Genomic DNA, 62,245 nt, shown 5'->3' with positions numbered 1-62,245 from the left:
GATGAGCACAAGAGGAAGTTTTCCTCGCAAGAAACCAAGGTTTATCGACCGTAGGAGAAAAACATTCTTCTCGAGGTGTTGCGAACCAACTCGTGGCAGGGGCGCACCGCCGGCTACGTCGCTAGAAGCAACGTGGAGACCTCTGCACACAAACAACCAAGTACTTTGTCCCCAACTTTCAGCCGAGGTTGTCAAGCCTCACCGGTTTTGCTTGAAACAAAGTATTAAAACGAACCGTGTGGAACAAAGAATTGTTTGCGTAGAGAACGTAACGTAGAAAATGCTGTAGAAGATTGCAATTAAAAGAAGAAGGACCGGGTCCACAGCTCACTAGGAGGCGCTCGCCTAATAAAATAAATATGCCGGGTAAACAAATTGGCGTATGGGCAATTGACAAACGAGATTCTACGCTAATGGTTCGTGCATCACATGCTATGAAAAGTATGCGACATTACAACAATATACATAGACCGTAATCCAACTGCATCTATGACAAATAATCCAACCTTCAGAATTGCATCCGCGATCACCCTCCACGCATTAAGTTGCAAGCAACGGACTATCGCTTTAAGCAATGTGTGTAAAGTAAACGATGAAACTCAAAATCCCGAGGTTTTTCCCGAAAGTTGGATTTCTGCACAAAAACGAGACACCAGAACAGTTCTGCTGAAAACAGCGTTAGTCCGTGTTAGTTGCATCCAAAATACACAAATTAGAGGCAAAACAATAGCAAAAGTGTTCGGGAAAGTAGATACGTTTTGGACGTATCAACCCTCCAGTATCAAGTTGCAAGCAACGGACTATCGCTTTAAGCAATGTGTGTAAAGTAAACGATGAAACTACCCTTGAATAGAACACCGCTGTTTTCTCCCTAGTAGCAACAACACATCTACAACCGTAGAGAACAAGGTCACTTCCCATGGTTAAATAGAGGCATGAACCCACTATCGAGCATAAATACTCCCTCTTGGAGTCGCTAGCATCTACTTGGCCAGAGCATCTACTAGAAACTGAGAGCATGCAAGATCATAATAGCATAATACATAATCTCAACCAAAGCAATCTCTCTATAAATTGGATCCACATCAAACCAACATGTAGCAATTACAAATAGATGATCTTGATCATGTTAGGCAGCTCACAAGATCCATATATGAAGCACAACAAGGAGAGGACAACCATCTAGCTACTTCTATGGACCCATGGTCCCGTGGAGAACTACTCACGCATCACCTCGGATGAAGACATGGCGATGTAGAGTCCTCCGGCGGTGATTTCCTTCTCCGGCAGCGTGTCGGGATGGACTGCAGAACCCTCCCGAACTAGGGTTTCGGTTGATGGCGGCGTCGGAACTTTTCGTGGATGGAGGCTCCGGTCTCTGGGGTTTTACCGATACGAGGAATAAATAGGCGGAAGGGCGGAGCAAACGAGGCGACGAGGCGCCAGTACATGGGCCAGGCACGACCAAGGGTGGGGCCACGCCTGCCCTATGTACTGCCATGTGGCAGCTCTCCTGCGCGTGTCCTTCTGGCTCCGTTTTCGTCCTGGAAAAATAATACTCTGGGCTTTTCTTTCGTCCAATTCTGAGAAACTTTCATGTACAACTTTTCTGAAACACAAAGCAGAAAACAGGAAATGGCACTACGACACTGCGTTAATAGGTTAGTTCCAGAAAATGCTAAAAAGTGTGAAAAAATGCACATAAAACATATAAGAATTGTAACAAAACAAGCATGGAGCATCAAAAATTATAGATACGTTTGGGACGTATCAGCCTGCTCCACGCGCCGACGGATGAACTCCCTACATCATCAAAGTGCACTATCGTTGTCCTCTATAAAGCGCACCGGCACTGCCTTCTCCGCCCATTCCCCAGCGCGCCCACCCCTGAGAAAAACCTAGCCGCCGACTACATCATCCTCCACTGTCATGGAGCACAACCAAGAAGCCGGTGGCAACGACATCGGCGTCGGGGAGGACTTCCGGCACAACATCACCCTCGACGAGGTGGAAGTCCTCTTCCGTGCGCACCTGCTGGTGCCGCCATAGTATAAGCTACCACACGGTTGGCACCTGTCCAACACCAGCTACGTTGTCCCGCCGATGTTGGAGGGCGAGGAGCTCCGTGCCCTCATCACGGAGCGGCGAGCATAGCTACCGGTGGTGCAGCCTAACCAACCGGTGTGGGCTCTAAACAACCCGGAGTGGCTGGCCATCTTCCAGCGCGAGCGGGAGGCGGAAATCACGCGCTTTGGTAGCCCTGAATCAGCCGACGCTCTTGGTGGTATGGACAATGGGTCGACGCCACGCTCACGGCGTATGGGTATCGCCACGAAGCTTCGGTGATCCTCCACACGAGTCGTCTGTTTCCCGGCGGCGCAGTCCGTCGCTACGCCGGCGTATCCAGCCTCCTCCCGCTCTGGTTCGTCGTGATCCGTCTCGTCGGGCTCCGCAAGGCAGCAGCGCTCAGTGCCCTATCCGCTGTCGAGGCGCGGCGGTGGTATTGTCATCCGCGGTGCACCCCGTGGTTCTTCCTCAGCGCCGGTAAAGAGGGAGGCGACGGTGAAGGAGGAGGCGCACTCACCGCCACACGGGCGCCCACACCTCCTATCGGTTGTCCCATCGTCGCCGCCGCATCCGAAGAAGAAATGGTAGGAGGTGGAGCTTTAGATGTAGGCAGCGAACCGTGGTCGGCGTTCGATAGCAACAACGCCATCGACCTCAACGCCCATTCACCGGTACCCTCACCGGGGACGGCGGTAAAAACGGAGGAAGCCGAAGAGAGCAACGCCTTCGATTCCATTTGTTTCTTTGAAGGCGACGACGCTAACTATGCCAACAACCTCAACTTCATCGGGTTCGACCGCCATCATTATTAGATTAGAATGTACTATTTTTTGGTTTAAATTTGTTAAACTTTGTACACATTTTTAATGAAAACCACAGAATTTTAAACTTAAGATTGTTTTAGATGCTATTGGGATCGCACATTCGAGGTCGTCTGTACGTGTAACCTCTCCTCAAACTGGTGAGCAGGTGCCGGCCCTACCGGTGCACCTGTCAGCTCCTAGGAAGCGCCGGTGGAGATGCTAACATCACATCTTCATCATGTCAAAAACGTCTTGAGACTAACCATACAACGGAAAAAGACAGCCACCACCTCTCGAAAACCGTAGCCGCCTCCACTTCTGCCTCCTCCCTAGATCAGGACCCCCTCGTCCGGTCGGCTTCGCCAACGTCGAGAGGAGTGGGGAATCCGATCTAAGTGTGGAGTTTCCGATAAAAGTAGTGTTTTCAGTAGATTATGTTAGGGTTTTAGTAGTCGTCTTCTTGTTGGTTTTCCCTCAATGGAGATGGCATCGTCTTCGTTCGACTACGAGATCTCCTTCCCGATGTCAATGGTGGTGTTGAAAGATTCCAATCCTCTAGGTATGGGCCTTCGGATCTTGCTTCGTCAGATCGATTTTGGATCTTTTCTCATTGTTGTCACAAGGAGGATTATTCTCGCAATTCTTGTCCTGGATGCTACGTCCTCGACAATGGTGATTCGTACTCTCGGCTCTCCATCGACGTCGATAAGGCTAATCGATTGTTATTCCCAAATATATTGGTGTTGGTACTCTTGCCGATGTCGAATGACATCTTTAATGGTTGTGCGCGTGCACGTAGCCTTGACATTGCGGCTCAAATAAAATTATGGGAGAACCTTCGTCGGTATTTGTAGGTTCATAGTTCGTTATCTATCTTTGGCTGCATTCAGAAGAGTACACGATTGTGTTCTGGAAGAAGAAATAATTTGAAAACCGCAAAAAATTGTTGGTATCTTTTAGATTTTATTTTGCAATCGTTGGAGTTAGCTCATGTATCTCTACCACATACTATTTGTTACTATGAATAATTGAATATAAGTGATAACGTGGTATTGATTGTAAAAAAAAAAGCTTCGAACCCTAGCGACGAGCAGACCGGATCGGCAGTGAGGCTTCTGACCAGATCGGTATTGGATGAGCAAGGGTCTGTTCATGAATATCCTCCACGGCGTTCGAGAGTTCGACCCCTACTTCAAGCTCAAGCACGACGCTGTAGGCGATGTCGGGTTCTCGTCGATCCAGAAGTGCACCGCCGCCATAAGGATGCTTGCATACGGAGCACCTGCCGATACACAGGACGACTTCCTTCGCATGAGTGAGTCTACTGCCATCGAGTGCATGTACAAGTTTTGTCGAGCTGTGGTGAAAAAGTTTGGCAAATACTACTTGAGAGGGCCAACTGAGTAAGAGACTGCAAGGATGATGGTACAAAATGCTGCCAGAGGATTCCCTGTAATGCTTGGAAGCATCGATTGCATGCACTGGTAATGGAAGAACTGCCCGTTTTCTTGGCAAGGTATATACAAAGAGCGTCATGGATATTGCAGTGTGGTGCTTGAAGCTGTGGCAGATTATGACCTCTGGATTTGGCATTCTTTCTTTGACATGACGGGATCACACAATGATATCAACGTGTTGCAGCAGTCTCCGGTGTTCACCAGACTTGTGGAAGGTCATGCTCCACCATGCAACTATGAGGTCAATGGCCATCAATATACCAAAGGCTATTATCCAGCAGATGGTATATATCCAGAATGGGTCAGTTTTGTCAAAACAATCTCGAATCCATCACGTCAGAAGAATTCCCACTTTGCTTCGCGACAGGAGGCTTGCAGGAAAAATGTCGATCGTGCATTGGGTGTGCTTCAAGCTCAATTTGCAATTGGTCTTTACCCTGCTCTAAGCTGGTCTCACGATCAAATGTGGGAGGTGATGTGATCATGCACAACATAATCATCGAGGATGACCGCAAGAATCATACGAGGACACATGTTGGTCCCTATGAGTGTTAGGACCCTCTTACGGATGTTGATCATGAGTTTCCTGCAGATTTTGCTGATTTCCTCGCTATGCACGCAGAGATCCGTGACAACAATATTCAAGAACAACTTCAAGCTGATCTCGTTGATCATTTGTGGAGGATCAAAGGATTATCAGCAAAGCCGCCGCACCTTGATCTAGCCATATTTATTTGTTTAGTTATTTTATTGTTTGTTATATTTTAATTTAAAAATAATCTCCGCAAAAGCACGAACAAAATACGTCCACAAACGTTTGATTTTGCTTTGTTTGGAGGAGGCGGATGGAAATTAACTTCGAACCCTAGCGACGAGCAGACCGGATCGGCAGTGAGGCTTCTCGGCTTCTGGCATTTCTTTACACCTGATAATCATAGTAGAAGCCAAGCCATTCCCCGCTCTAGATTCCAATGGCGCCGACGCCTCAAGCCCGGCCGACGACGCTGCTCAGCCTAGCAGATGAGCTCCTCGAGGAGATCTTCCTCCGCCTCCCCGCGGCCGCCGACCTCGCCCGCGCCGCCATGGCCCGCGTCTCCTTCCGCCGCCTCATCACCGGCCACCGCTTCCTCCGCCGCTTCCGCGCTGGCCACCCACCGCCTCTCCTAGGCGTTGTTTCTCCCCGCTACAAGTCGGACCTGCCGCCGTGTCTAGCCCAGCCGCCGCATCCTTCCGCCGCCGCCGCCGCAAGCATCTTTCAGGCAGCCGACTTCTCGTGCTCCTTCCTCCCCTCCCCCGAGCGCTGGCATAGGCGTGACTTGCGGGACGGCCGCCTCCTCCTCTCGGGCGTACCAGACGGGAGCAGGTTCGATTATTGCCGCGTCTTGGTCAGAGAATTGGCTGTCTGCGACCCGCTGTCCCGGCGCTATGCCCTGCTGCCTGCGATCCCCGACGACCTAGCAGCTTTAGCGCAGCCACATGACATGGTGTACTTCGAGCCCTTCCTTGCTCCTCCGGCCACTGAGGACTTGTCATTCACAGTTATTTGCTTGGCCTCAGTGCGCAACCAAGCTGGTCCTATTCATCTTCTCTTCAGCTGCTGGACAATGGCGTGCTGTTACATTTGACAATTGGACCACTCTGCTGTCTCCAGCCGACGAGCCGGAGTCGTCGTACCTGTGGCCCCGGATGCGCCACTACGCACACGGATGCTTCTGTTGGGCGTTCTATCCCAAGGGCAAGTTGATCATGCTCAACACACGTACCATGAATTTCTCTGCCATCGCCCTCCCACCTGGCACAAATAACACGCAGGTTGCCGTTCTGGAGGCAGGTAATGGAAGGCTTGGGATGTTTATTAATGAGTACATGACGCATGAACTCAGGTACGCAGTTTTAAGAAATGATGGAGATGGTGCAAACCAGTGGCGATCAGAGGCAGTGTTCAATTTACCGGTACATAAGCGCTATCTGCTCATGGGCGTAGCTGGGGGATATTTGCTCCTACAAGGGAGTTCGGAACGCATGTATTCATACCCTTCGGCGGAAAATGAAGATTTGGATGTCTTTTCGCTTAATCTCAAGACTTTACAACTTGAGTGGTTCTTTGCGTCCAAGTATGGCAACATGGGTGCTCGTCTCTTTGCCGGTTTCCCACCATCCTTGTCTCCACCAACTATTTGACATGGTAAATTTGCGCTTGGTATTTTCATACTCGTATTTAGCACACCATCGGATTTTGCAATATTATGCATGTATTGATAGCGTGCTATGCCACCGTATTTATATTTATCAAATCGCGTTGCAATTGTAAAGCTGTGGAAATTAGAAGATCAAGAAATAACCTTTTTCTCATCTTGGAGATATAGTTATCATCATTTTTATACTAGCATGCAAATAAAACAAAGCACAATCATAATGTTCAAAAGTAAGGTCAATTTGGGCTTGCATTGGCTACTTTCTCTCAAGTTATTTGTGCCTTGTATCTTGGAAATTATATTTGTCCAATTCTAGTTATACCTCTAAACCCCTTTGCTTGTATTAAGTCCTTTTCCTTCCCAAAAGATTGCATTTGCTAGTATCTTTGTAACAACATAATTGCTCAAATCACATGGTGTATTCTGGCACCAGTATTAGTTACCACCTTTTAGCAAAGTCGGCACATTGCTCATTTATGGTTGAGTATTTGTCATGTGGAATGCGAAGCCTAGCTTGGCGGAAGGTCATGTCCAGTAGTACGGCCAAGTCAAGTTACCGATAACTTCCCAAATTAGGCCAAGATATGTTTGCAAAGATAAATTAGGAAGAGGTTTAATTTGTTTTAGTTTTTAAGAGTCTGGCTTAGCTTCGAAGACGTAATTTTGGACTATATATAAGCCCAAGCAAATTAAGAAAGGAAGCCTGTCTCTCCTGGAGCTGCCAGTGGCCACCATTTATTTCTTACGATCCTGTTTTTGCTCTTGGGTTCTGCTCTACAGCGCCTCTCTATATGCTCTACTCTGGATCGCTTCGGAGATGAGTGTGGAGTACATGTAGTTGTATAGTCGCGGGAGCTGATCCTTTTTTCACTGGTGAAGTGCTTCAAGCTGATTTCTTAGTATGGCAAGGCATTTTTTTTGTAATGGTTGTAAAGTAGATTTCACAATATCTACTTGAGCATAATCAAGATTGGGGGACAGCATTTATTTAGTTGATATGAAGACCAACGTGATTGGTATTGTGGCAAGATTATAGTTTTTTCGTAATTTACTGTGTACAGGAATTGAGAGACTCTGAGGAAATGGAATGCTGCTTATGGCAATTGGATCGTTTAGGTTTACTAATAACTCAAGCCTGTTGAAGCTACATTTAATTTTATTGTCTTCCGTAACATGGAAACGGTACGGTGCCTTAAGATTCAAAGTAGAGGAAACGGTACGGTGCCTTAAGATTCAAAGTAGACGCTAAAGTTTATGACCTTAAAATGTTTGTTCTTGAACTGCAATAGCATAGTTACTCGGTTAGAGAAACTTGATGGCATGCTTGTTCAGTTTTCCACATTTTTTTTACTTCATGCCTTTTAACCAAACTGCACACGCAACTTTTCAGCATAGTGAGACTTTTAATGAGTGTCTTAAGCTTGATGTTTATTGCATCTAACAAAGTTGATTTCTTGCTACATCCAATTGCAGGAATTAATCTCCATTTGGGGGCGTCTTTTGTATCAGGCTGCTGGTGTGGATTGATGGCTATCGTGCTGGACTTCTAGTGGTAGTGGGCTAGTTGACCTGGCTGGCTGTTATCTAGGCATATAATAACAGTATGTTGCCATTTTATTGGCATATCTGGAGATTATGTGCTCCGTATACTTGTTGCTACTATAAGTCTATAAGTCCTATTATCTGTGTACGCAAGTACCTGCTGTCAATTAAGCCTTTACTATTTGGAACAAACAGTTGAGCGTTCTCTATATGGAACAGTAAAATCAATTTTCATTGTGGCTGCAATGTTATGTCAACCAGGATGTGGTAAAATAGAAAAAAATTATAAAATTCCATTCCTAAGATTGTCATGTCCTGACATACTATTCTAAAGGGTGTCTTCTGTAATGTACTATCAAAACATTTCAATCATATGTAGTGAAGTGGTGATATTACAAAATCTGATCTTGATCTCATTTAGTCAAAATGATTGGATTTTGATCTTCTTTCCCACGAGCATGTAATTGTTTGTGCTCTCCATGGAGCATTGTAGATGGCTATTTCTGGGATGCTTTGATACATGGTACTATCATGATTCAGCTTGAGAAGTGTTAAAAATTCTGTGACGCGTCTGGTGGCAATTATGTAGTAAGGTACTAGCTATTTTTATGAATAAGAGTGGATGGTGATCTTATTTTTCATGCACTGGAGCGGGTGATTCTACCAAAAGATTCTTTTTGTACTTTGGCAGTGGTTTTGAGCGTGCATAGGATCTTCTAATTTGGATAATCATCGGGCTGTAATTTTAACGAGTGTGTGGCATCTCTGGCCATTGTGCGCATGTATCCATTCAATATGATATGCAGATTTCACTGAAAGGGTTCCGGTTAGGAATGTCATGCCATGATATTAAATCTTCAAAAGCATGTAAATTGGGGAATCTTATGGACACGTCAAGCACCGAGGGGGCAAAAGGGAGACCTGATGAGATCAACATCCCATGACCCAAGCTAGGATCCATCAAATCAATTACTTCGTTCAGAATTGCACCTCTCTTCGGTGTCATTATCTTCCTCTTCTGGATATTTGAATTGCGACGAAAATGCTTTGCCATGAGAGTGAGAAACCAGATTTAGGATATCTCCATTGGGATAGTACTTTGCTCCAATCAACCTTGCACAAAGAGGATCTAGCTCGATTATTAATTTCCAATCTTGTTTGGCTAGCATCGCCCTAAAGTAGTGTCCAAAACCCACACCTTCCTTCTCTCTTAGGGAAACATTACTTCCACACTCCACAGGCATACCAATGCACCTCTCTTCGCTTGCTCATTTTAGACAAAAGGCTAAAAGAGCCCGGCTTTAAATTAATAAAGTCCCACCTCCCTCTTGCAGCCTTGCTCATCATCGCCCACCATAATTGAGATATGTTTACAAGCCCACTTTGGCAATTTTGGCCACAATATTTTAATAAATTTTATCCACCTACACAATCACCATGAACATCACAGTTTCATCATCCGACTGCATGTAAAAAGCATCGAGCTCGACCGGATGACCAAAACAAAATGAAAAATAGCTGCCAGTCAGTGCAGCTACAAAATAGAATGATTGAGTTCCAATGCAGTACGTACCGCTACGCTAATCTACGTCGACAGCACAGTTGATCAGTTAACTATAAGCAAACAGAAGCATCGTTCAAGGGATACTCCTCCGATTCCATTCTCATTAGCAGTAGTAGCAGTTAAGGCAGCTGATCAAAAGGGTTTGACCTGACCTGACCTTTTTTTTTCGAGAATATGTGACTTGACCTGGCATGACCTTTTTTTTCGAGAATATGTGACTTGACCTGCCCTGACCTGGGTCTCAGTCAACAAGTCATCAGAGTTCTCACTCTTGGATCAATTTCAAAACTAAGTCTTCAGTTTAGGACTGTATCAATTTATTTTAGAGCCAAGGATCTAGTAGTAGTATAGTACTTCCTTGTTAGAAACTATAAGGTCTAAGGGTCAATTGATTAAGATAAAAAAGTCTATAACTCTCTTCATTAATTATGGCATTCACCAATAGTTTCACATGCATGAGAGAAGTGAGAGAAAAACGAAAACATGCATTGAGGAAAGAGGACAACAAATAAGAGAGGATTTATAATGTGTAACAACTTCAAAAAGGTTTAAATGATCATATAAAGAGGGAATTTTTGAAATAAGAGTTACGGGAACAACTATGTTTGGAAATTAGCTAAATGAGATTGATAAGAAAACTAAAGATCGAATTCGTGTGGAAGTTTGTGCTTTAGTTTGGGCAACTTGAAATTGTCACAATGATGTTGTATTTAATAGAATAGCAAAACAAAATTTCTTGCTAGTTATTCATAGGGCAGCTTCTTCAATCCACATGTGGTCTTACCTTCTTCAAGGAGCAGCGAGAGCTTATGGATATTGGGTGCAGTCGTCTCATAGGATGCATAGAGGCTATTTGTGTTCTATGTTTGGATGGCTCATTTTTGCTGCAACTCTATGTGATGCATAATTTGTGAACTTTATACTGTGAACCTTACAATAATATAAAAGCTGTGTGCATCGTTTCGCTGTTGAGGCTAGGGCTAAGCTCCCATTTGGAGATATTTTTTTTAAAAGCTCATATACCTTATATAATCTCTAACGTTGGGAGTATATTGCATTGACCATGACCAGCATGCGGCAAGATACTACAGTACGGTCGCTACAGTGTAGTTAGTACATTCCAAATCTCCAGGAAGTGAATTAAGTCGTGCAACAACTAACCATCCATTCATTACCATTAACTACTCTGTACACTCCTGAGCTAGTCAGCTAGTGTAGGGCAGGAAGCTTTACAGCGACTGTCATGCATCCATCGCACTCAAGGAATGAATGGCATGTGCTGCAATGGATGTTGAATAGATTCCAAAATGATTGAAATGGAGTAGAGAATGAACTTCAGCCTAAGAAGGTGAGCTTCTTTGCTCGTCTCTATCACAACCATTTGCTTTCGCCAAGGCTGAGAGGCAAGAGCGGGAGACAGGGAAAGCTACTATTTCTCCTTGCCTCCTTGGCCTCCAACACCAGAAAACTAACTCTCCTCTAAGGGCCAGATCCAAAGAAAAAGGAAAGAAAAAATAACCGGATGGATCAAAACAAACTTAAAGCCACGCGTCATGCAACTGTTGGAGGGATGATTGGATAATTCTCACATCAACAGTACCCAAATCGTGCAGATGGCGTGAAATCAGCTAGCAATTATATAGGGTATAATATACCAGAAATTCAATTCGGCTCCTGGGTGCGTATGCACCCTCTACCAAAAAATCATATTTTGAGATGTCGAAAAAAAATTTAAAAAAAATTTACATGTACATCTTCATAATATATGTTCGTTCGTTAAGTTTCACGAAAAACCAATATTTTTCGTGGTATATATAAAAAAGAGAAAAATTATCTTGTGAAAAGCATTATTTTTAGCACTGAGTTTTGTCTTTTTTACACACGTCACACGATAAGTCGACTTTTTATGAAACAACTTTGTAAGAGCGTAGCACGAGAAGATTTACATGCGAATTTTTTGTTTCAATTTTTTTGAAAGTTAAAATATGTGTAAGATGCATTTCAAAATAGAGGGAGCATATGCTCCCATGTTCCAAAACACCACTCATATATACACTCTAACTTGTTCACTCTTCGTCTTCCCTTCTATTCTCTTTAGAGATTGCTTACTTGCTGTTGCTTGAGCATACATGGCCATGGTCAGCAGTGCACCTGCTCCTCTCCCTTCGCCACCGCCGTCGCCATTGCCGCTGCATCTGTCCCCTCGGTCGCCGCCGCCTGAGGTGGATACGATGTTCTTCACGCGTGGAGGGAGCGGGCGGTCGCCGCTCAACGCCAGCGGGGCTAACAAGGGCACAGGCCTCAGGGAGATTGAAGAGGAGGAGGGTGCGGTCAACTCGGAGCCAGAGGAGGACGTCGGCGTAGGGAAGCTCTACGTGGCCGTCGGAAAGGACCTCAAGGAAGGCAGGTCCAACCTCCTCTGGGCCGCTCGGAACCTCCTGGCCTGTGATCTCAAGCTTGTCCTGCTGCACGTCCACCAGCCTGCTGAGAGGATCATGACCGGTGAAGGCATCAAACTTAAGATTGACTTTTATCTCATCTGTATCAACTTATGGATAGTCTTGTTATTTCTGTCACATCTCAATCATCTCGGGAGCAGCTTATGTATTAATTTGCACAGGAGATCAAACGAACCTTGTCCTTACTATATTCAACCCCCACCTCCTTGTTCTTTTCGATCCTATGGTTGCCAAAAATGATACAAATGAATTTAGCAAGAAGCAAACCTTAATCTTAATGAGCTCCACAGTGATCTCTGTTGCTGTCACGTGATTTTTAGAAGCACTCTCTGTTTGCAGTAAGCATCTAAGCTAGTCTTTCTGATTGCCTTTATCATTTCCGTATGCATGCACAGGATTATGCAAGGTTTCTGCAAGCCATCTCGAAGAAAAGAAACTGGAAGCATACAGAAAGACCGAAAAGGAGGAGATGACCACACTTTTAGACCAGTACCTCAACTTCTGCAGAGTATCTCTGAAGGTCAGTTAACTAATTCACACTTAAGTTATCTGAATAATGAAATCATATTCAACTCACCAAAAATTTTACAAATTACAGGTGCAAGTTGAAACATTGGTGATCGAGAAGAAGAATCCTGCAACTGGCATTGTTGAGCTCATCAATCAACATCACATCACAAGGCTTGCTATGGGAGCCTCTTCCATATCGAAGTATGTGCAGATGCAATGTCCCAGCCCTATAATGAGGCTTCCTGAATGAGCATACATCACAGTTTATTCCTAACTGCCATGTTTCTGTAAAACAAGGCACTCTATACATAATTATATGTTTGTCTTTCTTGTGCATTTCTTAGTTGGCAAATGACATTACAACTTCGCATTAATTCCAATAAAAATCTATAGCTTTACTAGTGAGCGTATCTTCCACTGTCTAAAGTCTGAACTATATAGAATCTGAGTTCTGTATGTTGACTATGAATCTTTCTTGAACAGGAAGAGGAAAGCACCAAAATCAAAAGTCGCAGCCATTGTGCATCTACAGGCTAAACCATACTGTGATATCTTCTATATTTGTAAAGAGTCTCTTGTTTGCTCTAGGTATGAATGACAGGAACTCCTCAAGCCAATATACAACAAATGCTACATATAGTTGGCAAAATTTCATCTCGAGCATACTCAGAATTGTTTCTAGTCTGACAAAACAGCGATGTCATGGTTCATCATTTTTTTAGGGAAGCCACTCAGCTTTCTGCAAAAGGAGAGTCACCCTAAAGCTGCTGCACAAGCTCAGTCTCGGATCAGCCTGAGTTCCCTCTAAGATCCTTATCACTGCCGCCAGGGCATGCAGGTTTCTTAGGCTCTACAGATCAACAAGCCCTGCAACGACGGTCCAGATTGGTAGCAAATAGTGTGGAGAACATGTCAGCTACACAGCCACAGTTGATTGATATGTCACCAACCGGTTTCTATCTGAATTCCAGCCAGCAAAGCACTGGAGGGTCCTCATGGGGTCCGAATGATTTGGACATCATGGATGGATCAACGGCACCTCTTTCAATTGCAAGCTCTGAAGAACATCAACGTTCCACGGTAAGCCGTATTGGACTGAGTAGAGTTCTCGAAGCATAACACACATTACTGCTACTAGTTGAACAAGCAAGGTCTTTGGTTTTGGTCTCAGTTGTAATACTTACTGGATAATGTTGTCACACCTATTAAATTCAAAGAAAAACTAATGTTTTACAGGTTGAAACCGTCATACAAAATGAAGAATTTGAGCAACTGCAGCGAGTGCGCGATGAGCTAGAGCGCTCAAGAAAGGAAGCATCCGAGGGACGTCAGAGAGCTGAGAGAGATCTGTTTGAAGCATCTAAGATTGTACTATGTTATTGCTACATACTTTTAATTATCCATTACACGATGGTACATGTGTCTATCAAGTAAGAATTTTTTTCTTGCAGTTCAAAGCACGGGAGAATTCACTACGCAATGAAAAAAAGGAGGTAGAGGAAAGACTGACCAGAGAAAAGACTGGCCTTGAAAAAGAGCACCTCCATATATGCAGCGAGCTGCAGAAAGCAAATGAACAAAGGATAAAGCTGGAGAGTAAGCTTCTCCAGGCCAATTTCCTAATGGAAGAGCTCAAACAGTTGCAGGTAGAGCTGCAGCACAAGAAAGACCATGCTGTCAGACAAGCTGAAGAGATGCGTCAAATAAACGGTAACACTGTATTTGCTGGTGCGTTTGCCTTGACAGAGTTCAGATACGAAGAGATAAAAGAAGCAACAGACGACTTTGAGGACTCCAAAAAAATTGGGCAAGGCGGATGTGGAAGCGTCTACAAGGGTTTTCTCCGCCATACTACTGTGGCTATAAAGAAATTCAATAAAGAAGGCACAACAGGAGAGAAAGAGTACAATGATGAGGTAATTTTCATCATTATTCCTTAAAATATAGTTACTGCATCAGCTTAAGATTAAGATTAACATGTGTTTTCATATGAGAAGAATAAAAAGGGTCATCTAAATATTTGATTTCCCAACATTTTGCAGGTAGAAACACTGTGTAGGATGAGGCATCCAAACCTCGTCACTCTAATAGGAGTGTGCAGGGAGGCCAAAGTGTTGGTTTTCGAATTCATGCCGAACGGAAGCCTAGAGGTCTGCAGTGCAAGCACCAAACAAAGCCGCTCTCATGGCAAATGCGCATCAGGATTGCTGCCGACATCTGCACGGGGCTCATCTTCCTCCACTCCAACAAACCAAAAGGCATTGCCCATGGTGATCTGAAGCCTGACAATGTCCTTCTTGACACTAGCTTTGTTTGCAAACTGGCAGACTTTGGGATCTCCCGTTCCTTGGATCTGACAAACACTACCGTCACCCCTTACCACCTAACAAACCAAATTAAAGGCACAATGGGATACATGGATCCAGGATACACTACCTCAGGAGAGCTCACAGTGCAGTCTTGTTATGAAAATATACTTGTTGTATTACCAGGGGGTCAAAGGCCACAATATATAGTACATGTACAGGTGCACAAATGCAGAAAGCCCCCTAACATATGGGGAAACTACAATAGACAGATATATACATCTAACACCCCCCCTCAAACTCATGGTGGATCCACAACACTGAGTTTGGAGAGTAAGAAATCATGCTGCGCTCGAGTCTGTGCCTTCGTAAAGAAATCCGCCAACTGCAAATCTGAAGGCACATAATGAACCGCAACAACATCATCCTGTACCTGTGCACGTGTGTAAAAAGCATCAACACCGATATGCTTGGTCAGCTCATGCTTGACCGGATCACGTGCAATGCGATAGCACCTGTACTTGTCGGACAAAAGTGGAGTGGGTGTCGTAACAGAGACTCCAAAATCTGCAAGCAACCACCGTAACCAAGTCACCTCAGCAATCAACAAAGCCATAGCCCGCAACTCAGCCTCAACACTCGAACGGGAAGCTGCGACCTGTTTCTTCGTCTTCCAAGCAACAAGCGAACCACCAAGAAACACACGAGTAAGCGAAAGCGAACGACGATCCGTAGGATCACTCGCCCACGTAGCATCCGAATAGCACTGGAGCTGGAGAGAGCTGGAGCGGGGAAAGAAAAGGCGACGAGTGATCGTGCCACGAAGATAACGAAGAACACGGAGGAGATGACTATAGTGAACAGTGGTAGGAGCTGAGACAAACCGACTCGAGAATATGAACAGGATAAGAAATATCAGGACGAGTGACAGCAAGATAAACAAGACTCCCAACAAGATGGCGATAACGGGTGGGATCAGGAAGAGGATCACCAACAGTAGGACGAAGCTTAACATTAAGCTCCATAGGAGTATCGACTGTGCGCTCATCCCAAGAGCAGCACGAGCAAAAAGATCCTGAATGTACTTTTCCTGAGAGATAGAAAAGCCATCAGAAGTGGAGGAAACCTCAATGCCAAGAAAATAGCGAAGAGGACCAAGATCAGTCATAAGAAACTGATCACGAAGACGAGCCTTGACGAAGGCAATATACTCGAGGATCATCACCGGTAATGATCATATCATCAACATAGAGAAGAAGAAGAGTACGTCCACGAGGAGAAGTGTGAACGAAAAGTGCTGGATCATGAAGACTAGGAGAGAAACCAGCAGCGGTCACGACGGAGGCGAAGCGCTCAAACCCGGACACGAGGGGCCTGTTTGAGACCATAGAGAGAACGTCGAAGACGACAAACCATCCCATCGGGAACAGAATACCCGGGAGGAGGCAGCATGTAAACCTCCTCACTCAACTCGCCATTAAGAAAAGCATTCTGAACATCAAGCTGGGAGACAGACCAGCGGCGAACAGAAGCAACAGCAAGAAGGGTACGCACAGTAGTCATATGAGCCACAGGGGCAAAAGTCTCATCATAGTCACGGTTGAGCCACAAGACGCGCTTTATAGCGCTCAAGAGATCCATCAGGACGAGTCTTAATTTTATAGACCCACTTACACGTAATGGGACGAACACCAGAAGGGGGAGAAACAAGATCCCAAGTGCCAGTGCGCTCAAGCGCAGCGATCTCCTCAGCCATGGCAAGCTGCCATTCAGGATGACGCTCGGCATCCCGATAAGAAGTCGGCTCGGAAACGACGAGAGAGACCATGCCGACTAGGAGAGTAACGAACCGGAGCACGACGCCGACGAACAGGTCGGGAAGGGGAAGCTCATCTGCAGAAGACAAGTCATCAGAAGAAGAGGAAGAAGGGACAGCATCGGAAGGAGCCGAGGCCGGAGAACGAGGAGTACTAGGTGGACTAGACGAACGAGAGGATGGCGCCGAAGGGGGCGCATCAGAAGTAGTAGGGAGGGGAGGAGGGACAGCAGGGGGTGCATCCGGAAAAAGAAGAAAAGAGATATCATCCACCGGGAAGTACCCGAGGTGGGGCGAGGATAGAAGGGACGCGTCTCATCAAACGTGACGTCACGAGAGATGCGCATCCGACGACCAACGGGGTCCCAACAGCGATAGCCCTTATGCTCATCACTGTATCCAAGAAAAACACACTCAACAGACTGAGCGGTCAGTTTGGTGCGTTCGCGAGGAGGCAGAAGGACATAGCAGACGCAACCAAAAGAACGGAGAGTCGAGTAGTCTGGAGAAACACCAGAGAGACGCTCGAGAGGAATGCCACCCTGTAGAGCAGCGGAAGGCTGAATGTTAATGAGGTGGGCCGACGTAGCGACAGCCTCAGCCCAGAAATGTGGCGGAAGAGAAGAGGCAATCATCATAGCACGGGTGGTCTCAAGGAGATGACGATGCTTACGCTCGGCGACGCCATTTTGAGCATGCGCGCCGGGACAAGAAAGCCGAGCGAGGGTGCCCTCCTCGGCAAGGACACCACGAAGGTGCTGAGAGATATACTCACCGACGAGAATCAGCACGGAACACGCGAATGGGTGAGGAATGCCGAGTGCGGACCATGGCCGCAAAACGCTGATAAATAGAGAGCACCTCACTGCGAGAGTGCATGAAAAACACCCAGGTGTACGCGTGAAAAATCATCAATGAATAAGATATAGTATCGATGGCCCCCTTTCGAAGCGAAGGGAGCCGGACCCCAAACATCTGAATGGACTAAATCGAACGGTCGGCTGAGTGACGGACACACTAGTAGGATAGGGAAGGCTGAATCCGTTTGCCTAACCTACAACCACGAGCAGATGTAACGACCCATCTCCGAAACGAGACCCCGGAAGACCACGATGAACTAAAGACGACAGGCGAGAGTCACAAAGGTGACCAAGACGATGATGCCACTGCGAAAAGAGCCGGTGACAGAGGCAACAACCGGAGGAGAAGCGCGGATGAAGTGGCAGCGGAAGGAACACGAAGCCGGTCTAACTCCCAAAGCCCCGGAGGCCGACGGCTACGAGGGCCAGCTCCAACCAGGGCCTGTGTGCGACGATCTCGAACCGCACAAGACTCGGCGTCAAGAATGACGCGACAACCGAGAATCGGTGAGCTGGCTAGCGGCGAAAGGTTCATCCGAAGGCGAGGAACATGAGAAACATCGGGGACGAGAGAAGAGGGAGTAGAAAGGGTGCATGTACTAGAAACGAGTAATAGAGGTACCATCGGCCGTGACAACACGGACATGAGAAATAAGAGACCGAAGAAGCGAGACGAGAATAGAGGACTCGGAGGTCATATGAAAGGAAGCTCCAGAATCCGAGATACCACGGGGACGTACTGATCGTGTAGAAAGTGGTGGTCGCGCGGTGCCGGAAGAGCCGGTCACGGAACCAGCGGCACCCGGCGAGGAAGAGTACGGAGTAGCGAGCGGACCACGAAGACCCACGAGAATGTCCCGATCGGAGAGTGCAACGGCGAGAAGATCTCGAAGAGCCGGTCTGGCGACGATCCCGGAGCTGGCGACGTAAGCCGGGATCCCGCGTCCAACAGGTGGAGGAAGTGTGGCCAACCTTGCCACGGTAGGTGCAATGAGGATGAGGGCGGAGACTCGGACCGCGAGGCTGCCGACGTAAGCTGGAATCCCAAGCATCAAGCGGGCGGTGAAGCTGCGTTATCTCATGCGCGAGAGAGGGCGCGGCCGGAGAGGTCGACGTACAATCAGGTGCCGACGAGGAGCTATCACCCACACGCACGAGAGGCCACCAAAGGGGTGACGGAGAGCAACACGCCGATGAAGACCGAGTCGGCAAAGCGCGGTCATAACCACGTGAAGAGGCCGCGAAAGTCGATGTAGAGCGGCAGGCCGACGTAGACGGAGTCGACGAAGCGCGGCCATAACCGCGGTAAGAGGCCGCAAAAGTCGATGTAGAGCGGCGGGCCGACGTAGACGAAGTCGGCGAAGCGCGGGCAGAGCCGCATGAAGAGGCCGCAAAAGTCGGTGAAGCGCGGGCAGAGCCGCATGAAGAGGCCGACGTAGACGAAGTCGGCGAAGCGCGGGCAGAGCCGCATGAAGAGGCCGCAAAAGTCGGTGAAGCGCGGGCAGAGTCGCGTGAATAGGCCGTAAACGGCGACGAAGAATGGCGAGCCGTCATACACGGAGGCAGCGGACAAATACCAAGTACCGATGGGAGGCCCAAAGATAAGGCGGGATCAACGGAACGGAAGAAGACATCGGATAACAACAGCCGACGTTTTTTTTTTGATTTTTTTTTGTTTTTTTTGATTTTTTTTTATAGATCAAGTCAACGAGCAGGGAAAGAAGAGGGCCGGCGCAGAAAGAAGAGGGCTGGCGCGGGATCAAGAGCAAGCAGAGCAGAGGCGAGCGGGCCAAGCGGGCCAGGAGATCGATGAGATCGGGAGATCGGGATCGGCCGATGGGCGACAGGAGCCTGGAGGAGCCGATGGGGCGACGGGATCAGAAGATGGCGACGGGATCGGGAGGAGCCGATGGGGCGCCACGCGCGGGACAGGCGGAATCGGCCGGGCGCCACACGCGGAATCGGCCGGAGACGGAGTCAGGCGGGCGTCGGGCGGGCGGAATCGGCCGGGCGCCACGCGCGGGACCGGCGGAATCGGCCGGCGGGGACAGACGGAGTCGGGCGGGCGTCGGACGGAGAGCAGCCACGCGCGAATCCCAGGAAGATCGGCCAGAGGAAGGACGGGGACGGGCGACGGAATCGAGGCAGAACTTCGGCCGGGAATCGAGCGGAGGAAGAACTTCGGCCGGGAACAAGCAACGTCCGCCGGGAACTAGAATCGATTTTGCTCTGATACCATGTTATGATAATATGCTTGTTGTATTACCAGGGGGCCAAAGGCCACAATATATAGTACATATACATGTGCACATATGCAGAAAGCCCCCTAACATATGGGGAAACTACAATAGACAGATATATACATCTAACAAGTCTGACGCCTACTCGTTTGGAGTAGATCTCATGCGATTGCTAACTGGCAAGAACCCCCTAGGCCTTCCGATTGAGGTGGAAGCAGCCTTGAGGAATGACACGTTGCAAGAAATAATTGACACTTCTGCAGGGTACTGGCCACCTCAGTACACCGAAGAGTTGGCAAGAGTAGCACTGAGATGTTGCCGGTATGACAGAAAGGAGCGGCCAGATCTTGCAAAGGAGGTCTGGGGTGTCCTGGAAGCTATGATGATCTGTCTAGGCGATAAATGCCAGCCACCAATGTTTTTCATCTGCCCAATGTCACAGGTCCGTTAACAAATCAAAGAAATGAAGCACTTGAATCATGTGATGTTGTTGGTCAGTTACCTTCTGTTTACCTGATTAATCACCTTCAACCCTTGCTGCTTTCAAGCAGGTGGTTTGATTGTCACCTTTATTTTCATATAACCTTTGCATCTTTATAATATTTTCAGGAGATCATGAGGGATCCACACATTGCTGCTGATGGATTCACATATGAAGGCGACACCATCAAGGACTGGCTTCAAAGCGGCCATACAATGTCCCCTATGACCTACCTCACTTTCACACACCATGAGTTAATACCAAACAATGCCCTTCGATTTGCGATTCAAGAATGGCAAATGCAATCATTTTGTCCGATTGCAGATTTCTGAGTTCATGCAATAATCCTCTACAAGCTGAACTCGAATCTTGCCGTGAGGATATAGCCATGACACTGGAGTGGAGGCACTCCCCTGTACGATCGAGATGGACGGCACGGATGCAAGATGATCAAGGAGCCAGGCATTGATCATTCGGTTTTCATGGGCATTGTCCAGGAAATAAAAGAGATGATGGTAGATGGGGGTAGGTTCGAGATAAGTATCATTTAGACATGAGCGGAATAAACTAAGTCATGAGCTTGCAAACTTTGATCTCTTTTCGACTAGTACTATGGTTTGGCCTCAGTCCGGGCCTGATGAAGTCCTAGCACTATTCCAGGCAGATTTAATCATATGATTTAATCACTACAAATTCCCATTCGCAAAAAAGAAAAAGGATGGCAAATGTGATAGCAAACGAAATTTTAAACTTCCATTTGATTTGTATGATGTCGTGTTTTTTTTAGTGATCATATGATGTCATGTTTATGGAGTGAAGCAAATGGTTTTATGTTTGCATAGTATAGCGAACTTTCTTCCTCACTTAAGCAGTTAGCACTCTATCAATGTTTGGCCCCGTGAATGAGAGGTTTGGGATGGAGCTTTTCTGGTGGAAGCCAAAATACACTCGCAGTTGAGTGAGTAATCCATTTGGTTTGTCGCCATCAATTTCTTTTTGATAGCTTATTATTAAGGGAGTCACAGGCTCGCACAGACGGGAGAGGATCCCACCTACCCCTACCTTCCCCGCACCTGCCTCGCCGGTGACCTCCGTACGCCGGTGACCCCTTCGCCGCTCCCTGCCGCCGCAAGGCCCACCATGGGATCTCCGTCGTCCTCGTCCCAGTCGCGGAGGTGGGCGGATTACACCGACGATGAAGAGGAGACCTCTCCCAGATCTTACTGTGAGGTTCTCCGGAGTGGAACACCGCCGACAGGCGCGTGTGGTGGTGGCGTGGGAGCTACCTCGTCGGCCCCCCGTGGCGTGGGTTCGTCGTCTAGCCCCAGGGGCGTGGTTTCGCCGGCGCGTGCTGCGCCTAGGCCATGGGCCGTGGATGAGAGTGTGCGCCGCCTCGCTTCGGTGGCGGTGCAGTCGTGAGGACCTCCTCCCTCCTCGGGGACGAGGGCACCGGCGCGCGGCGCTGCGCCGTGGACGGAGGCCCGCGGACGCAAGCGGGCCCGAAACCAGCAGCCGACGCTGCCGGCGTGGACGGTACGCTCTGGCATCCCCACAAATCTCGCCGGAGCGTGTTTCAACTGCACCAGGACCTGCCATATCTCGGCGGATTGCACCTACGAGACAGTTTGCCTGCGCTGCGGTGAGGAGGGGCACCATGCCCGCGAGTGCCCTCAGCTTCGACGTGCTGGCGGTGACCGCCGTGTGGAGCGCGGCCTTCCTCCTGCGGCGCCAACTGGGCTGCCTGCGCGCCAACGTCTTGGCCCCAGGGACGCGGCGCCTGTCGCTGCTGTGGAGCAGAACCCCTCACCGCCCAGGAGGGACACCCATGTGGACGGCGGCGCAGGCGTGGAGGAGGCTCCGCAGCTGCCAATGGTGGAAGAGCGTCCCAGATACCGTATACCTGCTCATCAAAGGCTCGGCCTTGGTCGTTCGCCGCCTTGTCGAGCACGCTCTCCCTCGCCACCCCCTCGTCGCGCCCGATCTCCTTCGCCGCCGCCGGTGGAATCTGCCGGTTCCCGCAGGACCGTGCAGCCCGGCCCTCGCGATGGTCACGCGGAGGCGCCCGCTCCCAGGCGTGACCCTGCACGCCCACGCTCGCGGCCGCCGGCTCGTGGAGTTTCATCGGTTGCTGGTCGCTCGTACCGTGGAGGTGTTGTGGAGGAGCACCTGCGGGATGCCCCTGGCAGGTTCGGCTCGACGGAGCGCCGCGCGCCACCGTCTGAGGCCGGCCTCCTTCGCGACGGAGAGTTGGACCCCAGGTTCAGGAAGGCAAGCTTGACAGGGCGTCCGATCGTGGGCAGGGTCTTCATCCCCAGATCCCCTGAGATTGAAGCGGCGGAGGATGCATTGCGGTACGCCCTTGTCGCCTTCGTCTCCGGGAAGAGGGCGTATGTCACGCTCAGTGAGGCAGCTGCAGCGCTCGTTGAGAAGGTCCCAAGGGCGGCTGATAACTTCACAGTGCATAGATCCTCGCCGGCAGACTTTCTCTTCGTTTGCGGCAGCCGCAGAGTGAGAGACGAGATCATGGCGGTGGATGCGGCACGTGGACGTGATTTTTCTTTGCGTTTCTCGCCGTGGAACCGCCAGCTCCAGGCCAGGCAGTGTAGGCTGCGCTTCCGGGCACACTTTGAGATCCAAGGTGTACCGCCGCACGCGTGGAACCGGTCGACGGCCGTGGCGGTGCTCAGCTCTGACGCCTGGGTAGAGTGCATTGGCGCCTCGACGGCGAATCGAGAAGATCTGGGGACCTTTCGAGTTGTTGGATGGACAGATGATCCCGATGCGTTCCCCAAGGAGTTGGAGCTGCTCATAGAGGAGCCGGATGACAAGATGGAGGAGGATGAAGGGTTGGTTCTGCCAGGCTCTGCGCTCATTCCGCTTGAGAAGAACATGCTGCGCTACAAGGTCATGGTCCAGATTGCTCATGCCGAGGATATGTTTCCTGTGGAGGATGACGACGTTGACGGTCGTGGTGATGATGCTGGTTGGGACGACGGCTCCTCCGATCGAGATGGCGCTCATGGTAGAGGACGAGACCTCCCCCTGCCTCGCCGCGACGATGACCGCCATGAAGAGGATGGGCGTGGACGTCGAGATCGGTCGCGGCCGCGGCGCCGGGACGCTTTCCGGCGGCGCCCTGGTGGCGGTTGGGGCGGCAGCCGCCGTGTCGCCATTGGCACGGCCATGGAGGTCTCCCCTTGGCCAGCGCTTCCATTCGACGCCTCGGGGACGGAGGTGGAAGACGCTGACGTGGAAAGGTCGCGCCCTGCAGCTGCTGAGGTCCGCTCCGCGCCTCTGTCGGGGGATCGTGGTCAAAGACTGCAGAGCGACAAAAGCAAGGTGGGCCTCGGTCTGGAGCCGTTGGTTGGCGCTCCGACCGGGCCTGCTTCGTTTCCGCCACGTGCCGTCCCTGCACTGGCTGCCCAGGAGGAAGCCGGTCAATTTTGGAGGAAAGATGGGTTCATGGAGGGCCCGTCTGCTACGCCTATGGTTGTCGCTTCCTGCGCGGTCAGCCCCAGCCCGCCACGTGTCGGCTCCAATCCAGATGCCCAGAATATTCCAAGTGGATCCCCAGGCGCCGTGGGCCCTGTCCTCGTGGAGGCTGCTACCTTTCCGCTTTTGGCAAATCGCTCCCAGGTTTTTTCTGCGGCGGTTGCTTCTGGCGTTCGTGCCGTAGACCCTGACCGTGACCGTGCGGTGCTTGACGCGCCATGTAGCTGGGAAGCGGACGATGTTTGGGAGGAGGGAGAGTGTCGCACCATATGCAGCTCCGATGAAGAGTCAGGGAGAACCGGTAACTGCCAGCTGTCAGGTGATGGGCTCCTACCCTCTCCAGTTTCCTCCCCGCGGCGCCTGACCCCGAGTTCCAGCTCAGATGACTCTGATGTGGTGGGGTCCCCCAGATCCGTCCTGGAGACTTTCCCCGTCAGCGTTTCCCCTGTTGACAGGGCTGGCCTCTCCGCTAGACCTCCTGTCGTGGACTCGCCCACTAGGCCTCTGAGAGTGGACTTCGCAGACTTCCGCTCTGCATGCCGTAAGCCCATCTCCCCGGTGTTGGACGTGCCGGCCAAGAAGGGCAGGAAGAGGAAAACCTACGGAGGCCCGGTGAGGCGTAGTGGCAGGATCCGTGGTCGACTTTCGGCAGGAGCACCTTTCAGCCAGCAGCAGCGTACTATCATGACCAGGCTTGGTCTGGCCCGTGAGGGGGAAGTGATCGGGGATGAAGCTCTTGACGCCTACCTCGACCTCTTCACGAGACCTTTCCGTCAGCAGCACCTGGACGTTGTCCTTCGTCTCTTCGGGTGGACACCTACAGACCTTCAGTCTGCCTATGATGTGCCAGTGGAGTGCCTGACGTGATCAGCAGTTGTTTTTCAGAACATTTCCTTCCTTCTTTCAGCACCTTGCTAGGATTTCACCCTAAGCCTTTTTGTCTGTACCATGGATGATATGATTGATGTTTGCTTTGCCATTTGGAATGTGCGTGGACTCAACTCCCCTGTCAGACGACTCGCTGTTTCTCAGGCCATTTCGCCCTCGCGGCCGGCCGTGGTTTGCCTACAGGAGACGAGCTGGCGGTCATCTCTGACCATGTGGTTCGTGAATGCTTGGGGCCCAATTTTGATGAGTTCTTCTACCTCCCGGCGGAAGGCACTAGAGGTGGCATCCTGTTGGCCTGGCAGTCTGGGCTGGTATCGATAACCAACCCACACCTGACAGCGCACTCTATCACGGCTAGGTGTACTGTCAGCGGAGGTCGTAGCTGGTGGTTCACGGGGGTGTATGGGCCACAGAACGATGTGGAGAAGATCGCTTTCTTGCAGGAGTTGCAAGATATCAGAGATTTGCATGCAGGCCCTTGGGTCGTGGCAGGTGATTTCAACCTGATTGTCAATCCGGAGGACAAAAACCAAGGCATCCTACATCGACGCATGATGGGTAGATTCCGGAGATCCTTGTCCAACCTTGAGCTTAAAGAAGTCTATCTAAATGGGCGCAGATTCACATGGTCGAACGAACGAGCGCAACCAACGCTGGAGAAGCTTGACAGGGTCTTCTCGACTGTGGATTGGGAAGAGCTGTTTCCTGACGCCTTCTTATCAGCCATGTCTAGTGGCCCATCTGATCACTGCCCGCTCGTGCTGAGCTTAGCCCCTGACCTCCTCCGAGGTCGTAGATTCCAGTTTCAATCCTTCTGGCCGAAAATGGATGGCTTCCTGGATGTGGTCCGAGAAGTGTGGACGGCCCAAGGCACAGACTCCAACCCCTTCAAGACTCTAGATAACAAACTCCGGGCCGCAGCCAAACGCCTTTCAAGCTGGAGCACTAAATTAATTGGGAGCGTCAAGACACAGATTATGTTGGCATCGGAACTAATCCTCCGCTTTGATATTGCGATGGAATCCCGCCAGCTATCGCCTAATGAGAGAGCTCTTCGGCGAATCCTCAAAAAGAAGCTACTCGGGCTAGCCTCTTTGGAGAGAACGACTGCGAGGCAGCGCTCTCGCATCTTGTGGCTTCGAGAAGGGGATGCTTGCACTCGCTTCTTCCATCTGCATGCGAGTCATAGGAGACGGAAGAACTTCATTGGTCACCTGATCGTGGACGATGTGCGAGTTGTAGAGCATGTAGATAAGGCTGAGGCCGTAGACTCCTTCTTCGACAACCTGCTTGGATCGACGACGGGCAGACCTTTCTCCCTTGACCTGGAGTACCTCGGACTCCCATCCTTTGACCTCCAGCATATTGATGGCGTCTTCACCGAGGAAGAGGTGTGGACAGCTCTCAAGAGCATGCCTATGGACAAATGCCCTGGTCCGGATGGTTTCTCTACCCGTTTCTTCAAGGCATGCTGGGGGATCATTAAAGTGGACATCATGGCAGCCTTCAACTCCATGTCCCGCCTGGACTGCCGTGGATTTGGTGCAGTTAATGATGCCCTCGTCACTTTGATCCCCAAGAAGGATGGAGCGGATAGAGTACAGGATTTCAGACCCATCAGCCTTATACATGGTTTTGCCAAACTTGTGGCTAAAGTGTTGTCCAGCCGGGTAGCCCCGGTCCTTCCCCAGATGGTTGGAGTGCATCAGAGTGCCTTTGTGCGTGGAAGATGCCTACATGATAACTTCATGATGGTCCAGGGGACGGCTCGCAAGCTTCACAGCAGCGCAACCCCGGCTGTGTTGATCAAACTGGATATAACAAAAGCTTTCGACACAGTGGAATGGCCCTTTCTCTTGGAGGTCCTGAGAAGGCTTGGTTTCGGGACAAGGATGCTAGCCTGCATTTGCGCCCTTTTATCCTCGGCCTCAACCCGCGTCCTCCTGAATGGTTGCTCGGGCTCTAGGATTGCCAACAGGCGTGGATTGAGACAGGGGGATCCGCTATCTCCCCAGCTTTTCATTCTGGTTATGGAGATCCTTCACCTGATGATTGAGAAGGCCTCGTCTTTGGGCTTGCTCACCCCGCTGTCTCGAGTGCGGGTTGCGCCACCGCACCTCCATATATGCGAGATGATGTTGTCGTCTTCCTGCGCCCCGTGGTGCTAGACCTCAAGGTTTTCGCTGCGATCATCCGAGATTTTGGGGATGCCTCGGGCCTACGCACCAACATGGAGAAATGCTCGGCAAATCTTATCGGATGCTCCGGTTCGGACGAAGAGACCATTGACCGTGAGCTCGGATGCCCGGTGGTTCCCTTCCCCTCCGCTATCTTGGGCTCCCCCGACGCCGAGGAAACCGACGAGCCGCACAGCTCCAGTACCTAGTGGACAAAGTGGCAAACAAGCTGCCAAGTTGGAGGGCCGCCTTGTTAGACAGGGGTGGACGTTTGGAGCTGGTTCGAGCGACGCTGTCGGCAATCCCCATCTTCTCAATGATGTCCCTTGACATCCCAGTAAAGACACTCACAGCCATCGAGAAGATCATAAGAGGATTCCTGTGGAAAGGCCGTAAGGATGTCAAGGGTGGCCACTGTTTGGTGGCGTGGGATAAAGTCTGTACCCCAAAGGAATGGGGAGGACTTGGCATTCCTAACCTCCGGTACATGAACATCGCCCTAAGGGCCAGATGGTTGTGGCTTCAACGAGTGGATGACTCGAAGCCGTGGAAAGAGCTGAACATACAAGTGCCGCTGGCGGTAAGGCAGCTGTTTGAGGGGGCAAGTTACTCGATGCTCGGAAACGGGGCATCCACCTTCTTCTGGACAGATCGGTGGCTTCCTGAGGGGCGACTTATGGACGTAGCTCCAAACCTTGTGAAGGCAATCCCTAAGCGCCTCACGCGTCTGCGCAAGGTCCGAGAAGGTTTGTCCGGAGCCTGGTTAGACGACATCCCACCCGACCTAGATGCATCAGCGATCCGGGAACTCTTCGAAGTGGCAGATCGTTTGGAGGATGTAGCCCTTGTGGAGGGCGTGGAGGACAGCTTCAGATGGGGCTGGGAGAAGGATCTATCCTACTCTGCGCGCTTCGGATACCGTGCGATGTTCGGGGTGAGGATTGAGATGCCAGGAGCACTCCAGATCTGGCGATCAAGGGCCCCACCAAACTGCAGGGTCTTCTTATATCTTGCGGTCAGGAACAGATGCTGGACTGCGGATAGACTTAGCAGGAGAGGTCTCCCCACCCGGCCTCATGCCCTTTACGTGACCCGAGTGACGAAACCTTGGACCATCTCGCCGATGGGATGCGTGTTGGCACGGGAGGTCCGGGCGACGTGCTCGCGTCGGTGGGGAAGCTGCATTGGCTGCCACGGATGGACACGAGTCTTTGTTGATTGGCCGCAGGGCAAGCGTGGAGGGCTCGGAGGGGATCGAGACCTTTGGACAGGTCCGACCCTCATCCGCCGGTGCCTCCGGCGGCACCGGAATGACGTTGTTTTCGACAGAGTGGCACCCTCCAAATCTACGGTGCTAGCTAGGATTTCTGACGAGGCGGAGCTCTGGAGATTAGCTGGGATCTTCAGGGGTTCCCTTGCGCCAGTGGATAAGTGGAGATGCCGCGAGTAGTCCGTTTAGGTGTGCGTGCTACCCCCCCTGGGGGTAGCGGGGGTTTGCGCTCCGTGGGCGGCTGTGCCCCGAGCGTGTTGTATTTCGGCCTTCTGGCCACTTCTTCTTGACCCAGATACGTCTATCCATGACGTATCCTTAAAAAAAAGGTTTGGGATGAACTGAGTTGGCATGTAACTCTCCAAGAGGATGTGTTATTCTAGTTCAATGAAATGGGAATACAGGATGCGTACACCCATTTCCCCTCTCGCTTTTGCGAAGCTAGAAGTTCGAGCAAATCATTATGATCCCCAAAAAATTACAGTGGAACAACAATCAGATAAACCAAAAGTTAGGTGGTTGAGCACAGACAGTTCATAATAATGTGATTTCTTGATAGATTAACTACGAATGTTCGATCTTCAGAGCTACAGATACTGGTCTGACTTGGTAGTTTCGCTGCATGCTGCCATTTTATAGGATATAACAGGCACATTATCTGATTACCGCGTCGGTAGAGACTGCATGGGCCAAGTGGTTTAGCTGCTCTTGCTCGCCAACAATTTGGCCCCATCCCCTAGCTTCAATTTTCAAAGTTTTAGGTCAACAGCAAAACAAAATTGAGGAGTTCTCGGTGAATAGAGGATTTGTTGGCTGCACGATGAGGCAAGTAGGAACTAGAGCAAACGTTGAGTCGATCGCGATGAGAGGATCATATATTATCGCGCCAAAAAAAAGTATACTAGACTCTGTTGCGCTGTCGATTGAGAAGGTGGGCTGGGCATTCACACAAACAGGTTGTCTGCAGAAAGAGCTTAGGAAGCAACCGTTTAGTGCAGTTATCGTAAGACAAGACTAGGGGAGAGGAGTGGAGAAGAGGACTTACAGTCGGGATGGTTGGGAATTGGGACAAGAAAAAATGAAGCGGCCAGTGGATGAGGAAGTATATCTCCACTCCAAGAGGGTGCTGAAGTGAAGTGTGTCGCACTCTCACTTCACTTTGCAGCTGCGGTCATACAGAGTAGAGAGGAGTTGCACAAGTCATCGTCCATCAATCCACCATGAGAAAGGCACAGCTAGCTCCTGCCATGGAAGTTACTGTGAGATTCTTGGGCAATTCCTTCAGCTACATTAGTAGCTTACCATCACGTCATATATAGCTTAATCGATTCCAGCCGTCTGTTTGGGCAACGGCCACAAGTCAGGCCGAAAGCAGGCGTGTGTGTGCACAGCTACTATAACGAGTCAATCTCTGCATAGATGAGCCGGAGAAAAAGTAATTAATGAATGAACAAGAGCAAGTAGGCAGGTATAAAATGTCAGAGCAGACAAAAGCGCGGGGGACGACTCCAAAGCTGGCCTGGCCTTAGCTGCTGCGCACCAGGAGGCCAAGGAAGGAACGACAGAGCAGGCAGCGGTGATGGACTCCATGGCCGGCGACTCGCCGGAACCGTCCTCCTCCTTTTCTGGAGGCGGGGAGAAGAAAAAGGTGTACGTGGCGATGGGGGCGGGGGAGTCCAAGGCCATGGTGCTGTGGGCGCTGCAAAAGTTCCCCGACAGAGACGCCGCCGCCTTCGTGCTGCTCCATGTCTACTGCCACCCCAAATTCATCCCCATCAGTGCGTCTCCTGCCCTTCTCCATATGTTTCTTTTCTTTCGATCAGGGCTGATTCCATTGCCCATTTGCCCTCCCCTCCATGTTCAGTTCTCTCTTTCTCGCGTAAAAGATGTTCAGTTATCTCTGAAAACTCATAGTATTTCCCTTTGTGCAAAAACCAACTCAAAACACGAGTTTTCCTTGGGGGGATATTAGATCTCTCTGTTTCTTTCTGAAAGTCGTATTTTGATCTGTCGAGATAAAGATTTTCTGTGATATGAAATCGGTGTCCAAGTCAACAAGTTTTGCAAAGGAGGGAGTAGTAAAACTATGGATGAAAATGTTTATGTCACCAATGTTGTTTCACAGTGGGCACTAGGATTCCTGCTAGCCAGGTGCAAGAGCAGCAGCTAATTGCACACAAGAAGATGGAGCTGCAAAAGATCAGTGACATCCTGGACGAGCACCTGCTCTTGTGTGCACAGGAAAAGGTCATGCTAGCTTAACACATAGTCACCTCTCAGGATGCAAAGAAAAATCGATATCTAGCATGGATTACATTGCAGAAACATACTAAAAAGAATTAGCCTACAATTTTTTTTCCAGGCACGCGCTGAGAAGCTGGTGGTTGAATCAGATGATGTCGCGGAGGGGCTACTGCAGCTCATCTCCGACCGACATGTCACTGCGCTTGTCATGGGGGCAGCAGCAGATAAGCATTACACAAAGTATGTTGCAAATTTCTTGACATCTATGGATGATCATCATAACTGAACACTTGGCAGTCATTAGTATTGCCACACACAAACAAACTAACTCTTTCAAGAGTTCAGGAAAATGATGGCCCTCAAGTCCAAGAAAGCACAGGCTGTAGAACAACAAGCAGATCCTTTCTGCAGAATATGGTACATTTGCAAAGGAACGCTCGTTTACCGAAGGTACGGTTGGTCGACTTCGAGTAATCTTCACTTTGTGTTCTTAGGATTACATAGCAGAATTCCAGCCCGTTTGACATATTTCCCTCCCTGGCTTTGCCTTCTCTATTCTAGGAAGGGTGTTGCCATTAGCAATGAAGCAATGCGACAAGATAGACGAAATTCTGGTTATCAGCACTTTTCAGTGGATAGATCAACTAGCTTGTCAGACACATGGTTTGTTCAAAACACATGGCTACATGAACCAAACCTCGGACAACAGACAGGAAGGACTAGTCCATGCAGATTGTACGATAATGAAAAGGTAAGCACAGTCCATGATGGAGAATTTATTGGTAAATACACAAATAGGTGATCGTTAACATCATGCTGTTTTATCTGGTAGTTTGTACCTATAATGCTGAAATCTAATTTTACTTCTAGACGAGAACAGTTGAAAATTCACGGAAATCTTGATGTAAAATTCTTACCTTATCGCATGCAGGACATTGTTAGAGAATTTGACGAGCCTGACAAATTCCAGCATATGCTCTGGGAGTTGGAGAGTGTCAGAAAACAAGCTTATGAAGAAAAATGCAGTCGTGATAAGGCAGAAAGGGAGTTACTTGAGGCTTTCCAGAAAGTAAGAGTAGCTTATTTTTCATTTAACAGTCATATCAAGTATTGCTAATGTTAATAGTTAATTTAGTTGCATCAATGTATTCCTAAGAGAGCATTATTTGAATGAAGCTCTTGCTACTATGCTTGTGAATCACCTTAGAAATTTTAACACCAATAATAAATTTGTAAACAAAATACGTTCTCACAATTGGTCTATCCAATAGGCACGCGACTCCGAGAATCTATACTTAGGAGAAGTGAAGCAAAGGAATGAAACAGAGGAAAAATTGAGAGCAACAATTGAGGAAGTTGAGAAACTCACAGAAACAACCGATGAACTTTGTGCAAAGCTTCAAGAAGAACGCAAGAAAAAATTGGCCCTGGAGAAGAGAACTGCCCACTCGGACCGTATCATCAAGGATTTAATGCTGCAGCGTGACAAAGCTGTAAGAGAGGTAGAAGCGCTACATGCAAAGAAAGGAGGGTCGAGTGCAACTGCAGAGGGGGAAATGCACATCACAGAGTTATCTTGCTCAGAGATTAAGGAAGCAACCAACAACTTTGACCACTCATTGAAGGTTGGAGAAAGTGTTTACGGAAGTGTGTATAAGGGCTTTCTTCGGCACACAAATGTAGCAATAAAAAAGTTGAATCCCGGAGGCACAGAGTCGCAGTCACAATTCAATCAGGAGGTTGAATTATTGGTTCTAGTTAATTATCTGGTATTTTGCTGGTTCAAATATATTACTGTGTTGCAGAAAGTTAAGTTTGTTCATGATGCCTGCTTTGCAGGTAGAGATTCTCAGCAGGGTGCGGCATCCAAACCTGGTTACTCTTATAGGAGCTTGCAAGGAGGATCAAGCTCTTGTCTATGAATACATGCCCAACGGAAGCTTGGATGACCGCCTGGCTTGCAAGGACAATTCTAAACCTCTTAATTGGCAGTTGCGCACCCGCATCATTTCCGATGTTTGCTCTGCGCTGATCTTCCTCCATTCGAATAAACCTCATAGCATTGTTCACAGCGACCTGAAAGCATCTAACATCATTCTTGACGGGAATAATGTAGCTAAACTAAGTGGTTTTGGTGTGTGCCGAATGTTCACTGATGCGTTCAGGAACACAACCACTCTATATAGGCATACACACCCAAAGGGATCCTTTGCGTACATTGATCCTGAATATGTCATGACTGGTGATCTGACGCCCCAATCTGATGTATACTCTTTTGGAGTCGTGCTCCTACGCCTCTTGACTGGAAGACCAGGATTTGGGCTGTTGAAAGATGTACAACAGGCGGTGGAAAAGGGTTGCTTGGAAGCAATATTGGATTCATCTGCTGGGGATTGGCCAGCTATGCAGGCTGAGCAATTGGCTTGGATAGGTCTGAGGTGCTGTGAAATCAGAAGAAAAAATCGCCCTGACCTGCAAACGGAGGTTTGGACTGTACTTGAACCAATGTTGAAATCTGCTTCTGTTAAGCTATGTTCCTTGTCATTTAAATCAGTATCAGAAGACCTTGGTGGTGTGCCGTCCTACTTCATCTGCCCAATACTACAGGTGAGTCATACATTTCACTTGGTGAGTATCATTTTCTTCTATTGTCGGTTTTGATATATTCAAATAAGGAGGGATATCTGCAAAATATATAAAGCACGTCTGATTAAACATAAATTCTCCTGCATTCTGTTTCCAATAACCATTCTTAGTAATTTTAGACAGAGTCAGTCAATTTCTTGAATAGACAGCATTTGTAATTTCAGGTTGTTTCACCTTTGCATTTCTATGGTGCAGGATGTAATGAGGGAGCCTCTAATTGCCGCGGATGGTTTTACCTATGAAGCCGAAGCTATAAGGGAGTGGATCGACAGTGGCCACCATACATCACCCATGACAAACCTTGAGCTACTCCACCGTGATCTTTTGCCGAACCACGCCCTCCGTTCTGCGATCCAAGAATGGCTGCAGACAAATGCAATTTAATACATGAGCTTTATCACCACAGAACTTTGAAATGGAAAGCTGTGTGCTTAATTCCTTACACAGATTAATAGGCACAGACCACAACAAACCAAACACTTCCGTGTTATTCTGAAAGAGTGACTTAAGATAAACACATTGCTTTTTATTTTGTATCTTCAGCAAAACTTTACGTAAAATGTAATGACTTGGGGCTTCATCACTGGCATGCTGGGCCTTATACATGGATTTATAAGTAAAAAACTGTTTTGCTGATGATACCGTCATTACATGTTCATGCTGCTTGATTGGACAATCAATAATGGGGTTTACTGACTGGCCTCTGAAGTGAATGATTGCATGCAAATGTATGTAAGAGTGGAACTATCATTTTTACAACCATATATGTTAACACTGTCATTTTACATGTTAAATCCATTCTAAAAGTATGCTATTCGCAGCATCCATTTGTCTATTCTGAAAGTTATAAATGATCAAAATTGAACTCTTCAGAAGGTAAATAAAAACTCGGTGACATTGGATTTTGGACCAGCTTATTTTATCCTCTTGTCAATGACACAAATCCATAAAGTTGAACCGAACCTTCTCTGGAAAATGCGGACATACTAGGTTTGCTGATTTTCTTACTATTGCAGGTCGCTAAACACAAATTCAAAAGGTACGATGTCCTTGTATCAAATGACTGACCGAATTGCCAGTACTATCTGAAGAGAAACTTGCAAAACCAAATATCGATTGGCATCTTCAGAAGTTAGTAACCAGAAATAAACTTAATTCTCCTTGCAGTCGCGATCTATTAGATCTTGACCTTGATTTTAGGAGTCTAGTTCAGCTCTGACATACTCCATTATGTCAGGATATCACTACGTCCGGACTGCATGTGTGTGCAATTTCTTATCGACAGCACTTCCGTCCAAATGAGTCCGATGGAGAATCCAATAGATACAAGCTGCACAATCAACCTTCAAGTACTGTAGTTCCGAGGTATAATGCCAGTATATGCTAGTGAACACACGCATAAAAAATAGGAGACGTCGTGATGTACATTACTACTATATTGACAGCTTGAGAGAATGAATTATGTAAGAGCCAACATCAGAGAAAGAACAATATTGCAGATGTCTAATCATATCAGAATTATATGTCCTGGACAACATTTCCACATCTTGAAAGCAACCCCTTTGATGGGCACTGCCGTCCAGGGAGATGGGACGTCCTCCATCTAATGGGACGACTTCATTGCTAAGCATCAAAAGTCAGTCACTAAGGGCAGGAATGTTTGAAAGGGCAAACCAATGTTTCCTAAATTGAAACCACATTTTTGTCATTGGACTACACGTGGGACCCAAAGTACGAGGAACACCAAATCCAAGGCCACTCTTTAAAACCACTACCAGACCCTCTCCTTCAGGCCTTCTATGAACTGACACTTCCAAGAAAAAGCAGGGACAAAAGGGACAAGGATGACACTGATATTGATGCCCATAGGTTGATGAAAAGTGGTGCATCACAATTAGGTACTTCCGTAAGCCTTTGAGACCACTTACAGATTCTATTTTAGTTGAGGCTTCTGTGGTTCAGGCTCTGCTGAACCAGATAGGAAAAGCAGAATCTAGATGTGATGTTACTCTTGATTTTAACAGTATACAAGGAGCAACAAAGATGGATGAAGAGGAGGTTCACATCGCGGTAGGAAAGAACTTCAGAAAAGAGAAGGCTAACATACTGTGGTCTACGGCTAAATTCCCAAGGGCCAGAATAGTTCTTGTCAATGTTCACTGGCCATCCAAGTGGATGCCCTTCAGTAAGATTTATTGAGCCAAATACCTTCCATCTTTTGTATAGTTTTAAGATTCGGATGTGCAGTTCAGTGTACTATCTTTCAACTTGTGTGTGAATAGGAGTAATATATGCCTAATCAAACTTCCCTGGTATGATAAATAGCCTTTTCCTGATCTCCTGTTATCCTGGAAGATGCAAACAGAGCAGCTGTGGGTACTAAAAATATTGTAGAAGATTGCACACATAACTTATTGGAACAAATAGCTATATCTGATTAACAAAGATATTAACAGGATAAATTATAACTTAATTTTATGAGCTGTATAAATAATTGTCTGTTTATACCCAACAACTGCAGTGGGTGGCAAGCTGTTATACAAGTTTGCAGATGAAAAGGAGAAGGAGATGCACAGAGGCAGAGAGACAGAAGCAATGGTCAGGATGTTATCACAATACAAAAGCCTGTGTGATACAAGAGAGGTATTGCTATCTATCCTAGTAATATTTTAGTTCAGATTAAGATAATTCGAGTTACAGCGGTCCTGATGAGTTCAAAAAGCTTTGTACTCATCTGATATTTGTTTGAGATCGTGGAATAACTTGGGCTAGCAATAATAACATAAGCTGAATAATTGTTTTTTCCAATATCCAATACTAACAGGTAAGCAGACAGACCATGTGGAGAAGGATCAAATCAGCATTACATAACAAGATAACTATTTCACATAAGGCATGTTTCGTAAACAGGCATGTACCTTTGCAGGTTAGGGCGCATTACATCACACACGAAGACATTCTTGGTGGTCTTGTCAACCTGGTAAAGAAGCTCAAAATTAAGAGAATCATCATTGGTTCAAGGTAAGATCGTAAAGTGAACTCATCCCCAAAATAGAGCATTTCCCCCTGGTATAATGTACCTTACCGCATAGAACAATATAACACTAAGCCAAGTTATGCAGGAAGATGGCAAAGCAAGACGTCCTTCGCAAATGCTGTCAGGTTTGGGTGGTGGTCAATGGCAAATATGTGTCCACTAGGTACAGTTTCTCTCAAGTCCATAACTACATAAGAACTACTCTCAGTAAGATATGGATCAAATCCAGTGATTAGTTGACGGATGAGATAATCTTAAGTGCAGTAATGATCATCTGAGGCATACTGGAAGCATTGGATATGGGGGGAGCTCTGAATTGTTGGCATCTATACATGAGCTGAGCGATGAATCTGATGGATACACAACACCACAAAGTGATTTCGTAAGTAAATTTTAGTAAAGCATTACACAGATGCAAACAATAACTGTTTCAGTTCAAAAGTTTATGACCATGGTTCAGAGTTTGGGTCCTAACTTGTGGTATATTCTCAAGTATGTTTCATTTCAGGCAGATGATATCATGGATGGGGATGGGGTGATTCAGTTGGATGGTGCTGATCAATCAGCAAAGGTATAACTGTCCTTGGTTTTGCTTTCGACAGAGCTAGTAAAAATGTGCATTAAGAACTTCTGCCTATTTTTTAAGTTTGTCCACACACATAAAGTGGTGCAGAAACAAATGACATTGTATTTGAATTCACTCCGCACTCAAGTATGTTTGACCAGAATTATACTTACCACTGTTGCCATAAAGGCAGGTTGATGAACTATATTTATGTGGTAAAAGACAATATGTATAACTTCCAAGAGGTGCAACTTGTGTTAATAACATTATATTTTGCTCCATTCCAGTATGATGTGCATGAATCTGAAAAAGGCATTGAGGAATCAAATGCTTATGAAGAGGCGGAAATTTTTCCGGATGAGGACACTGATGAATCTGATGAGATACAGAGTTCCAGAAATATTTCTGAAAAAACTGCAAAACTGATGGTACAAGTCACATGACACAATCTTTGTCACAGTTTATCCCGTTTGAGATCAGAACCTCTAGAGCTTGGACAAAAAAACATGACTAATTGAAGGTTCCAACATATGACTATGATAAAACATCAAAAGAAAATTAGTGCTCCCTCCATCGCATAAAGGATGTCTTAGATTTTTCTAAATTTGGATGTATCTAGGAACGGCATCCTTTGTGGGATGGAGGGAGTATACGTACTAAAGAAGATAAGCTGGAGACATTATGGTTCAGTAACAGATAAATAGGTGATAGAAAATCATAGGACACAAAGTGTATCTCACACAACAGCAGTACATCATTAAAAATCTTGATTACTTCTTCAGTATGCAGATTTTTGTTTTGTACAGGAGGAAATGGAGGAACTCCAAAGGAAATTAAAAGATCTGCATGATGAGGGCCATAATCATGACGAAGACATCTTGTCACCTAGGAAACAGAATGATTTGCCGAGGGAGAGGACCTTATCGAAAACAAGATACCCAGAGCTGCAAATTCCAGATCACATTGCAGAGTTTCCCATGTCGCGTATTGCGAAAGCGACCAATAATTTCTACTCGCAAAATCTCATAGGAGAAGGAGGCTATGGCCCAGTGTACAAAGGAAGACTAGGTGGCGTCACAGTGGCTATCAAGTTGTTGAGACCCCATGGTAAACTCCATGGTAGACAAGGTTTCCCAGAGTTTCAGCAGGAGGTAAATATAATAAACATTCTATCAGGTCATTCATTTAATGTTTGAGTATGGACACAACATAGCATACTGATAACTAAAAGAAGAAAACACTCATTCAGTACAGAGTAATAAGCAAGTATTCCTATCTGAACTGTAGTAGAATCCCAATAGAAACCCTGTTTCTGATCTTGCTTTAAGAGAACCGTTATCACAAATTTTAACACCATGTTGATCGACAATCGGTTAAATAGACGGAGCAAGTAACATGCTTGCATACCTTACTATTTGGAGAAGCATCTCCTGAACTGCATTATCGTAAAACTGTCAATCACGCTTGGAACTCTCCAGGTTGTAGTGCTGAGCAGAATAGAGCACCCACACATCGTGAAGCTGATCGGTGTGTGCCAGGAATCATGCGCCCTCGTTTACGAGCACCTCCCAAACGGCACGCTCATGGATGGGCTCTCCAAGGGGCTCCCCTGGAGGGACCGCATCAGGATCCTCTCCGAGCAGCGGTCCGCGCTGGCGCACCTCCACTCCAGCCGCCCCCACGCCATCATCCATGCGGACCTGAAGCTGACGAACATCCTCCTTGATGGTGGGAACTCTAGCAGGCTAGGGGACTTTGGCACCGCGCGCGTCGTACAGATGAAGCCGCTGGAGGAGGACACCATCTGCCGGCGGACGAACCCGATGGGCACGATGGGGTACATGGACCCCGTGTTCTTCACGACCGGCGAGCTCACCGCGGAGTCGGACGTGTACGCGTTCGGCGTGGTGATCCTGCAGGTGCTCACGGGGCTGCTCGACCTCAACATCGCTGAGCAGGTCCAGGAGGCGGTGAAGATGGACGCCGTGCACGGCCTGCTGGACGCATCCGCTGGGAACTGGCCCGGGGTGCAGGCAGAGCGGCTGGTGAGGCTGGCGCTAAGGTGCTGCAACATGGAGCGGAAGCGGCGGCCGACCATCACATCCGACGCCGACTGGAGACCGCTGGACATCCTGCGTACCATGGCGACTGGAAGTAAATCCCGGAAATGGAGTCAGGGCAGCTGAAGAATAGACCACAGTGCACCGGCAACTTGGAGCAAAATGTCAATGAACAGTAGAAGCACTTCTTTTGTAAATGGAGTACTATCCGTGGATGCACATTAAGTAGAACATGAGTTACAGTACAACATAACCGAGCAGTGTTTGCTCTTATTGTAATTTTAGACCATTGCACGACTTTTTGGAACCGTGCACCAAACATCTCAGGCTATGACAGCATGAAGGAATGTGTAATATTATTACTAATTTTCCATTTACGATCCTACTATAGCATCACAAACTAAACAAAAGAGATACTGAAAAAACGGATCAATGCATGGAGAGGGACCCAATTTCAACATTTTGAGCCAGCCTGGAACTTCATATTTACATATACTCTGCTTCGTACAGAAAGTTGTACTAGCAGAATGGGTTTACTTCAGCTGTAATATAAGGCGAGTGGTTCGACTTCGTGTTCGTGGCCGCCCACCAGGATGCACACCTACGATACTACGAGAGAAGACAAGCACCCGGTACTACGAAAAGAATGAAAGGTGTAATGCGACTCAAGTACTCACCCAATCGAGAAGCACAGATCGATGGGGATTTGCTCGGCGCGGCATCGAGTCGATCAAGAGAGTGAAAGAGGGGACGGGCGGTTGACTGGTTGAAAAATTCCATTACCTGCCTGCCCGACCGTACGCCCGCCGCATTCCTGGGATCCATCGCCGCCACCGCCACCGCCACCGCCGCCGCCTCGGTAGTAGAGAGGAGAGCGCCGCCGTGCATTCCGACTGCCGCCGGCACGCCCACTGCGTCATGACTCCGAGACGGGCCAGGCAGCTTCTTTTGCGCTTTGGGCCTCTCCCTCCTTTTTCGTCTGTTTCGTTTCCCCAAAGCATGTGGGCTCAAAATCACCCAAAGAAGGCGGTTAGGCCAATAACAGGGGGCATCCTGTATGCCGGCGAAACCTATTCGCCGCTCAAAGCGGGCGCTATTTGGCGTTCCGCGCAGAGCGGGATGGATTGGGCCGGCCCATTAGCAATGGCGGTGGTGTTCCTTCGTTTTTTCTTTCTTATTTTCCTCTGGTTTTTTCTCTGGTTCTTCTGCTTTTTTCTCTAGCTTCTGCTTTTCGGTCGATTTTTCTGAACTGATCATGATTTGAACTTTTTTAGGATTGATTTTTTTAGGTTTGAACTTCTTTCGAATTTGAACAATTTTTAAGTTTGAACTTCTTATTGTTTTGAACATTTAAAAATATGAACATTTTTCGCGTTTGAACTATTTTCATATTTGATATTTTTAAATTTGAATAATTTTACATTTTGATATTTTTAAGTTTGGAACATTTCAATATTTGAACATTTTTGAAATTTGAACTTTTTCGAAATATGAAATTTGTTCGATTTTGAAATTTGTTCATTTCTGAAAATCGTTCAATTTTGAATTATTTGGTTTAGAATTTGTACAGATTTGAATTTATTCGGTTTTAAATTTGTATAACTTCTTAAAACCGAAACAACGATGCAATATATGAGAACAACGACACGAGTAAATGGCACTGGCCCAACTTACATTTCTTTAAGCGGAGACATGGTCCCTCCCGCTTAAAGCGGGGAAAAGGAGCGCCCCTGTATGCCGACCAGTGCGGTGCCCGTACGGCACCGTACACCCTAGGCATGCCCGACGTGGCTTACTGGGCCTGACCCAATAGCATCATGTAAACGATTTTCTTTTTTCGGTTCTTTTCTGTCTGTTAATTTTTTATAATTTGAATATTTTTGAAAAATAAAAAATTATCAAAATCTGAATACTTTTCAATTTTAAAATTTAGCATCTCTGATTTGAACAATTTTTAGAAGTTTTTCGCTTTTCTAAATAAATGAACAATTTTTTAATTAGAACAAAATTAAATTTGAACAATTTTAAGTTTCAAAAAATTTCTAATCTGAACAATTTTTAGTTTAAACTATTTTCTAATTTGAAAATTTTTCTACTTAGAACAATTTCAAATTTGAACAAATTTGAAATTTGAATATTTTAAATTTTAAATAATTTTTAATTTAATCTTTTTCCGAATTTGAAAAAAATAAAAAAAAAGAGAAAGAAGCAGAAAAGAAAATAGAAAAACCAACAAAAAAAGAAAATGAATAAATAGAAAACGAAAATAATATAGAAAAACGTAAATAGGTCGAGCCCTATACCCGACCACGGTGTGCGGTGCTTGATAAGCACCGACCTGACCGATGTATAGGATTCGCCCAATAACAGGGGTTGTGCCCCTATTAACCGCCTTAGAGCATCTCCAGTCGCGTCCCTCAAAAAACGTCTGGCACAAATGATTTGGGGCATGTTTGGGACCGCGCCGAACAAAAAGAGACTAAAAATCTGTACAAAAAAAGACCCTTCCCAGCCGCGTCCCTCAAACAGCGTTCGAATGCATGCATTTTAATAGAGGGGACCACCCCATGTGGGAAAAGTAGGTGAGAGAAAGTGTGGGAAAAAAGAATGACATGTGGGGAGAAGGGGATGCATGCATGCGTCCGGACGCTATTTTTGTGTCCGGCGTCCCCGTAGAATCTCTACCGGGGACGCCAGACATAAAATGAAACGCTATTTAGATTTGGAGGACGTGACTGGATCGCTTTTTCCTCCATTTCTTGTCCGCCGTCCCCCAAACATCATTTGGGGGACGCGACTGCAGCAAATATGATTGGGGCTAACATACGCTACATTAGTTGCGCCCAATACAAAATAGGTGAGTTTTCTTTTTCTGTTTTGTTTCATGTTTTCTTATCTTTTTATTTCTATTTTCTATTACTATTTTTTCCTGTTTTATTTTAAACTTTATTTTATTTCCAGTTTATTTAAAAATAATTTTAATACTTCCTCCCATCCATATTATGTGCCGTTGATATTAATGTATCTAGACACATTTTAATTCTAGATACATCAAACGTTTAGCTCACTTGAATAGTTTATAAATATAACACTTATTTTATTCGAATGGTTTTCCGGTATGAAGATTATATATTTGAATGATGTTTCAATAAAACATTTATTTTATTTAAATAATAAAAACGAAATAAAATAAAATAAAAATGAGAAAAAAGGAAAAAAGAAAAGGAAAACAAAATTGAGGACAAAATAAAATAAACATGGAAGCAACGAGAAAATAAAAAGTAGAAAGGAACAAAGAAAATAAAAATGAAAAGGAAGAAACATGCAAAAGCTTGCTGGGCCTTCGAACCATAAGGCACATGTGTGCGCACTGCTCGTGTGTGGTGCCCCATCCGGGAGCGGTGACGGTTGGGCGTGGAGCGGCCCACCTAGACCCTCCCGATGTGTGCTCGACTCCACGTTTAGAGTAAATTACATTTTAGCACGACAATTAGGGCTAGGTTAACGAGTATGTGCCTCTTTTTGGGTAGCAGTTTTGGTGTGCGCAAAAACATATTATGACAAAACTCGATTGATCACATTTTAACATCAAACCTGACAACCCTATATTCTTTCCATTTCTCCTTCTTCCTCTCTCTTGCCTAATAGTTGTTGCGGTATGTACCTGTTCACTATTCCAATCGGCTTCGGCCTCCCTCCCACCGGTGGCTAGGTTGCTTCTGTTGTCTAGGGTCATTCCACCTCTCCGGCCTCCCTCTCGCTGGTGGCCGGGCCACACCTTCCTCCCTACTCTAGCTCGTACCCAACTTGGCCGATGGTGCCGCATCGCGCTCTCTACGCACCCCGCACGAGGCACCATCACCTCTATCATGCTACAGTGCGACACCAATCTGGTACAGCCTCATCCACACTCGCATCGACCCCGCCTACTCCAATTCTGACCCTCTCCTCCCTAGCCTCGTCTTCGTTGTGTGTATCCACCCCATCCTGAGTCTGATGTGCCTCCGACCAGCGGCGGCTCCGTACCTACTCCCAACTTTGGCAGCTGGCCTCCTAGTGAGCCTTGCCTGCTCCAGCCTGCCGACGTCGACCGGAGCTGAGGATCGTGGTTGTGCTACCCGAAGCTCATCGTGTGAGGTGGCTGGGGAAGGAGTGGACGAATGGGAAGCCCTCGTGGTATGGTGGCGGCCGGTAGGTGCGGCGGCGGTAGGCAGGTGCTTCGCTCGAGGGGGCGGGGGGGGGGGGAAGGATGGAACGAGAGAAATTTTAATAAGAAGATAGATCTGAAATGTGGATCCTCTGCCAACTCAGCATAATATCCAAGTGTAATACCTAGTCATCTCTTACATGTGTGCCTGTCAAGTTTTCTATTAAAACTTGTGATCAACAAATTGTAACATATGTCTGCTCCATTCTAGACTGCAATTTTCCTCCACAACTGGTTCGTCTTCCAAGAGAGGCGTTGATGCATGTAAAATGCATACATGAACTTTGTCCTTTATCATATTGAATTTCCACATATTTGCAACATATATGATGATAATACCATGTTTTACATTGATTTATGGGGATTTACCAATGATCCCCTTTATTTGGCTTATAACATGCAGAACAGGAAAACCTTCTTTTGTGTATTTTTCACTTTCACAGACCTACACGAAGTCAAATTGACCTGGGATTTTGGAGTGTCACTTTTTCATCGGGAGAAGAACCCTGAGTCCTGGAAGCTCACCTGGAGAAGCCTGAGGGACGAAAGAGTCCAGGTGGCACGCCCAAACCCTCAAGCGCGCCACCCCCCTCTTTCAGCCAACGATCGTCTGTTTTCCCTGATTCTTTCGCGAACTAACATATTTTGCCCTAAAAATGACTATATATATAACCCTGAAGAGTTCTCGGGATGAGAGCGCCGCACAAACACAGGAACACAAAAACGAAGGCTGCTCCAGAGAAGATTGGAGGGGAAAACTCCGCCGGGATCACCGCCTGATACGTCCAATTTGCATCACTATTTTATATCATAATTTTCTGTTATTCATTGATATATTTCATATTTGGAGATAATACTTATGTTATTTCATCTATTTTGCATGTTTCATGATTATTGGAGGATCACGCACCGGAGTCAGGATTCTGCTGGAAAAAGCGCCGTCAGAATGCAATATTTAGGAAGATCAACAGTTGACGGAAATTATATGAAAAATCCTATTTTTCCAGAAGACGAAGGGAGCCAGAAGGGGGAGCCGAGGGGACCCGAGGTGGGCCCACCCCATAGGCCGGCGCGGCCCAAGGCCTGGCCGCGCCGCCCTGTGAGGAGGGGGCCCACATCCCCCTCTTGCCTCCTTTTCTTCGCGTACGCCTTCGTCTCGAAAACCTAAGCTCCAGGGGTACATCGCGAAGAGCCACAGCCGCCTCTGCGGGGCGGAGAACACCAGAGAGAAAAGAGCTCTCCGGCAGGCTGAGATCCGCCGGGGAAATTCCCTCCCGGAGGGGGAAATCGACGCCATCGTCACCGTCATCGAGCTGGACATCATATCCATCACCATCATCATCATCTTCATCATCATCACCGCCGTCTCCACCGCTGCACGCCGTCACCGCTGTAACAATTTGGGTTTGATCTTGATTGTTTGATAGGGGAAACTCTCCCGGTGTTGATTTCTACTTGTTATTGATGCTATTGAGTGAAACCGTTGAACCAAGGTTTATGTTCAGATTGTTATTCATCATCATATCACCTCTGATCATGTTTCATATGATGTCTCATGAGTAGTTCGTTTAGTTCTTGAGGACATGGGTGAAGTCTAAATGTTAGTAGTGAAGTATGGTTGAGTAATATTCAATGTTATGATATTTAAGTTGTGGTGTTATTCTTCTAGTGGTGTCGTGTGAACGTCGACTACACGACACTTCACCTTTATGGGCCTAGGGGAATGCATCTTGTACTCGTTTGCCAATTGCGGGGTTGCCGGAGTGACGAAACCCGAGCCCCCGTTGGTATATCGATGCGGGAGGGATAACGAGGATCTCGAGTTTAAGGCTGTGGTTAGATTTATCTTAATTACTTTCTTGTAGTTGCGGATGCTTGCAAGGGGTATAATCACAAGTATGTATTAGTCCTAGGAAGGGCGGTACATTAGCATAGGTTCACCCACACAACACTTATCAAAACAATGAAGATTAATTAGCCGTATGTAGCGAAAGCACTAGACTAAAATCCCGTGTGTCCTCGAGAACGTTTGGTTATTATAAGTAAACAAACCGGCTTGTCCTTTGTGCTAAAAAAGATTGGGCCACTCGCTGCAATTATTACTCTCGCACTTTACTTACTCGTACTTTATTCATCTGTTACATCAAAACCCCCTGAATACTTGTCCGTGAGCATTTACAGTGAATCCTTCATCGAAACTGCTTGTCAACACCTTCTGCTCCTCGTTGGGATCGACATTCTTAATTATCGAAGATACTACGATACACCCCCTATACTTGTGGGTCATCACCGCCCGAGGGGTCTCCACCTTCTCCAACGTATTCATCATCATCACCATGACCAAGAGGGAGTAGTCCACCTCTATACTACGGGTTTGTGGCAGTAGCTTGATCTATTTCTCTCATGTTCTTCATAGTTCTTAGTGCCATATGAGCTGCCTATCATGATTATGGTCATATTTATAATACCTATGTGGTGGATCCTTATTCTATGATATTGTTTTATGAGATCTGATCATATTATATGGTGATATGTATTGATAGATGCATATATTGTACCCCGTTCTTAAGTATTTGTTCTGATGAAACATATGTGCAAGAGCGTGTGTGGGGTGATGTGCGTATTAGATGGAGTAGCCTGGAGTAGCATGGTTTTAGTGATTAGATATTGACAATATGTTCAAGATCTATTATGGTTTTGCCTTTCTTTTGCTACTCACTAGGGATAATGTGAATGCATGTGCTATCTTCATCATGTGATAGTAGTGGTGATATTGTTTGTTCAAGGTAGCATATTTGATATTCAAACTTCATGTCAAAGTACTTATTGCTATGCTTTGTTAATTCTTGGTACAGATTGATGAAGTTTCTTTCTTCTGGAGTATAAGAGAGGTGTGTAGCATCATCTCTATGTTAGGACGTGATGAACATATTAATTCTAATCTTACATATACTATCTGCACCTTCACATCTCATTGATGAATTGTTATTTATCCACCACAACTTTAAGAGAGAATAGTCAAGTGAACCCATGAACCCCGGTCCATTTTTTATCATAAGAAACACCTTTATATTGCTTTTTACCTTGTTTTCTATTTGCTGCAGTATTTTAGTCCTAAAATACAAAAATATTTAATTTTCTTATTTGCATCCAAAACACCAAAAATAATCAACCTCTTTACAATTTTAATTAGTTCTTTTATCTAGTTTAGCTTTTACTTGTTTTATTTCTACTTGTAGTATTTACTTACACGAAACCTTGTGCTTGACAACCACACGGTGGAGTTGGGGACACAAGGCATTTATTTTACTTGCAAGATTGCTAGAAGAAGGGAGAAGAGAATAATCTTTTGTCCAGTTCCCCGAGAGTTCGACATAAACCCTCGAGTCACCCTTGTAGGGAAAATACTTTGCTGACACAACACTCTGCCCTTGGTGTCCCAATGTCATCAGGCGAGCACTTCTCCCACGGAGGCCTATAGGTATTTCTCACATTGTTGTGTAGTTAGAGCACATGGTTGTGTAGTTAGAGCATCCCAATGCTCCCCCCAAAGGCCCCCAAACGGCCTTTGACGGTTTTGGGCCAAAAATGCCTCACACCAGCGTCCCCAAGCGGTATCGGCGTGAACTACGACCCGATAACTAGACCAACACTCCCATGCTGGCATCATGGCATGGGGTTGAACTAGGGGCATCAGCAACGTGGAAAAATTCGTGTAGTCATCATGCCAATGACACAACGCCATTCCAGCGGCTCTCTTTCTTCCCCTACTCCCACACTCGCCGACCGTTACGACAGTACTCCACTCCCATCAACACCTCCAAATCATCATCGCCACCTTCCATGAATTGACGCGACGAAACCTCGGCAGGTTGTACTAGAGCAACAGGACCTAGTACCCATCGGGTCGCCAGCTATTGGAGCCACCACACCGCTCGCGCGGCCAGCCGAAACAACCTCTCCATCATTGGGTCATTGCCATCGATGCCGCCTGAAGAATGTCGAGATGGAATGATGGTGAGAGCTCCAACGAGTATTGGATCGACGATATGAGTCCTCCCTCCCCTCCACCCCTCTCCTACACTAGAGATGTGCTTCTAGGTTTAGGATTTCTGCGAGCTTGTCAATTTTGGAAAATTAACAATTGTGTTCATAGCCTAAATTGTGCCAATTCTCAGTATGTCTACTACCCGGACATGGACTATGCGTGAGACAATCTCTGGTCCAGCATGGACCGGCCTTGCCGATCCCGAGTAGACCCCGCATTGTTGTATGCACAACCTTTTGCCGGAGAAGTCCGTTACTTTCGAAGGGATAGGCACATGACATCAGTACTATGTGTGTTTGAAGAAAATTTTAAGTAGTTGTGTGCTACATTGTTTCGATTTAGTAGTGAGAGAAATATCTCAATTTTTTTCATAATTCATATTTGTAGGATGGTATCAACTGTGGGTTTGTGGGTGGCTGATCCTCAGTGGTATTTTCCATGCAAACATGCATTGACCTCTTGGTGGCTGCATGTATGAAAATTTAATTGAAGAAAAGAGCAAGGTAGAAGGAAATCATTCTTGTTTAGTGAGGGATGTAAATCATTGGATTGATGCTGCTGTGAAGCGTGCGATGGAGCAAAACATGGCAAAATTGAAGAAGGGTGCGAACGATTCTGAAAGTGAGTTGGGCAAGATGGAGAAGGGTAGAGATTTGTTGCTAGAGGAGAAGGTGATATGGAAGGATGAAAAAGGAAAAACTGAAAGAGAAGGAGAAGAAGCTGGAATACTACATTGTTTGATCTTCTCAGAGTTGGGGATGCAAACAAGGACAAGTTGAAAAAGATCCATCAAATTTGTGATTAGTGAAATTTGTGTATCGAGCAACTTTGTTGATAAATGTTAGAAAAACCAAACACATAATCCAAATTGCATACAAATGTGTCAGGGGGTTTTATTTGGGAGGCGTCGATGTGGATGGCTTCGCCCGAAACAGCGACAGTTTCTACCTGCACCGATGCAGTGGTCGGACGCCGTTTGGGAGGGGGGATGCTGTTATTAACTTATTGTATGTCCTAAAGGCTGGGTACTACAAGTCTACAACAAACCATCCCAAACACATTTTCATCTGTGTCAAAACCCTCCTGATTCCTTTTGAAGAGAGCATCCAACAGCAAAAGCCAGAAAGTTCCCTTTTTGGGGGGTTGCAAAAAAATATGTTAGTTACCATGAATTGGAATTCACAGATGATCTATGAGTAGGCCCAGAAGCCACAAATTGGAAAATATCTATGGCGAGCACTAAAATTAGGACAGGAAAAAAAACATCTGTCATAACAGAAATTCTTTTCCCAATGACCAAATAATTTTGTGTTCTTTTAACTAAACCTGATAGTACATCACGATGATTTGCCTGGTGTCCAAAACCTCAACTATTTCAAAGTGTGTCCCTCATCCTTTTCAACTTCTGATTTGGATTTGGCTCGGAAATACACGGGAACGTAAACTATTGATACCCATATGAGACCAGCGTTGAAGCTTATATCTCACCAAAGCTATTGCTCACGTGGTCCTGGGCGATCATGCGTAGCCGGCTCAGCGTCATGTCGAAGGAGGTATAGCAGGGCAGGTTCAAGCGGTACATGCAGGTCCTTGAGGACGGGAGATGGTCTGGAGTCTTGGATGATGCCTTGGATATGTGCATGGATAGCTCTGACCCGCCGAAACCGTCAAATGGTAGATACTCCACCGAGGTCCAAAAGAAGAGCAGCCGTCTCTGCTCTTCAGCCGTCATGCTCGCCACAGCCTGGCATGTAAAAGAGATCTCAGGTGATTGTTACTGGCTCCACGCACACATATTCATATTTGATAATAAAAAATGCTGCATTATATCTAAGCAAAAAAATCAGATTTAAGATAATTGAATTTCTTCCTGGGAGTGTCTACTCTAAGTTGACCTGAAAATTTATATCTCTATCTCGAGTTAGGAATTCTTATTTATATGTCAATGATCATGAGTGTTGATTTCTTACTTGTGTAGTTGTTGGATACATTGAAGTTTTGAGCAGCCAAATAAAGTGAGATTAGAGAGATCACATACCTTCCAGAACCAATTAATCTGATCATCCTGTTCGCTGTAACCCCGGTAGGTGGTATTTTCTTTCCATTCTTGCACATCAATGGTGCTCATGCGTCCACCCAGCATCTGGTCAAGATCTTCAAGATCCAAGCTGTGGAAGAAAGCTCTCTGCAACTCCGGTCTCACGAGCATGAACCTAAACCCCTCAGCAAAATGATTTAGCTGATCTTTGGTGCTGTTCGCGAAGAGATCTTGAATCAGAAGATCGATGTACTGGCTTCTGTTCTTGCTATCAACAGGGACATCTCTCCCTCCGGGGAGGAGCTCAATGACTTCCCGGGACCCGAACGCTCCAACTTCTCGAGCAAACGTGAGACCCAACGCGTTTGAATCGATGAGATCAGGATCCATCTCTAGGATTTTCCTGCAGCTCGCGTACATGCTTGGGTCGGCGTCTGCAATGTCTTCCAGGGTGATGGGTCTCCCAGATAGCCGCAAGAACAGCGTCCTGTCAAACAGAACCCCCACCTGTATTTTGTGTGCCAGGGCTAATCCGATCATCCGTCCTGCAAAATCGAAGTACTTGAGGTGCAGTGGATCCGCTCCAGACGCTGCTGCTTCCAGAAAATAATATGGATACATGAGTCATAAAAAATGGCATTTGATCCACCACAATTTTGGATGTATGCAGAAGGGAAGGGAAGCAGATTAATTTACCTGGATTCAGGAAGAATCTGCGCCGGTTATGTGGACACGGCGAAAAGAGGCCCTGCTGCGGGTCGAACAGAGCGCGGCACACCAGGGTGACCCACTCTCTGGCCACCCCGTCGCCGATGGCTTCCTCGTTCACGAACTCCACGTCCAGGCCGGCATGGAGCTCGTCGCGCGTTGCGGTGGAGATGTACAATAAGGATTCAAACAGCAGCTGCGACCGATAGATGAGCACCTCTAGTGGCCGCTCCATGTCCAGAGGTGACAGGTCCGCATCTAGTTCCGGCAGCATCGCCATGGAGAAATGCCTCCGCGCCTCCACCCCGAGGATGTCCCTATGCTTGGAGACGATACGGGCCATGTCGTCTTGCCTGCTCCGCCCAGCGCTGGTGCCCAGCACGAGTGCGTTGAAGTACGCCGCATGTGCCATGAGCGTGTCCCGCATGGCGGCGGCAAACTGGCCGTGCGTCTCGGACCATGAATCCAGCGCGTCTAAAACAACCCAGATCCTGTCAACCGCCGCGTCCTGCTGGTGCTTGCTCGACGGCGTCGAGTCCCTGTCCGACGAATCCAAACTCGCCATGAACCCAGAGACCGACGTCAGCAGGGACATCGCCATCTGGGACAGTGCCGCTCCTGCGCGACCATCTGGCGACGAGTCGGCGGCACATGGGACGCGCACCTTTCGGCACAGCACCGAGAAGAATACTCTGAACTCGAAGACCGGGGGCACCCATGTACCCTGGCCCATGTACAAAATGAACTCGTCCGCCGTCTCCTGGGCCAAAGGAATCAGCTGCTCGATCAACCACTCTCGAGGCAACTCCGGCTCCGGCAGCGTCAGCCACCCGTGCAAAGAGAGCAAGTTCGCAAGCTTCCCTCTACAGTCCCTGTAGATCGGGTCGTTTTTTCCATGGGTCGAGCCAGAGGCGATCAAGCGGCAGAGCTGCAAGAACACTGGGGCCGACCACACCTCGAGATGAAGGGGAAGCCTGCCATCCGGAATCAGGAAGGACAGGATTGCCGACTTTCCTCTATTATGATACTTCCCGGAGTTGGAGAGGTAGAGGCGGACCAGAAGGCCGATGACACCGCTTTGGAGTAGGACGTCGAGGTACTCCCCCATCATTTCAGCGTGGTGTGGGGCTTGCCGCTGGTGGACGGTGCTGGCGCTGTCGAGGAACTTCCTGACGAGCAGGACAGTGTCCCTGGAGACGAGCATCCTGGAGGCTTCCGCAACAACGACGTCCTGCGGTGCGCCATGCGGTATGCCGAGATACCGCACAAGCCGGGGCATACGTTGCCTGTCGTTGCCAAAGAAGTTCCTGAAGAACTCTGCGGTTTCCGCGGAGACGAGCCTCTGGGCTGTGGCCGCAGCGGCGATCTGGGACGCAAGGCTCCATGCTTCGGGGTACGGGGTTAGGTGGAGCAAGGCGTCCGGCGGAAGACGGAGCTCGCCGATCGGCGCCTTGGGAGGGAGCTGCCGACCATCAAATACGGCATGCAGGTTGCTCCTATGCCCCACACCCGCGAAGCGACCAAGTAACTCGCCTAAAGTGTCATACGGCCGCGCCATGATCACAATCGTGCGGGAGTCCATGTTTTGGACAAAGAGCCGGATGGTGTTGGACCAGTCAGGTAAGTAGCCCGGCTCCAAAGGAACGGTAGCGGAGGAGATCGGAGTCATGTCTTCCTGGCAAACGAAGGATGATTAGTTTTTCTTGAAGGATGATTAGTTGAACATACGAAACTGAGACTTTCTTTTCTATAATGGACAATTTCAGTTGTGCGTTAAGCTTATATACAAATAAATAAATCCTGCCTCTGCAATAATAATAATACTTTGATACATAAAGGATCATCGAGGATGCAAATACAACACACTGACCAACACAAAGACTAAAACGACAAAAGCACAGAAGATGATTTTGTTTCTACCAATTTTGTTAAAATCTCGAATAGAAACAACTAAAGGCTTGCCTGTTTCCCTGCGGTGTCTCGGAGAAGCGAAGGTGCAAAGTACAAGGAGGGGCGGAACCACAAACACAGTTGACCGTAGATCTAGATCTCAGTAGCGTTGGAGAAGTTGATGGAGGGGCAAGCCTAAAAGCGGCGGCGTGGAGAGGTTGGGTATGGAGGACATGGGGGACGGAATTTGTTCATCCTACCGGCGAGGTGGCGGCGGGTCGGACTTGGTTCATCCTATCTGCGAGGTGGCGGCGGGTCTAGCGGTGGTAGATGGTACTAGGGTCCTATAGGCAAGGCGGCGGCGGCGGGTCTAGCGACGGTAGATGGTACTAGGGTTGCGGTTGGAAGGCTTGACGACCAAATATATATAGCAGTAGATTTACATAGGATTCTAAGCATAAATGGCTTGTATTCACACTTCATATTGTGGTGTAGGCCTTCTGCCAAAAGTAGTAGGTTTCTCATAGGAGACCGCAACGAGTTCAGACTATACTAATAATATGGTCAACTAGAGGGGGTGAATAGTCGAGCAACAGGTTCTCAAATTTAATTTCTCAATGCACATATATAATTTATAAAAAATAGTACCAAACTGATAAGGGGTTGCCCGATCTTCTCAGTAAGCACGGTGGTGATAATGATCACGCGATGAACACAGCGGAGATAACACGATGATGAAGTGGATGATAACTTGTATGACGCAACGAAGTCTCTCGATTGGTCCCTGTTACCAATGCAACTGCTCTCAACCCTGCAAGATATTCACAACTCCACACACTTGCGCACGTAGCCGCCGACCACGAAGTGGTAAGTTGCACCGTCTAATTCTCAATGGAACAACAGATCACACAACACTTTCAGGGGTAAACACCAAATCAATGCAATATGGTGTATAAATTCGATAAAGTTGCAAAGAAATCAACTATGAACTAGGGTTTATCTTAAACGTGGTCTAAACCTAATTTGGGGGCGTCCTGGGTACTTATAGGGGTTCAGGACGACCAGGGGTCGAAAAGATACATGAAAAACCGACCGAGATTGGATCTGGCCGAGACAGACTCGGACTCGGCCGGCGTGGGGGCCGGTCGACCGGGCCTGAGACCGGCCGGTCCGGTTTGGATCGGGCCTGGGACCGGGTCATGACCGGGGCGCCGAGGTGACATACAGTACCCCCCCCCCCCCCCCGATTGGCACCAGTGCAGGATCCGGTCGGAACCGGGATCACCCGGCGTGGGGGCCGGTTGGACCGGGCCTGTGACCGGGTCGGCCGGCGTGGCGGTGATACGTCTCCAACGTATCTATAATTTCTGATGTTCCATGCTTGTTTTATGACAATACCTACATGTTTCGTTCACACTTTATATCGTTTTTATGCGTTTTCTGGAACTAACCTATTGACGAGATGCCGAAAGGCCGAGTTCGTTGTTCTCGCTGTTTTTGGTTTCAGAAATCCTAGTAAAGAAATATTTTCGGAATCGGATGAAATCAAGACCGAAGGCCTTATAATTCCCGGAAGCTTCCGGAGCACCGGAGAAAAGTCGGAGGGGTGCCGGGGGGGCCCCACCCCACAGGGCGGCGCGGCCCAAGGGGGGGCGCGCCCCCCTATGGTGTCGCCACCCCGTGGCCCCTCCGACTCCGACTCTCGGCCTATATAATCGTCCCTGAAAACATCGACCAAGAAGACGGAAACAGAGAAAATCATCCAGAGCCGCCGCCATCGCAAAAGTCCAATTCGGGGGACAGAACTCTCTGTTCCGGCACCCTGCCGGGGCGGGGAATTGCCCCCGGAGCCATCTCCACCGCCGTCTCCACCGCCATCTCCACCGCCATCTTCACCACCATCGCTGCCTCCATGATGAGGAGGGAGTAATTCACCCCCGAGGCTGAGGGCTCCGCTGTAGCTATGTGGTTAATCTCTCTCCCATCACTACAAGAAAAGTTGCCATGGCCGACGAAGTTGAAGTCGCGCCGTGGTTGCTGGTGTACCATGGCCGACGATTTTGGGTCCCTCCGTGGTGCATGTCAAAACTTTTTTTTTCTCGTTTTTGAGGCCACCTAGCCCGACGAAAGCGGGCAAAACGTCGCGTATGGTGGCCCGGGACGTGGTGCATCTCGAAATCTCGGGTTCGCCGGCCGAGTCAACGCAAATCCGCACCGCCGAGGGATGTAGGGCCAAGATGGCAGCCTCTCTGGCATTGTTTTTTTCTCGATCGCGCCATCTCGTTCAACGTTCTCCGATCGAGCCGTTTACGATGCGAGGACATGGGTCCCGCATGACATCCTCTATGAACCAAAATTCTTTCTATTCTTGGATTTTTTTGACCCCCGATTTTCGGCTACTTCCTTTTTCTTTTGATCCCTTGCCGCCTTGGAAACGTTGAGACCGCTGCTTGCTAAATGGGACCCGCATGTCATCCTCTATGTGCAATCAACTTTCTTTTCTTGGAGTTTTTTTGGCACCTCAAATTTGGTCACTTGCCTTTTTCTTTCGATCCCCTGCCGCCTCTCAAACGGTGATACCGCTGCTGCTAACTGGGACCCGCATATCATCCTCTATGTACTATAAAACTTTCTTGAATTATTTTTGGCACCTCAAATTTGGTCACTTACCTTTTTCTTTCGATCCCCTGCCGCCTCTCAAACGGTGATACCGCTGCTGCTAAATGGGACTCGCATGTCATCCTCTATGTACTATAAAACTTTCTTTTCTTGGAGTTGTTTTTGGCACCTCATATTTGGTCACTTGCCTTTTTCTTTCGATCCCCTGCCGCCTCTCAAACGGTGATAACGCTGCTGCTAAATGGGACCCGCATGTCATCCTCTATGTACTATAAAACTTTCTTTTCTTGGATTTTTTTTGACACCTCATATTTGGTCACTTGCCTTTTTCTTTCGATCCCCTGTTGCCTCTCAAACGGTGATACCGCTGCTGCTAAATGGGACCCGCATGTCATCCTCTATGTAAATCATGTTTCTTTTCTTGAATTATTTTTGGCTCCCGATATTTGGTCAGTTGCCTTTTTCTTTCGATCTCATGCCACGTTTGCTGGCTCATGGGACCCGCATGTCATCCTCTATGTCCATCAACTTTCTTTTCTTGGATTTTTTTGACCCCCTAATTACTAGCTACTTTCTTTTTCTTTTGATCTCAAGCCGCATTTCAAACATTGAGACCGCTGCCGCAAAATGGGACCCACATGTCATCCTCTATGTACAATAAATCTTGGATTATTTTTGGCTCCTGATATTTGGTCACTTGCCTTTTTCTTTCGATCTCATGCCGCCTTTGAAACGTTGAGTAAGCTGTTGGCTCATGGGTCCCGCATGTCATCCTCTACGAACAATAAAAGTTTCCTTTCTTGGAGTTATTTTTGACCCCTAATTTCTGGCTATTTGCCTTTTTATTTCGATCCCCTGCCCCCTTTGAAACGATGAGGACGCTGTTGTTAGGTCGGTCCCACATGTCATCCTCTATGAACAATAAAGTTTCCGTTGGTGGATTTATTTTTGACCCCTAATTAATTTCTGGCTATTTCCTTTTTTTTTCTTTTGATCCCCTGCCGCCTTGGAAACGTTGAGGATGCTGCTGCCTCATCGGTCCCGCATGTCATCCTCTCAGAACGATAAATGTTTTCTTTTCTTGGATTTTTTTACCAACTGATTTTTGTTTTTTTTTTATTTTCGACCCCCTGCCTTTGAAACGTTGACGACGCTGCTGGCTCATGGGTCCCTGATGTCAGCCTCCCCGTACAAGAAACATGTGATATCTTGATTATTTTGCAGATAATAAACAGTGTATTTCGCTCTGAGCTATTGCAAACGGATAAATTAAATCTTTATTTTTACAAATTATATCTTGAATCTCCTTGTTTTTTGTTTTTGCGAAGCATAGGACATTCCTGTTTTTTTTTTTGAGAAAAATCCGAACTTCCATGTTCGGAGTGGGCTGAAATTGTACGAATCAAAAGGCCCGAAGGATAGTTCGAAGGCCCAGTATGTCCAGATGCAGCCAAATTAAAATCTATCTTTTCTTGGATTTTTTCACCCCCTGATTTCTGGCTACTTCATTTTTCTTTTGGTCCCGTGCCACCTTGGAAACGTTGAGACCGCTGCTGCAAATGGGACCCGCATGTCATCCTCTATGTACAATAAAGTTTCCTTTCTTGGATTATTTTTGGCTCCTGATATTTGGTCACTTGCCTTTTTCTTTCGATCTCATGCCACGTTTGAAACGTTGAGGAATCTGCTGGCTCATGGGACCCCCATGTCATCCTCTATGTACAATAAAAGTTTGATTTCTTGGATTTTTTTTCACCCTCTGATTTTTGGCTATTTCCTTTTTCTTTTGATCCCCTGCCGCCTTTGAAACGTTTAGTAAGCTGCTGGCTGATGGCGTGTATTTCACACGTTCGTTGGGCAACCCCAAGAGGAAGGTATGATGCGCACAGCAGCAAGTTTTCCCTCAGAAAGAAACCAAGGTTTATCGAACCAGGAGGAGCCAAGAAGCACGTTGAAGGTTGATGGCGGCGAGATGTAGTGCGGCGCAACACCAGGGATTCCGGCGCCAACGTGGAACCTGCACAACACAACCAAAGTACTTTGCCCCAACGAAACGAGTGAGGTTGTCAATCTCACCGGCTTGCTGTAACAAAGGATTAACCGTATTGTGTGGAAGATGATTGTTTGCAGAGAAAACAGTAAAAAAAGTATTGCGATGAGATTGTATTTCGAGTAAAGAGAATTGGACCGGGATCCACAGTTCACTAGAGGTGTCTCTCCCATAAGACGAACAGACATGTTGGGTGAACAAATTACAGTTGGGCAATTGACAAATAAAGAGAGCATGACAATGCACATACATATTATGATGAATATAGTGAGATTTAATTGGGCATTACGACAAAGTACATAGACCGCCATCCAACTGCATCTATGCCTAAAAAGTCCACCTTCAGGTTATCATCCGAACCCCTCCGATATTAAGTTGCAAAGCAACGAGACAATTGCATTAAGTATGGTGCGTAATGTAATCAACAACTACATCCTTAGACATAGCATCAATGTTTTATCCCTAGTGGCAACGAGCACAACACAACCTTAGAACTTTCGTCACTCGTCCTGAGTGTCAATGCAGGCATGAACCCACTATCGAGCATAAGTACTCCCTCTTGGAGTTAAAAGCATCTACTTGGCCGGAGCATCTACTAATAACGGAGAGCATGCAAGATCTTAAACAACACATAAGCATAACTTTGATAATCAACATAACAAGTATTCTCTATTCATCGGATCCCAACAAACGCAACATATAGAATTACATATAGATGATCTTGATCATGATAGGCAGCTCACAAGATCCGACAATGATAGCACAATGGGGAGAAGACAACCATCTAGCTACTGCTATGGACCCATAGTCCAGGGGTAGACTACTCACTCATCACTCCGGAGGCGACCATGGCGGCGTAGAGTCCTCCGGGAGATGATTCCCCTCTCCGGCAGGGTGCCGGAGGCGATCTCCAGGATCCCCCGAGATGGGATCGGCGGTGACGGCGTCTCAGTAAGGTTTTCCGTATCGTGGCTCTCCGTCCTGGGGGTTTCGTCACGGAGGCTTTAAGTAGGCGGAAGGGTAGGTCAAGAGGCGGCACGAGGGCCCCACACCACAGGGCCGCGCGGCCAAGGGGGGGGCCGCGCCGCCCTAGGGTGTGGCCCCCTCGTGGCCCCTCTTCGTCTCGTCTTCGGTCTTCTGGAAGCTTCGTGAGAAAATAGGCCTCTGGGCTTTTATTTCGTCCAATTCCGAGAATATTTCTTTACTAGGATTTCTGAAACCAAAAACAGCTAAAACAAGAATCGGCACTTCGGCATCTTGTTAATAGGTTAGTTCCGGAAAATGCACGAATATGACATAAAGTGTGCATAAAACATGTAGATAACATCAATAATGTGGCATGGAACACAAGAAATTATCGATACGTTGGAGACGTATCAGCATCCCTAAGCTTAGTTCTCGCTCGTCCCGAGCGGGTAAAACGATAATAAAGATAATTTCGGAGTGACATGCCATCATAATCTTGATCATACTATTTGTAAAGCATATGTAAAGAATGCAGCGATCAAAACAATGTGTATGACATGAGTAAACAAGTGAATCATAAAGCAAAGACTTTTCATGAATAGCACTTCAAGACAAGCATCAATAAGTCTTGCATAAGAGTTAACTCATAAAGCAATAATTCAAAGTAAAGGTATTGAAGCAACACAAAAGAAGATTAAGTTTCAGCGGTTGCTTTCAACTTGTAACATGTATATCTCATGGATATTGTCAACATAGAGTAATATAATAAGTGCAATAAGCAAGTATGTAGGAATCAATGCACAGTTCACACAAGTGTTTGCTTCTTGAGGTGGATAGAAATAGGTGAACTGACTCAACATTGAAAGTAAAAGAATGGTCCTCATAGAGGAAAAGCATCGATTGCTATATTTGTGCTAGAGCTTTGATTTTGAAAACATGAAACAATTTTGTCAACGGTAGTAATAAAGCATATGCATCATGTAAATTATATCTTATAAGTTGCAAGCCTCATGCATAGTGTACTAATAGTGCTCGCACCTTGTCCTAATTAGCTTGGACTACCTGGATTATCACCGCAATACATATGCTTTAACCAAGTTTCACAAAGGGGTACCTCTATGCCGCTCGTACAAAGGTCTAAGGAGAAAGCTCGCATTTGGATTTCTCGCTTTTGATTATTCTCAACTTAGACATCCATACCGGGACAACATAGACAACGAGATAATGGACTCCTCTTTTAATGCTTTAAGCATTTGACAACAATTAATTCTTTTCTCATTAGAGATTTGAGGATGTTTGTCCAAAACTGAAACTTCCACCATGGATCATGGCTTTAGTTAGCGGCCCAATGCTCTTCTCTCACAATATGCATGCTCAAACCATTCAACTCAGTGTAGATCGCCCTTACTTCCGACAAGACGAACATGCATAGCAACTCACATGAAATTCAACAATGAGTTGATGGCGTTCCCCAGTAAACATGGTTATCGCACAACAAGCAACTTAATAAGAGATAAAGTGCATAATTACATATTCAATACCACAATAGTTTTTAAGCTATTTGTCCCATGAGCTATATATTGCAAAGGTGAATGATGGAATTTTAAAGGTAGCACTCAAGCAATTTACTTTGGAATGGCGGGAAAATACCATGTAGTAGGTAGGTATGGTGGACACAAATGGCATAGTGGTTGGCTCAAGTATTTTGGATGCATGAGAAGTATTCCCTCTCGATACAAGGTTTAGGCTAGCAAGGCTTATTTGAAACAAACACAAGGATGAACCGGTGCAGCAAAACTCACATAAAAGACATATTGAAAACATTATAAGACTCTACACCGTCTTCCTTGTTGTTCAAACTCAATACTAGAAATTATCTAGACCTTAGAGAAACCAAATATGCAAACCAAATTTTAGCATGCTCTATGTATTTCTTCATTAATGGGTGCAAAGCATATGATGCAAGAGCTTAAACATGAGCACAACAATTGCCAAGTATCACATTACCCAAGACATTTTTAGCAATTACTACATGTATCATTTTCCAATTCCAACCATATAACAATTTAACGAAGGAGAAACTTCGCCATGAATACTATGAGTAGAAACCAAGGACATATTTGTCCATATGCTACAGCGGAGTGTGTATCTCTCCCATAAAGTGAATGCTAGGATCCATTTTATTCAAACAAAACAAAAACAAAAACAAACCGACGCTCCAAGAAAAAACACATAAGATGTGGCCGAATAAAAATGTAGTTTCAGGGGAGGAACCTGATAATTTGTCGATGAAGAAGGGGATGCCTTGGGCATCCCCAAGCTTAGACGCTTGAGTCTTCTTGATATATGCAGGGGTGAACCACGGGTGCATCCCCAAGCTTAGAGCTTTCACTCTCCTTGATCACGTTGCATCATACTCCTCTCTTGACCCTTGAAAACTTCCTCCACACCAAACTCGAAACAACTCATTAGAGGGTTAGTGCACAATATAAATTGACATATTCAGAGGTGACACAATCATTCTTAACACTTCTGGACATTGCATAATGCTACTGGACATTAGTGGATCAAAGAAATTCATCCAACATAGCGAAAGAGGCAATGCGAAATAAAAGGCAGAATCTGTCAAAACAGAACAGTTCGTATTGACGAATTTTAAAATGGCACCAGACTTGCTCAAACGAAAATGCTCAAATTGAATGAAAGTTGCGTACATATCTGAGGATCATGCTCGTAAATTGGCGTAATTTTCTGAGCTACCTACAGGGAGATAGACCCAGATTCGTGACAGCAAAGAAATCTGAAACTGCGCAGTAATCCAAATCTAGTACTTACTTTTCTATCAACGGCTTAACTTGGCACAACAAAACTCAAAACTAAGATAAGGAGAGGTTGCTACAGTAGTAAACAACTTCCAAGACACAAAATAAAAACAAAGTACTGTAGGTAAAAACATGGGTTGTCTCCCATAAGCGCTTTTCTTTAACGCCTTTCAGCTAGGCGCAGAAAGTGTGTATCAAGTAACATCGAGAGATGAAGCATCAACATCATAGTTTGTTCTAATAATAGAATCATAAGGTACCTTTATTCTCTTTCTAGGGAAGTGTTCCATACCTTTCTTGAGAGGAAATTGATATTTTATATTACCTTCCCTCATATCAATAATAGCACCAACAAGTTCGAAGAAAAGGTCTTCCCAATATAATTGGACAAGATGCATTGCATTCAATATCCAAGACAACAAAATCAACGGGAACAAGATTATTGTTAACGGTAATGCGAACATTATCAACTTTACCCAAAGGTTTCTTTGTAGAATGATCAGCAAGATTAACATCCAAATAACAATTTTTCAGCGGTGGCAAGTCAAGCATATTATAAATTTTCTTAGGCATAACAGAAATACTTGCACCAAGATCACATAAAGCATTGCAATCAAAATCTTTAACCTTCATCTTAATGATGGGCTCCCAACCATCTTCTAGCTTTTTAGGAATAGAGGCTTCGCGCTCTAGTTTCTCTTCTCTAGCTTTTATGAGAGCATTTGTAATATGATGCGTGAAAGCCAAATTTATAGCACTAGCATTAGGACTTTTAGCAAGTTTTTGCAAGAACTTTATAACTTCAGAGATGTGGCAATCATCAAAATTCAAACCATTATAATCTAAAGCAATGGGATCATCATCCCCAATGTTGGAAAAAATTTCAGCAGCTTTATCACGAGCAGTTTCAGCAGTTTTAGCAGTTTCAGGCAGTTTTTCGCGCTTTGCATTAGAAGTGGAAACATTGCTAACACCAATTCTTTTATTAGTATGAGTATGAGGTGCAGCAACATGTGTAGCATTAGCATTACTAGTGGTGGTAATAGTCCAAACTTTAGCTATATTCTTCTCTTTAGCTAGTTTTTCATTTTCTTCTCTATCCCACCTAGCACGCAGTTCATCCATTAATCTTATATTCTCATTAATTCTAACTTGAATGGCATTTTCTGTAGTAGTAATTTTATTATGATAATTATCATTAGGCAAAACTTTTGATTTCAAAAGATCAACATCGAGGCAAGACTATCAACTCTAGAAACAAGAATATCAATTTTACCAAGCTTTTCTTCAACGATTTGTTAAAAGCAGTTTGTGTACTAATAAATTCTTTAAGCATGGCTTCAAGTCCAGGGGGTGAATTCCTATTATTGTTGTAAGAATTTCCATAAGAATTACCATAGCCGTTGCCATTATTATAAGGATATGGCCTATAGTTGTTACTAGAATTGTTCCGGTAAGCATTGTTGTTGAAATTATTATTTTTAATGAAGTTTACATCAACATGTTCTTCTTGTGCAACCAATGAAGCTAATGGAACATTATTAGGATCAATATTAGTCCTATCATTCACAAGCATAGACATAATAGCATCAACCTTATCATTCAAGGAAGAGGATTCTTCAACAGAATTTACCTTCTTACCTTGTGGAGCTCTTTCCGTGTGCCATTCGGAGTAGTTGATCATCATATTATCAAGAAGCCTTGTTGCTTCACCAAGAGTGATGGACATAAAGGTACCTCCAGCAGCTGAATCCAATAAATTCCGTGAAGAAAAATTTAGTCCTGCATAGAAGGTTTGGATGATCATCCAAGTAGTCGATCCATGGGTTGGGCAATTTTTAACCGGAGATTTCATTCTTTCCCAAGCTTGAGCAACATGTTCAGTATCTAATTGTTTAAAATTCATTATGCTACTCCTCAAAGATATAATTTTAGCAGGGGATAATATCTACCAATAAAAGCATCCTTGCATTTAGTCCATGAATCAATACTATTCTTAGGCGAGAGATAGCAACCAATCTTTAGCTCTTCCTCTTAATGAGAAAGGGAACAATTTTAATTTAATAATATCACCATCTACATCTTTATATTTTTGCATTTCACATATTTCAACAAAATTATTAAGATGGGCAGCGAGCATCATCGGAACTAATTCCAGAAAATTGATCTTTCATAACAAGATTCGAGTAAAGCAGGTTTAATTTCAAAGAATTCTTTT

The 62,245-nt window shown here is 46.6% G+C and overlaps 2 protein-coding genes and 2 pseudogenes across 2 annotated transcripts; 3 read left to right on the top strand and 1 right to left on the bottom strand.

Annotated features, from left to right (window-relative positions):
- Positions 1-11,757: 11,757 nt before the first annotated feature.
- On the top strand, positions 11,758-20,738 carry LOC124677433 (annotated as a pseudogene).
- An 8,968-nt stretch (positions 20,739-29,706) lies between these two features.
- LOC124677424 (U-box domain-containing protein 33-like) lies at positions 29,707-33,432 on the top strand. Its single transcript, XM_047213412.1, has 9 exons — positions 29,707-29,905; positions 30,253-30,374; positions 30,490-30,611; positions 30,717-30,821; positions 30,933-31,122; positions 31,303-31,440; positions 31,643-32,110; positions 32,211-32,978; positions 33,213-33,432. The coding sequence occupies exons 1-9, from the start codon at positions 29,707-29,709 to the stop codon at positions 33,399-33,401; spliced, it is 2,301 nt and encodes a 766-aa protein (XP_047069368.1). The 3' UTR covers positions 33,402-33,432.
- A 634-nt stretch (positions 33,433-34,066) lies between these two features.
- LOC124677415 lies at positions 34,067-38,805 on the top strand (annotated as a pseudogene).
- A 9,434-nt stretch (positions 38,806-48,239) lies between these two features.
- Positions 48,240-51,349, bottom strand: LOC124648860 (E3 ubiquitin-protein ligase UPL5-like). The gene is made up of 3 exons (XM_047188555.1): positions 49,749-51,349; positions 49,006-49,459; positions 48,240-48,678 (listed from the first exon to the last, which is right to left on the bottom strand). The coding sequence occupies exons 1-3, from the start codon at positions 51,347-51,349 to the stop codon at positions 48,412-48,414; spliced, it is 2,322 nt and encodes a 773-aa protein (XP_047044511.1). The 3' UTR covers positions 48,240-48,411.
- Positions 51,350-62,245: the final 10,896 nt, after the last annotated feature.

Source organism: Lolium rigidum, chromosome 1, assembly GCF_022539505.1.
Source record: "Lolium rigidum isolate FL_2022 chromosome 1, APGP_CSIRO_Lrig_0.1, whole genome shotgun sequence".
In the NCBI taxonomy this organism is placed as follows: Eukaryota; Viridiplantae; Streptophyta; class Magnoliopsida; order Poales; family Poaceae; genus Lolium; species Lolium rigidum.
The sequence above is the reverse complement of the archived record's forward strand: the minus strand, read 5'-3'. Positions and strand labels throughout refer to the sequence as shown.

Coding starts and splice junctions, on each gene's coding strand:
- LOC124677424 (XM_047213412.1), top strand. CDS start 29,707: ATGGACTCCATGGCCGGCGACTCGCCGGAACCGTCCTCCTCCTTTTCT. Junction 30,822..30,932: donor GGAACGCTCGTTTACCGAAG/GTACGGTTGGTC, acceptor TCTCTATTCTAG/GAAGGGTGTTGCCATTAGCA. Junction 32,111..32,210: donor AGTCACAATTCAATCAGGAG/GTTGAATTATTG, acceptor CCTGCTTTGCAG/GTAGAGATTCTCAGCAGGGT.
- LOC124648860 (XM_047188555.1), bottom strand. CDS start 51,349: ATGACTCCGATCTCCTCCGCTACCGTTCCTTTGGAGCCGGGCTACTTA. Junction 49,460..49,748: donor AGAGAGTGGGTCACCCTGGT/GTGCCGCGCTCT, acceptor TCTGTTTGACAG/GACGCTGTTCTTGCGGCTAT. Junction 48,679..49,005: donor CCACCTACCGGGGTTACAGC/GAACAGGATGAT, acceptor TTTACATGCCAG/GCTGTGGCGAGCATGACGGC.